The sequence below is a fragment of the Xenopus laevis genome, chromosome 3S, assembly GCF_017654675.1.
Source record: "Xenopus laevis strain J_2021 chromosome 3S, Xenopus_laevis_v10.1, whole genome shotgun sequence".
In the NCBI taxonomy this organism is placed as follows: Eukaryota; Metazoa; Chordata; class Amphibia; order Anura; family Pipidae; genus Xenopus; species Xenopus laevis.
Window position 1 is genome coordinate 130,348,308 of NC_054376.1, and position 72,089 is coordinate 130,420,396.

Here is a 72,089-nt window from a genome sequence, read left to right on the forward strand (position 1 = left end):
AGTTTATTGGCTGCTCTGTGTGCAGGGGACTGGGGGGGAGAGAGAGTCTATTTGCTGCTCCAGGAGCAGCAAATAGAAAAAAAAAAAAATTATATATATATATATATATATATATATATATATATATACATATATATATATATATATATATATATATATATATACACACACACACATATACACATATACACAATATATACAAATCCCCCCTCCCATGCACAGAAGACAATGCAGCCCCCTTAGAAATGCTTTGTGCCTCGTTATATCTTTACAATATAAAAAAATTTCCCCCCAGATATTTACAATTTACTGTTTTTATATTTAACCCTTTGTATCCATAGGCAATAGTGTAGGGCACGCAGATCTCTGCTCCGACACATTGGGTGGTTGGCCCAGCTGGCAGTTGGAGAGCTGGGTGTCACTTTTCAGCCAACGGAAGGAGGATCAGTGCCCTGTGTTCCCTGTCAGTCCAATTCTAGTGATTTCCCCAAGTAAGGAATCCCGGGGGGGGGGGGGGTCATACAGATAAAGGGACCTGACATACATAAATAATACAGTTACTGTATATGGCGGCCATACACATCATGTGACCAGAACCGGGAAAAGGCATGGGGATAGAATTCTCTCTCTCTCTATATATATACTGTATGTGTCATCTCTTCATATAGTCTTGTATATATACATCGCTCAGTGATTAACAATGTTTCAGCTTCCTTATATACAGATAATATATATATCCCCTATATTGCACACTGATCATACTCTGTACCCCAATACTTGCCATGGCTCCTACCCCCCAGATATCCAGTGTATACACCCACCCGCACAGCTTCCATCCATTCTCCTGCAGCTCATCCCAGCATGAACCCTCACACTCACCAGCCAATCACAATTAGGGGATATTCCCAGTAAGTAGTAGAAAAAAACCCAATATAAAACACAACGGATTTGCATGTAAAAGGTTCTCATGGGAACGTCGGTACAAAAGCCACAAATATATAAATATCTATATGGGGAGGAGTAACAAAGTGCATGAAATGAGACAGGTGAAATAAATAAATAAATAAATAAAAGAGACTCACACACAGAGTCATACATTCACATACCTGCGCCTCACACAGTCACACACACACCAACACCTTTCCCTGTACAACTGCACACTGTACATAGGCAACCAATCACACACACACACACATATTATATAATATATATAATACATGGGCAGTTATAAGTAGTGATGTACACAAGCGCATGTATGTGAATCACATACTCATGGACATACATGCAGAACATATATACATGCATACATATATACAGATTTATACACAATTATATATATATATCTCTCTCCATATCTGTAGTCACACTGCATGAAGTGGTTTGATCTGAAGTCCCAGTGTCACACAGTTAGCCCTGCATACAGTACAGTCACTGTACCCCCAACACACACACACACACACACACACTGCAGTGGCACAGGGTGTGGCTCGTAGACCAGTCCCTATAGAAGAGGTGTGTGCAGCCTGAGGAAGGGCAGTGAGCGACACAACTGATACACAGGTACAGGTACAGGAGAATTCAATGAGAACAAAGTCATTTGGTCAGTCCCCTTGTCTGTAAACACTCCTGGGTCTGCTTCATCTCCTTCATCCTGCACATCCCACAAGGGCCGGGGAAAGAGGCGGAAAGAAAGAAAAGGTGTTTAAGGAAGGGAGGAATTGGTGAGAGGGAGAAAGGAAAATGGAGGGAGGAGAAAGGTTATAGAAGGACCAAAATGCAGTAAGGAAATGGGTGCAGGGGTACAAAAAAAAAGGCATAATGAGTGGAAGAGAGGTGAGTACGAATAGGTGGGACAAATGGAGGAGGGAAGGTGTAGGAGTAAGGTGAGAGAACAGAGGTGTGGAAGGAAGGATTAGAAAGAAGAGGGTGGGAAGAAATAAATAAGGGCAAGGAAAGGGTGGGAGGAAATAAAGGACAAGGAAAGGGTGGGAGGAAAAAAAGGGCAAGGAAAGGATGGGAGGAAGAAGGACAAGGAAAGGGTAGGGGGAAATAAAGAAGGGCAAGGAAAGGATAGGGGGAAATAAAGAAGGGCAAGGAAAGGGTGGGAGGAAAGAGAGGGTGACAGGAAGGAAAGGGTGGGAGGAAGGAAACAGTGGTTGGGGGGGGAGGTAACAGAAAGTATACAATTGGAAAGAGTGTGAAAGGGTGGGTGCAAGGGATGAGATGCAGGGCAGGGATGAAGAGTTGGTGGTTAAGGAGTATAGAGAGATATAGAGGGATAAAGAGAAAGGAGAAAAGAACTTGATCAGTGCAAAGTCGTCCCTAACATAGTACGTTCCCACTAACTGCCCATATATATATATATTAGTGTTTCTGTGAGGTTAATTACAGGCCCTTTCCCTGCGTGGTGTGTGTAAAACAGCAGGGTGCACTGCAGTACAGAGGGGGTTGTTGTACTAAAGGATGGGGTCTCATACACTGTTTGCTAGGGTTGCCACCTAGCCGGTATTACAAATTTACTGGCAATGAAGCTGCCGGTAAATTTGTAATACCCTTCAAAAAGACCCCTCGGCCTGCCCCCAATCCCCTGTAAAACTTAACTGAAATCCGTTGTGAAATCCCCGCACTGCGGTCCTGCCCCCTTTTGCATCATAGCCCGCCCCTTTGATGTCATGTCCTGCCCCTTTTAGTTCCCGCCCCCCACGAGCTGGTAATACATTTAGGAAAAGGTGGCAACCCTATTTACTATGCTATGTTCCTGACTCACCCCACGTTGGCTCCAGGTCTCTTACAGATGTCCTGCCTGCCCCACTCAATAGTGGCCCCTCGTATGTCCACCCCCCCCCCCGTATATACGCACCTGAGGCGGCAGCGGCGGAGGAAGCGCATGATTTTTCGGGCAGCCTGATCTTGCTTCTTGGTCAGGAAGGATCCCCTGTAGAACAGTGGAGATTAGTAAGAGACAGGGAGCTGCCATACTACATAGAATGAGTAGTCAGGGAATGAGTAGTAAAGCAGACATGCTCATACTTAATGCAGTGTTGCAGGGCAGTGCCCCCCCGTGCCCCCTCTCTGTAGCTCCTGTAACACTGCTGGATCAGGACGGCTGCCCGACGACTCTGCTGGAAACGCTTCTGCTCATAGTAACTGCGGAACTTGGACTGGATTAATATGGCTGCCTGTGTCATCTTCTTGTACAGGGCATACTGAGGGATGATGGGTAATCAGTGTTATAAGGAAAGCCAAATAAACTCTCCCCCATTTATCCTCATATTGTGCCCAGTCACCTCCATATTTGTCATACACAGGCCATTCCTGACCAATGAAACTGGCAAATAGCGACTTCTCACCCACTGATCTGTGCAACTGCCACATGCCAGAGATTGGGTGAGAGAGCAGAACTATTTTCAGGGTGAGGCATTAGGGGAGCACAGGGAGTTAAACAGGTTTATATGACAATTACCTTCAGAGCAATCCAAGTCAGCTTGTAAAAAAAGATCAGTTTGGGTTAATTAATGTGTGAGGCCAAAACCCAATCCCTCCCCTACACTCACAGCAGCACATACCCCCAGAGTCTTCTGTCCCAGTGGCTGCACAGTCCTGTCCTGCTTTATGGCAGCTGAGATTCTAGCTATCTGTATAACAGAACATTCTGTCCCAGTGGCTGCACAGATCCTATCTGATCCCCATTGTAAGCAGCAGTCCTGTCCTGCTTTATGGCAGCTGAGATTCTATCTGTATAACAGAACATTCTGTCCCAGTGGCTGCACAGATCCTATCTGATCCCCATTGTAAGCAGCAGTCCTGTCCTGCTTTATGGCAGCTGAGATTCTAGCTATCTGTATAACAGAACATTCTGTCCCAGTGGCTGCACAGATCCTATCTGATCCCCATTGTAAGCAGCAGTCCTGTCCTGCTTTATGGCAGCTGAGATTCTAGCTATCTGTATAACAGAACATTCTGTCCCAGTGGCTGCACAGATCCTATCTGATCCCCATTGTAAGCAGCAGTCCTGTCCTGCTTTATGGCAGCTGAGATTCTAGCTATCTGTGTAACAGAACATTCTGTCCCAGTGGCTGCACAGATCCTATCTGATCCCCATTGTAAGCAGCAGTCCTGTCCTGCTTTATGGCAGCTGAGATTCTAGCTATCTGTATAACAGAACATTCTGTCCCAGTGGCTGCACAGATCCTGTCTGATCCCCATTGTAAGCAGCAGTCCTGTCCTGCTTTATGGCAGCTGAGATTCTAGCTATCTGTATAACAGAACATTCTGTCCCAGTGGCTGCACAGATCCTATCTGATCCCCATTGTAAGCAGCAGTCCTGTCCTGCTTTATGGCAGCTGAGATTCTATCTGTATAACAGAACATTCTGTCCCAGTGGCTGCACAGATCCTATCTGATCCCCATTGTAAGCAGCAGTCCTGTCCTGCTTTATGGCAGCTGAGATTCTATCTGTATAACAGAACATTCTGTCCCAGTGGCTGCACAGCCCTGTCCTGCTTTATGGCAGCTGAGATTCTAGCTATCTGTATAACAGAACATTCTGTCCCAGTGGCTGCACAGATCCTATCTGATCCCCATTGTAAGCAGCAGTCCTGTCCTGCTTTATGGCAGCTGAGATTCTATCTGTATAACAGAACATTCTGTCCCAGTGGCTGCACAGATCCTATCTGATCCCCATTGTAAGCAGCAGTCCTGTCCTGCTTTATGGCAGCTGAGATTCTAGCTATCTGTATAACAGAACATTCTGTCCCAGTGGCTGCACAGATCCTGTCTGATCCCCATTGTAAGCAGCAGTCCTGTCCTGCTTTATGGCAGCTGAGATTCTAGCTATCTGTATAACAGAACATTCTGTCCCAGTGGCTGCACAGATCCTATCTGATCCCCATTGTAAGCAGCAGTCCTGTCCTGCTTTATGGCAGCTGAGATTCTAGCTATCTGTGTAACAGAACATTCTGTCCCAGTGGCTGCACAGATCCTATCTGATCCCCATTGTAAGCAGCAGTCCTGTCCTGCTTTATGGCAGCTGAGATTCTATCTGTATAACAGAACATTCTGTCCCAGTGGCTGCACAGATCCTATCTGATCCCCATTGTAAGCAGCAGTCCTGTCCTGCTTTATGGCAGCTGAGATTCTATCTTTATAACAGAGCACATTAGTTAAATATCTTGTCTGGGTTTTACGCCCATAGAAGAATTTAGTGACGACAGACAAAGCAGCGCTACCTGTTTGTACTTCCTATAGCAGCGCTGTATGACGGCTGCAGCCAGATCCTGCTGTTCTTTTAAGCGCCGGCCCTGTGAAATACAAAATGACAGATTATCAGCACTAGTTGCTAATGTTCTGGAGTCATAGCACCAGAGTATCAGTGACCAGTGAGTAAAGTGCCAGAATGTGTCAGTCCCCTCAGTTGGATTCTGTGGGACACACTTACCTTGTACTTACGGAACGCCGTCTGAATGACTCGGGCTGCCTCATATAACTCTCGCTGCTCGTGGTCCGACAGGGTGAGAAGAGCAAATTCACTCTCCATTCTGCCACTGCTTGAGGCACTGAGGAACTCTGACCAGCGAGCTGCACCCGGGGGATCAAACCTCTCAAATGGGATTTCTCCCAAGGGAGACGGAGTGGAGCGGGACAGGGGAGTTTCAGACCTGAGAAAGGTGAAAATGACACTTTATTTACTGACAAACTCCATGGACTTCATTGAGACATTACATGATGGGCCTACAGTAACCCTGCACCTGCTGAAAACCCGCCACATCTTAGGGAAGGCCGTATTGCTGGTATCATATATTGTACATCTGTTGTGTACAACACGGAATATTATTCACCTTGATATTTTAACCCGTAAAGGCTCAGAGGAGCGCCTGTTGCCTCTCTTGCTCCACTGACTGTACATTTCACTTGGGGGCAAATGACTTGATCCTTCATCTCTCGGACTCATCTGAGCAAATCGAGCCAAGGCACGTGCAGCTCTCATCCCCTCCCTGGGAACAGAACATTGTGAATTCACAAGCAACACACACACTAATACACCATTCACACACAGAATTAGTTACACTGCAGCAATGCCTATTCACAAACACTCACCCATGTGGAGGCAGGCCGGGCATCTGATCTGCAGTCTCTAGGTAACTGGCGAGCCAAGTCATAGTCTTACTCAGGTTGCCAGACCTTTCCCTTAGTGCAACAGAATCCGACGCAGTGAAGTCCTCCTGTTTTATCCGATCTGGAGTGGCCTCAATAATCTGCTCTGCCAGAGTCACCATGTCCACCTAGTAATGTGCCAGAGACAGTGTCAGTATGATACATAGGTTATTTTTCAAATCAGGAGTGTCCTGATGTGTACTTTAGAAATACGAGGACTACTTTTAATGATTATGTCCCATTATGATCTACATCCATAAAGGCATCGTTAGCATTCGGTTCCATGAAAAATATGACTTCAATATTGATTAATAAAAATGTTAATAGAGAAAATGTATATTTCTATATTTAACAAACAACTATTTCTTATGTAACCTTAACATAATAAATATGTGAATGAAAAGCATGAAATAGGAGGGTGATATAGACAAGCTGTTTGTTGACAGTGACTTGAGATCTACTGATCACCAGCTAAAGGTCTACTGATCCCCATCTACCTTTTGGGCACCCCTGATTTAATTCAATTGAGAGGTTAAGCAACTGCACATCATTCAGTCAAGGTCCCCTTAGCACATAACAAGGTTACAGATATATAGAAACATTGGGGTGTCACCCTGCTATAGTTCCAGGGGTACCCAGGGTACAAATAAGCACTCACCCCAAATCTCCCCCTAACTGACCTTCAGACTGGGCCCCCTTAGCACATAACAAGGTTACAGATATATAGAAACATTGGGGTGTCACCCTGATATAGTTCCAGGGGTACCCAGGGTACAAATAAGCATTCACCCCAAATCTCCCCCTAACTGACCTTCAGGCCTCTCTATATATATATATTATAGATATATAGAAATATTGGGGTGTCATCCTGCTAATTTTCCAGGGGTACCCAAGGCATAAATAAGCACTCACCCCAAAACCACCTTGAAATAGCTAGTGCCTGGTTGCTAGGGTCAACAGCATTAACAAACAGGCAGCTGAAACATTGTAAACTTAAGAACTCAGAAGCAATGGTGTAAGTATTTTGGAGTGCAGCACCTGCAAGTAACCCTGGTTCTCAGTATCCTCTGTGTATCCCAAGAGATCATGTGACTCCTCAAAGTTATCGCCAGCCCCAGGAGAGTCCAGGTACAAAGCGGTCCCTCCTGCATCTTCAGGGTCCCAGGAGGAGGTGAGAATTCGAGAGCTTGGGGAAGTCTCCGCAGGGGTGTCCTGGCTACTCTCTGGGCTGCAGTCAGGAGAGTCTCGCAGAGCAGAACTACTGGAATAGGCAGAGGTTACAGACACGGAACCGTCTGACACTTCCGATGGAGATGGGAGACTGCTGAGCCCTGAGGGAGGAGGGAACACTGTTTATCATTGGTCCTTCATTTTGTCTGTGTCGTCCTTTCACCCCATAAGGAGAGTAACAGACCCAGAGCTCGTTCTGTGTGTGTATAAGTGTGCCATGCTGTGGGCAGTGCCATTACCTGTATCAGCACTGGTAGAGAGGGGTGACAGTCCCATGCTGGGCTCCTGGTTGCCAGTGAGTGGGTGCCAGCTGCTTGCCTGTAGGCTTGTGTTGTTACTGTGGAAGGGCTCCGTTCTCTGCATCTCCTCCAGGGTGGCAGCCAGTTTGGTATGGCCTCTGTATCGGGCAACACCCAATGGAAAGCGACCCAAGGAGTCTGGGATGGAAAGAGCCCGACAGTCCCAGCGGAACAAGAGACTGGCAGCTTCAGTGTGACCCAGAGCGCAAGCCCACATCTGCCAAATGTACCAAGTGAGAGGGGTCAGAAAGAATGATATATTGATATACAGTACTGTGTAGTTGTAATAGAGAATGAAGGAAAGGAGAATGCAGCACAGTGGAGAGAAGGAAAGAAAGGTGAATGTAGCAGAGTGGAGAGAAGGAAGGAAAGGTGAATGTAGCAGAGTGGAGAGAAGGAAGGAAAGGAGAATGCAGCACAGTGGAGAGAAGGAAGGAAAGGTGAATGTAGCACAGTGGAGAGAAGGAAGGAAAGGAGAATGTAGCGGAGTGGAGAGAAGGAAGGAAAGGAGAATGTAGCGGAGTGGAGAGAAGGAAGGAAAGGAGAATGCAGCACAGTGGGGAGAAGGAAGGAAAGGTGAATGTAGCACAGTGGAGAGAAGGAAGGAAAGGAGAATGCAGCACAGTGGGGAGAAGGAAGGAAAGGTGAATGTAGCACAGTGGAGAGAAGGAAGGAAAGGAGAATGTAGCGGAGTGGAGAGAAGGAAGGAAAGGAGAATGTAGCGGAGTGGAGAGAAGGAAGGAAAGGAGAATGTAGCACAGTGGGGAGAAGGAAGGAAAGGTGAATGTAGCACAGTGGAGAGAAGGAAGGAAAGGAGAATGCAGCACAGTGGAGAGAAGGAAGGAAAGGAGAATGTAGCGGAGTGGAGAGAAGGAAGGAAAGGAGAATGCAGCGGAGTGGAGAGAAGGAAGGAAAGGAGAATGCAGCGGAGTGGAGAGAAGGAAGGAAAGGAGAATGCAGCACAGTGGGGAGAAGGAAGGAAAGGTGAATGTAGCGGAGTGGAGAGAAGGAAGGAAAGGAGAATGCAGCGGAGTGGAGAGAAGGAAGGAAAGGAGAATGCAGCACAGTGGGGAGAAGGAAGGAAAGAAGAATGTAGCACAGTGGGGAGAAGGAAGGAAAGGAGAATGCAGCACAGTGGGGAGAAGGAAGGAAAGGTGAATGTAGCGGAGTGGAGAGAAGGAAGGAAAGGAGAATGCAGCACAGTGGGGAGAAGGAAGGAAAGGAGAATGCAGCACAGTGGAGAGAAGGAAGGAAAGGAGAATGCAGCACAGTGGGGAGAAGGAAGGAAAGGTGAATGTAGCACAGTGGGGAAATAGAAGGAAAGGAGAATGTAGCACAGTGGAGAGAAGGAAGGAAAGGAGAATGTAGCACAGTGGAGAGAAGGAAGGAAAGGAGAATGTAGCACAGTGGAGAGAAGGAAGGAAAGGAGAATGTAGCGGAGTGGACAGAAGGAAGGAAAGGAGAATGTAGCGGAGTGGAGAGAAGGAAGGAAAGGAGAATGTAGCGGAGTGGAGAGAAGGAAGGAAAGGAGAATGTAGCGGAGTGGAGAGAAGGAAGGAAAGGAGAATGTAGCAGAGTGGAGAGAAGGAAGGAAAGGTGAATGTAGCACAGTGGGGAGAAGGAAAGGAGAGAAGAAAAGAAAAGAAAGAAGAATGTGCAGAAGCACTGAGAGAACAGACAGGTTACAGTGGAGAAGCAGCAGGAATAGGTTGCCTTACCAGAGGGGTACAGGAGAAGTGATCCACATTCAGAGGGTCAACCTCCAATTCCACTGCCAGACTTTGGGAATGAAGGTTCCTGCAGGAGAATGGGAAAAACAAGCAGCAGCTTAAAAAAAGATGGATAACAAATGCTGTTCTTGCTTGAAGCAGTCCCCTCCACTCCTGATGTCACTGCCCCTCTGCACCTATTTACCCTCCACTGCCTTATTGACCCACTGAAGCACTTTCCCTTGTAACCCCACTCACCTCCACTGTATCAGGGTGTGTATGAGCTGGGCGTATCCCTGAGCAGCTGCGAGGTGGAGCAGAGTCATGCCTCGGTAACTCATCTCGTGTGTTAGAAGGTCTGATGTCACCCAGCAGCTCTGTGACATCATTTTCTCACACACTGCCACTAATCGAGCCTCAAAGGAATCGGCACTTGACATCTGAAAAAGAGAAATGTTTTTAGCTCCCACTCATCACCCCAAGGGTAAATACCTACGTCCATTCAATCCCTATGAGAGATGTAACATTTCCCCATAAGCCTATGGAAATGACCCAAATGAAGCAAAAGGCAATGCGTAACACACACAGGTATGCTGGGCACAACAAGGCCTGTACCATGGAAATGATGGCACAGATACCCCCACACCCTGATTGCACAAGGGCAATAGCATGAGACTTCTCTGGCTCCTTCAGGATAACCGCCAATGTGTGGAACATTTTGTTGGTAACTTAAGAAGCAAATAATCCACTTAGCAAATGTGACATGACGTGCAATGGAAAGAGATGGAGCTTCCCCTCCTTTATCTGGAATTCTCTAGGCTGGGGGTGGCTCACACATACAGGACAAGGGCTGTGCATGGCATATGGGCAAGGGCACAGACAGCTGCATGCAGGAGAATTGGATGTCTGTTACACTCACTGGCATTAAGCCTCCCTACTGCAGCCAATCGCATGCCTGGCTGCCCATAATGAGGCTACAAACACACCCCATAACTGGCAACATCCAAACATTTACTGTGTCCTTTCAATCATCCCTGTGAGAGGTTGAGCCCCAAAGTATGGAAGCAACATGTAAGAAAGACCACTGACCTGGGTGCTCTCTCCTCCCCGTGGGCCAGAAGGAGTCTGGTGGTGCTGGGTCTGCCCAGAACTCATATCGGCCATTCTCCTCTCCATCTGTTCCAAGCGCTCCAGGATAGACATCCTAAACTGATTGTCTGCAAGAGACACGTGTAAGGGACAAATGAGACAGACACGGTGGGAAGGAAAAACAGGGAGAGGGATAAAGTGAGGCAACAGGCCAGTAAAAGAGCAGATAAAATAATTCCAGAGAAGAGCACAGAGAGAGGAAGGGAAATAATGGAGAGACAGAAGGGGGGAAAGTGAGGGAGACATTCAGACACGGGGCAAGAGAGTGGGAGAAAAAGAAGTGGTAACACACGTGGCAACACGTGGGAAAGAAAAAATGGAAGAGAAAGAGAGATAAAGGAGGGGTAAGGACAGGACACCATCCAAAAGATAAATAATGGGGAGAGAGAAAAGGTTGGAAGAAAAAGAGCACAATATATATATGAGCACATACCATCATCATTATACTTATATACTGTATCTGTAACTTTATACCTACGACAATCCACTACCTCTCTAATTATATGTGATAATTGCTCTCTCCTGTACCCCCTATAAAGTTCCAGGGGTACACAGGGGACAAATAAGCACTCACCCCAAATCTCCCCCTAACTGACCTTCAGACTGGGCCCCCTTAGCTCATAACAAGGTTACAGATATATAGAAACATTGGGGTGTCACCCTACTATAGTTTCAGGGGTACCCAGGGCACAGATAAGCAATCACCCCAAATCTCCCCCTAACTGGCCTTCAGACTCGGCCCCCTTAGCTTATAACAAGGTTACAGATATATAGAAACATTGGAGTGTCCCCCTGCTGTAGTTCCAGGGGTACCCAGGGTACAAATAAGCACTCACCCCAAATCTCCCCCTAACTGGCCTTCAGACTCGACCCCCTTAGCTTATAACAAGGTTACAGATATATAGAAACATTGGAGTGTCCCCCTGCTGTAGTTCCAGGGGTACCCAGGGTACAAATAAGCACTCACCCCAAATCTCCCCCTAACTGACCTTCAGACTGGGCCCCCTTAGCTCATTACAAGGTTACAGATATATAGAAACATTGGGGTGTCACCCTGCTATAGTTCCAGGGGTACCCAGGGTACAAATAAGCACTTACCCCAAATCTCCCCCTAACTGACCTTCAGACTGGGCCCCCTTAGCTCATAACAAGGTTACAGATATATAGAAACATTGGGGGGTCACCCTGCCCGTATCATAGTATAGTATCATTACATACAGTATAGCTGTGGCACAAATATATATATATACAGATTAATACAAGAGGTGCAGTCCCAGTTCACATTTGCTCCAGAAGAGAAAAGAGCCCCTTGGTGGCCCCAGGCTTGAGAAGTGGCACAGACACATGCCTATAGGATTATATAAGACTCAGTGAGAGCAATGAGTACTCATACAATACTTACACACAATTGCACTAGTCTAATAGCCCTATTTCCCTGCAGCCTACCTTCATGTCCCGCACTCGCACAGTGTTGTTCCTTTTCCCAGCATGCTCTGGTGCAGTGGCCGGGACACTGAGTGTGGATGGTGTGTGAGGATCACAGAGTGTCTCTTCCTACAGCCCAAACCCACTTGTGTCCAATAATCCTGTGCTACTAAAATAGCCTCCCCCCCCCCAGTGAGAGCTCATTAAAGGCTGGGCAAATACAAGTGAGCCAGGAGCAGCAGTAGTTCTGAGCATGGAATGGATTTGTGCTGCAGTAACATTATCAGCTATGAGCCCAATAGACAATGTGCAACGTACCCCCAGCTGGCACCTCTCAGAACCAGTATAGGATCCGGCCTGGCACTGCCCAGTCTAATGGCTTCTGTGCCCTGAGCCCAACATGCCCCCCATTAAGTACCTCTCCCTCCCACCTCATTCAACCCAATCATTTAATCACATGAGATTAGGGGAGGTGAAGCAACAGATGCACCACTCAATTGTCCCCTGTCACTGACAATGCCACCGCTTTATCCCTGGCACACTCACTTACTGACTTTATCCCTGGCACACTCACACTCACTTAATGACTTTATCCCTGGCACACTCACTGACACTTACTGACTTTATCCCTGGCACACTCACTTACTGACTTTATCCCTGGCACACTCACTTACTGACTTTATCCCTGGCACACTCACTTACTGACTTTATCCCTGGCACACTCACTTACTGACTTTATCCCTGGCACACTCACACTCACTGACACTTACTGGCTTTATCCCTGGCACACTCACTTACTGACTTTATCCCTGGCACACTCACTTACTGACTTTATCCCTGGCACACTCACTTACTGACTTTATCCCTGGCACACTCACTTACTGACTTTATCCCTGGCACACTCACACTCACTGACACTTACTGGCTTTATCCCTGGCACACACTCACTGACACTTACTGACTTTATCTCACTTACACTCACTGACACTTACTGGCTTTATCCCTGGCACACACTCACACTCACTGACACTTACTGACTTTATCTCACTTACACTCACTGACACTTACTGGCTTTATCTCACTCACTGACAATGCCACTTTGTGACTTTATCCCTAGCACACTCACTGACAATGCCATGTGTATTTCTGGACTTTTTTCAAATGTTTTACTACTATGAACATATCCCTTCTAACTGCACTAATATAAGCATGGGACTCATTTTAGAGATGATACACTATGGTATATGACACCGCTATCTCACATGACCTCACTTCCTGTATACACCTTTAAAGGCTTGTATCCTTTACACTTGATAACCTGAAACATGCTGTGTAAAATAAAAAACACTTAGCAGTAAGATCTGCTTTCATTGCTACTCAATTGATTAAACTCAATTGATTAAGTTTTCACACAGTGTTTTACTGAGATTGAGAAGTTTAGCCAGACCCTCACCTTGTTCAGAATTCTATACAGTACATACGGCTCATGTACAACTCATTATTGATAGGAGCAGTGTAACGCAGTGGGCGGAGCCTGTACCTGCACCATATATCACTGAATACCCTCCGACTGGCATTATACTGACAGTTTGCCCCTCCCCCTGCAGGGTGACACAGTTTGCCCCTCCTCCTGCAGGGTGATATAGTTTGCCCCTCCTCCTGCAGGGTGATATAGTTTGCCCCTCCTCCTGCAGGGTGATACAGACAGTTTGCCCCTCCTCCTGCAGGGTGATACAGACAGTTTGCCCCTCCTCCTGCAGGGTGATACAGACAGTTTGCCCATCCTCCTGCAGGGTGATACAGACAGTTTGCCCCTCCTCCTGCAGGGTGATATAGTTTGCCCCTCCTCCTGCAGGGTGATACAGTTTGCCCCTCCTCCTGCAGGGTGATATAGTTTGCCCCTCCTCCTGCAGGGTGATACAGACAGTTTGCCCCTCCTCCTGCAGGGTGATACAGTTTGCCCCTCCTCCTGCAGGGTGATATAGTTTGCCCCTCCTCCTGCAGGGTGATACAGACAGTTTGCCCCTCCTCTTGCAGGGTGACACAAGGAGCCATGAGACACTTCCTCTGTCTCTAATAAACAGGCGGGTGCTATGGGTCCCTCTCCCTTTAGCACAACAAACAAAAAGAGCAGCAATGCAGCTTCTCTGGGGTAAAGGTTTCAGGGAGAAGTATTCTAGCAGATTTAGGGTTAATTCCTTTGTTGAGTTTCCACTTGACAGACCATCTTCAGGAGATTAGGGGTTACTATTCATTTTTTTACAAAAAGCAAAAAGCCATCACTAAAAGCACTGCAGCTAATCAGGTCCCATTCCCTGCAGGACGGGGTGCAGTCAGGAGATCCCCAGCACCTCTACTGTTAATGTGCCATAATCCAAGGAGAGAGAGGCAGTCAACAAGCAGCTCTGGGATTAAAGTCCCTTAATCCAAGGAGAGACAGATAGTCAACAAGAGCCTCCCAGCAACTCTGTGGTTAAAGTCAAATAATCCAAGGAGAGACAGGCAGCCAACAAGAGCTTCCCAGCAGCTGTGGGGTTAAAGTCCCATAATCCAAGGAGAGACAGGCAGTGAGCAAGAGCCTCCCAGCAACTCTGTGGTTAAAGTCAAATAATACAAGGAGAGACAGGCAGCCAACAACAGCTTCCCAGCAGCTGTGGGGTTAAAGTCCCATAATCTAAGGAGAGACAGGCAGTCAGCAAGAGCCTCCCAGCAACTCTGTGGTTAAAGTCAAATAATACAAAGAGAGACAGGCAGTCAACAACAGCTTCCCAGCAGCTGTGGGGTTAAAGTCCCATAATACTAGGAGACAGGCAGCCAACAAGAGTCTCCCAGCTGCTGTGGGGTTAATGTCCCATAATCCAAGGAGAGACAGGCAGTCAACAACAGCTTCCCAGCAGCTGTGGGGTTAAAGTCCTATAGGCTGTGACAGAGAGAGGGCACTTAGGACTTTCTATAAACAGCCCCAAAATTGCCCCTCCGGCGGGGGGGGGGGGGGTGAGTGTAAGCTGATGCCAGTTGCTAGAGAGCTGTCAGTTCTGTGGCTGAGTCACGCAGCGCTGGGTATGACAAGCATGTGGCTGGCGTCACCGTGTCCTTCCATAGTGAGTAAAATAGTCCCTCGTGGGATTCATGTTGCTGCCCGGCGCTGAAAGACGGGGGACAGAAATAGAACAGGAGGTCCCTGACACCCCTTCCTGCCCAATACAAAGCCACAGGCAGCTGGTGAGTAAGGGTCCTGGGGTCTCACTGTAGCACATACTCCCAGAGACTGAGCAACGTGTGTGGCATGATTCCCACAGTAATACAACTGTCACACATCTCTGACTGTCACATGTCCTGTGAGGTCCTAGGCTACAGCACAATCTAGTTGCCCTTAGGCTACAAGCAGTGGGCCACCATAGCTTCTTGTTCAGAGCCCCAGGCCCTGCTTTATCCCCTCATCAAACAAACAGAACAAATCTGCATCAGCGGTGAGGAAAACACCCCAAAATTCTGCATCCCCACAAATGCTGCTCCTGAGAGAGTCACAATAGGGAAAAGGAATTAACACAAAACTTCCCGGGCCGTCCTCTCATCCAGTAGCAAGTGCAATGCTTCAACTACTGCTGCAAACTTATCAGCATGGCACAATATCAGCCCGTTACATGCATAGATGGTCAGCTCTGTGGGGTAGGGAGACACTTCTTGCCTTTATTATTCTTGTTACAAGGGGAGTGGAGATTAATGAACAGAGAGATCCCATAAAACTATGACAGCATAGGTATTCCCCTGTACTAAGCACAATTCAGCAGGAACAGTCCCCTAAGTTTTCTCATAGTCTGTACAGAGAGATCCCATAAAACTATGGTACATAGGTATTCCCCTGTACTAAGCACAATTCAGCAGGAACAGTCCCTAAGTTTGCTCATAGTCTGTACAGAGAGATCCCATAAAACTATGGCAGCATAGGTATTCCCCTGTACTAAGCACAATTCAGCAGGAACAGTCCCTAAGTTTGCTCATAGTCTGTACAGAGAGATCCCATAAAACTATGGCAGCATAAGTATTCCCTGTACTAAGCACAATTCAGCAGGAACAGTCCCTAAGTTTGCTCATAGTCTGTACAGAGAGATCCCATAAAACTATGGCAGCATAGGTATTCCCTGTACTAAGCACAATTCAGCAGGAACAGTCCCTAAGTTTGCTCATAGTCTGTACAGAGAGATCCCATAAAACTATGGCAGCATAGGTATTCCCTGTACTAAGCACAATTCAGCAGGAACAGTCCCTAAGTTTGCTCATAGTCTGTACAGAGAGATCCCATAAAACTATGGCAGCATAGGTATTCCCTGTACTAAGCACAATTCAGCAGGAACAGTCACTAAGTTTGCTCATAGTCTGTACAGAGAGATCCCATAAAACTATGGTACATAGGTATTCCCCTGTACTAAGCACAATTCAGCAGGAACAGTCCCCTAAGTTTGCTCATAGTCTGTACAGAGAGATCCCATAAAACTATGGCAGCATAGGTATTCCTCTGTACTAAGCACAATTCAGCAGGAACGGTCCCCTAAGTTTGCTCATAGTCTGTACAGAGAGATCCCATAAAACTATGGCAGCATAGGTATTCCTCTGTAGTAAGCACAATTCAGCAGGAACAGTCCCCTAAGTTTGCTCATAGTCTGTACAGAGAGATCCCATAAAACTATGGCAGCATAGGTATTCCTCTGTACTAAGCACAATTCAGCAGGAACAGTCCCCTAAGTTTGCTCATAGTCTGTACAGAGAGATACCATAAAACTATGGCAGAATAGGCATTCCATGTACTAAGCACAGTTCAGCAGGAACAGCCTCTAAATTTGCTCATAGTCTGTACAGAGAGATCCCATAAAACTATGGCAGCATAGGTATTCCCTGTACTAAGCACAATTCAGCAGGAACAGTCCCTAAGTTTGCTCATAGTCTGTACAGAGAGATCCCATAAAACTATGGCAGCATAGGTATTCCCTGTACTAAGTACAATTCAGCAGGAACAGTCCCTAAGTTTGCTCATAGTCTGTACAGAGAGATCCCATAAAACTATGGCAGCATAGGTATTCCCTGTACTAAGCACAATTCAGCAGGAACAGTCCCCTAAGTTTGCTCATAGTCTGTACAGAGAGATCCCATAAAACTATGGCAGCATAGGTATTCTCTGTACTAAGCACAATTCAGCAGGAACAGTCCCTAAGTTTGCTCATAGTCTGTACAGAGAGATCCCATAAAACTATGGCACATAGGTATTCCCCTGTACTAAGCACAATTCAGCAGGAACAGTCCCTAAGTTTGCTCATAGTCTGTACAGAGAGATCCCATAAAACTATGGCAGCATAGGTATTCCCTGTACTAAGCACAATTCAGCAGGAACAGTCCCCTAAGTTTGCTCATAGTCTGTACAGAGAGATAAAACTATGGCAGAATAGGTATTCCCGTATTCGGGGCCTTACCATCGAGTGAGAGCCAGTCCAACTGGGTGCTGGGTAGCGTGAGGAAGTTTCGGGCACGATACTCGAAGACGACAGAGTGAGAGATAACTTGCTGGTGATGTATGACCTGCAGTGTGACCAGGCCGGCCTCGTGGGCTGTAAGTGCAAATTGACACATAACAAATAATGTTGTGACTAACCAGCACTGGCCAGTTGGCCAGTAACCTATAGGAACTAATTGGCAAGAGAATGTAGAACAATGAAAGCAAACATTTGATTGGCTGCCATGGGTTAGTGCTCAGTGTTCATAAACTAGCTCTAACTCCTCCCAGGAATTGCATACATATTAACACATTCCTCTGTATAACACTGAATCCTGCTCCCCACCCCCACAGTAACCAGACGGCAACACACTTACCTGGGCAGTAGCAGCGTAGGACTCCTGATTGGATGAGAGAGGCCTGCACAGTCAGGTGATCAAATACACAGGAATAAGAGTCTGTATTTTCTAACCAGGGACCTGTGATCAGGATCTTAACACCCCCCTGATATATTGAGAAGAGAGGGAGATGATAAGGTAGGAGGCGGGGCACTCACAAGATAACAGGTATATGTGATTACAGCCACTGAGCACACTGATTGGTTTATCAAGCAAAGAGTCTCACCTCGGGGTAGGACCATTCTGGAGAGAAGTCTGTGATCCCAACAAGGCCTAGAGTCTCCTCTCTCCCATCGGAGTAGACTGTCCCCACCACTGAAGCACTCGCTGCAATTGGCTGGACCTGCTGCTGTACATACTGGGCTTGTGGGGAAGATTGTGCCTGGGGAGGCCCATAATAGTCTCCTGGAGGAGCCTCCTCAGTCATCAGATCAGAGATGAGGTCGGGGAATTGGCTGTCGAAAGAGATGTTGAAGTTTTCTGCAGACAATTCCATGTGGTCACTGGACGCTCCAGAAGATGAGCTCAGGTCATTGTGGATGATGGAGTAAAGGTCACTCATATGGGTTCCTTCTGGCTTGTCCTCCTCCTGACCATCACCAGGTGCTTCTGCAACCTCCTCATGCCTGGACTCAGCCTGCTCCTTCCTGGTGTCCATCTCCACCTCCAAACCACTTCTCTTCTCCTCTTCCTCATGATCTTCCACCACTAGCACCTCCTTCTGCATGTTTGCCTTCTCCTCTTTAACCAATGATTTCTGCTCCACTGACTCCATGTAGCCTTCCTTTTGGGCTTCTCCTTCTGCTTCTCCTCCTTCTGAGGTCTCATCAGTCTTAAATTCTGCTGTCCCTGATGCCCCCCCATAGGTCTGCCCCTCTCTGGGACTGTTGAGGAAGGAGTCAGGATCAAATGTGATTGGACCACTAGTGCTCCCTGGAGCAGCCTCCATTGCTACCTCCAGACTCTGTGAAGAAGACAGCAGGAGGCCCTCAACAGGAGAAGGTATCAGGGACACACTAACTGGTGCAGAGTTAGACTGGTTTCCCGATGGTACAAGTTGCTGACTGGGTGTTAATGCCAATGGCTTTTCCGTTATCCCCGTCATCACTAACACTGCGCTAATGCCAGGCACCCCAGGTGCAGCTGTAATGGTGACGCCAGTTAGTTCCTGGTCTGTATAGAATCCATTGCTGAGGGTCAGAGGTGGGGAGGCTTGTGTGCTATCTGGCAGTTCAGAGTAGGAATGGGAGGAGCTTGAGTCATTGCCTGAAGGAGTCCTACAACCCTTTGGTGTGACTCTCCTTTCCTTACCCTGGTCTGGCTCAGCAGAGGAGGAAATATTCTGAACCTCAGTGAGAGCGGGCAATGGGCACATCCTTGGCTCCACCTTTGGGGAAATGATGCGGTGCTTTGTACTGGTACATTTGTGAGGAACCCCTCCTGTTGACCCTATGGGGGAGGAGCAAAAAGAGAAGTGAAGAGAAAGATACTGTAGTTTCAGCCATACACAAAAGATGCCCAGAAACATTACACAGTAGGTGGAGAGAGTGTTTAGTTGTCACCAGATAAAAAACAGCACAAGTTGTGGTTCTGACACAAAGAGGAACTAAGTGTGATTTACCCAGTGATTTGGTACTGATCCAGTGATTTGGTACTGATCCAGGAAATCATTGATTATTTGGTAATGGCCCAGGGAATCATGGTTTATTTGGTACTGACCCGGGGAATCATTGATTATTTGGTACTGACCCAGGGAATCATTGATTATTTGGTAATGGCCCAGGGAATCATTGATTATTTGGTACTGACCCAGGAAATCATTGATTATTTGGTAATGGCCCAGTGAATCATGGATTATTTGGTACTGACCCAGGGAATCATTGATTATTTGGTAATGGCCCAGTGAATCATGGTTAATTTGGTACTGACCCAGGGAATAATGTATTATTTGGTACTGACCCAGGGAATCATGGATTATTTGATACTGACCCAGGGAATCATTGATTATTTGGTAATGGCCCAGTGAATCATGGTTTATTTGGTACTGACCCAGGGAATCATGGATTATTTGGTACTGACCCAGGGAATAATGGATTATTTGGTACTGACCCAGGGAATAATGGATTATTTGGTACTGACCCAGGGAATAATGGATTATTTGGTACTGACCCAGGGAATCATGGATTATTTGGTACTGACCCAGGGAATAATGGATTATTTGGTAATGACACAGGGAATCATGGATTATTTGGTAATGACCCAAGGAATAATGGATTATTTGGTACTGACCCAGGGAATCATGGATTATTTGGTACTGACCCAGGGAATCATGGATTATTTGGTACTGACCCAGGGAATAATGGATTATTTGGTACTGACCCAGGGAATAATGGATTATTTGGTAATGACACAGGGAATCATGGATTATTTGGTAATGACCCAAGGAATAATGGATTATTTGGTACTGACCCAGGCTGGTGCTGCACATACAGGTGTGGGTACGAGGAAGGGGTTTGGCCTGGTGAGTGTCCAGGATCTGTTGGACCAGTTGTTCTATAGAGAACTCGCTCATTCCATTCCCATTACTGCAGGACCATTTAATGCCGTGAACTGAAACAAAAAGCAAAGCATTCACAGTTACTTATCAGTCACCTACTCCTCTTGCCCTCATCTCATTTCATTCTACTTCACTCACTTGTCCCTCAGCTCCTCTCCCCTCACTCACCTGTCCCTCAGCTCCTCTCCCTTCACTCACTTGTCCCTCAGCTCCTCTCCCTTCACTCATCTGTCCCTCAGCTCCTCTCCATTCACTCACCTGTCCCTCGGCTCCTCTCCATTCACTCACCTGTCCCTCAGCTCCTCTCCCTTCACTCACCTGTCCCTCAGCTCCTCTCCCTTCACTCACCTGTCCCTCAGCTCCTCTCCCTTCACTCACCTGTCCCTCAGCTCCTCTCCATTCACTCACCTGTCCCTCAGCTCCTCTCCCTTCACTCACCTGTCCCTCGGCTCCTCTCCCTTCACTCACCTGTCCCTCAGCTCCTCTCCCTTCACTCACCTGTCCCTCGGCTCCTCTCCCTTCACTCACCTGTCCCTCGGCTCCTCTCCATTCACTCACCTGTCCCTCGACTCTTCTCCCTTCACTCACCTGTCCCTCAGCTCCTCTCCCTTCACTCACCTGTCCCTCAGCTCCTCTCCCTTCACTCACCTGTCCCTCGGCTCCTCTCCCTTCACTCACCTGTCCCTCGGCTCCTCTCCCTTCACTCACCTGTCCCTCGGCTCCTCTCCCTTCACTCACCTGTCCCTCGGCTCCTCTCCCTTCACTCACCTGTCCCTCGGCTCCTCTCCATTCACTCACCTGTCCCTCGGCTCCTCTCCCTTCACTTGCCCTGTCCCTCGGCTCCTCTCCCTTCACTCACCTGTCCCTCAGCTCCTCTCCCTTCACTCACCTGTCCCTCGGCTCCTCTCCATTCACTCGCCCTGTCCCTTGGCTCCTCTCCATTCACTCACCTGTCCCTCAGCTCCTCTCCATTCACTCACCTGTCCCTCAGCTCCTCTCCATTCACTCACCTGTCCCTCAGCTCCTCTCCATTCACTCACCTGTCCCTCGGCTCCTCTCCCTTAACTTGCCCTGTCCCTCGGCTCCTCTCCCTTCACTCACCTGTCCCTCAGCTCCTCTCCCTTCACTCACCTGTCCCTCAGCTCCTCTCCCTTCACTCACCTGTCCCTCGGCTCCTCTCCATTCACTCACCTGTCCCTTGGCTCCTCTCCATTCACTCACCTGTCCCTCAGCTCCTCTCCATTCACTCACCTGTCCCTCAGCTCCTCTCCATTCACTCACCTGTCCCTCAGCTCCTCTCCATTCACTCACCTGTCCCTCGGCTCCTCTCCCTTCACTTGCCCTGTCCCTCGGCTCCTCTCCCTTCACTCACCTGTCCCTCAGTTTTTTTTCTTTTACTCATCCTATCTCTGTTTCCTCTTCACTAACTCTTCCCCTCTTCTCTCATGCAAATGGCAATACCTTTAAAGGAATAGTTCAGTGTGAAAATAAAAACTGGGTAAATAGATAGGCTGTGCAAAATAAAAAATGTATCTAATATAGTTAGTTAGCCAAAAATGTAATGTATAAAGGCTGGAGTGAACAGATGTCTAATAAAACAGCTAGAATCCAACTTCCTGCTTTTCAGCTCTCTAACTCTGAGTTAGTCAGGGACTTGAAGGGGGGCCACATGGGACATAACTGTTCAGTGAGTTTGTAATTGATCCTCAGCATTCAGCTCAGATTCAAAAGCAACAGTTATGTCCCATGTGCCTCCCCTCAAGTCTCTGATTGGTTACTGCCTGGTAACCAGGGTAACCAGTCAGTGTAAACCAAGAGAGCTGAAAAGCAGGAAGTAGTGTCTGACTGACATGTTATATATAAAATCACTCCAGCCTTTATACATTACATTTTTGGCTAACTAACTATATTAGAAACAATTTTTATTTTGCACAGACTATTTATTTACCCAGTTTTTATTTTTACACTGAACTGTTCCTTTAATCAATACCAAATCACAAGAGGTTTCCTAATTTTTCACCCTCCATTCCAATCTATATTCCCAGTCCCATCTAAATACACCTCTTTGTTCCCCACATTTATCCCAAAACCTGTATAACCCCCATTCCAATCTCTCTTCCCATCCCATCTTAATACACTTCTTTGTTCCTCACATCTATCCCAACACCTCTATATCCCCTATTCCCATGACAATACCATCGTTCCTCAAATTCCCTTTCAGTTCTCATGTAACAAATCCCAGCCCAATTTCCCTAGGGGAGAGATATAAAAGTACATGGCATTTAGGTTGATGGAATGGACACATGTATGCCCTCAATAGGACTGGCATGGAAGAACACCTTCCCCCCATCAGAGGCTTCTCAGACTGGCTAGCGCTAGGCTTTGGCTGGCTCCCCAGTTGGCAGTGGTTCCTTATGAAACAGTCTAGAACACAAACTCATATCTTCCTTGTGACTTACACATAGGCTTAAGTTGACTAATCAGCTCCTCTTTGCTCCATTTCATCCACTCCTTGCGATCACTATTGGTCGAACAAAGTATAGGGCCACAGATCTTCCCACAATCCTCGATGGCTGGAACGTTCAGATAATGAACCAGAACTATGTCTGGATTCTGAAAGAGAAAGCAATAACAACCATAACGGGTCCCTCCTCATATTGAATGCTCCCCATGTGGAAAGCAGTCCCAGTGTGGCACATTGTGCCCTTATATTCAAACAGAATGGTCTGTGTATTCACAGTAGGTACAGCACTGACACCTTCTGGTCATATACAGGTACTACTACTCCATAAGAAGACTCCAATGCATTAGCACCATTGCATGGATATACAAGCAGATATGGGGAATAGTTACACACCTTTTGATATGAACATTTTTTGTTCTTTAAAATTCTATGACCAGCTCTGCACTAATTTCCTGTTAGGCCGATCTACAGGCTTACGGGTGACAATTCCCAAGTGAAAGCCAGACCCACAACACACAATGGCCATGGGACTCATGAGAGCCCGTTACAGCACAAGCCCCTAAGCCTTCCAGTGGTGCCAGCAATGCCGCTCTGAGGCTTATTTATAATAATGGCAAGTTACCCACAGCTGAAGGCAGAGCAATGAAAGCACACATTTGATTGGCTGACATTGATTACTGCCCAGACGCAATGCAAATGTGTCCAGTGTTTATAAATGAGCCCCAGTTTTCATAGTGACTGAACATATGTGTGTGTGTGTCATTGTGTTACCTGAGATAATGTGCCAGAGAGACACTTACCTGCAAAAGCCAGTAGCAACGGCGGTGAAATGTTGGGACGATAGAAGAATGAACGTAACAGCCATACAAACACTGCAGGGAGAGAGACATATTGTTACCAGCGTCTGCCAAATACTGCACTTTCTCTGTCATGGGTGCTGGGTGGCAAGCACGGGTGTCAGTCATGTAACCTACTGTGTGACACCAATTGGCCAAGGCCCACTGGTCTTTTCTTTTAAAGGGCAAGTTATAAAAAGTTATGTAATAAAAGTGCTTTTCAAATATGACACCCAAAGTCTTTTCCCATACCGGTTATAATCATTTTAAAGGAGAACTAAAGCGTAACTAAAGAAGTAGCTAGAAATGTTGTACATGATGTTTTGTGCTTCTGTACCAGCCCAAGGCAACCACAGCCCTTTAGCAGTAAAGATCTGTGTCTCCAAAGATGCCCCAGTAGCTCCCCATCTTCTTTTCTGCTGATTCACTGATTCACATGCTCTGTGCTGCTGTCACTTACTGAGCTTAGGGAGCCACTCACAATATACAGTACACATAGAATAGAAATGTCACAATATAAGGCTGATTAGTAATTAATACACATAATTACTACATGGCAGCACAGAAACCAGTGCAATTAGCATCAGAATTGAATAATCAGCAAACCTGTAGCATCAGCTTATATTACAGCCAGGGAAGCTCATTTTCTGCTGGATAATTAGTGACGAGCCCTAAGCTTAGCTTCTCAACAGCCAATCAGAGCCCACTGAGCATGTGAGTGTCACAGACACTTTCCAAGATGGTGACCCCCTGTGACAAGTTTGAAGTCCTGGATCATTGCTGCTATTGACAAGCTCAAACTTTAGCCTCGTGCAATAAGTTCACTATATAAAATAGGCCATTTTAAGCCACATTTTCTCGGTAGAGGGCATGAGCCTCCGTTTCTGTATAACCACAGGATAGCAATTGGTTTATGTTTATAAACAAGGAAAATAACAGCAGCCGTTGAATAATGAAGACCATCAGTTAAAACTTAAGAAAATAAAAGGGCATGCTATAAATATCTGAGGGTTAACTTCCCCTTTAATGTCATCAGGTAGCTCACCTCCATTCCTTGCACTTTCAGTTTCATGTGATCTTCCCGTGTTGTTTTCCCATCTTTCCTCTTTTTCCAGCAATAGCCGTCCTTGCGGTATTTCACCTTCTTACGATTATAGAGAATGATGGAGCCATTCTGAGGTCTGGTGTAAGAAATTGGCTCATTATTTACGTGTAAGCTCCGCCCCCACCCAATTCTGTTTATGCCCAAAAGCAGCAGTAGAACATAAAAGTGCTTGTCTATGTGAGTGTGTGAGACAGGCGACACTGCCAGAGAGATACACACCAGCAACATGAAACATACACACTGGTCTGAAACTGGGAACCAGTACCTTGTCTTAGGGGCACAGGACATCCACTCCTCATGTCTCTCAAATGTGATGAGATACGATGCAATTTCCTACACAACAGACATATTTGTTACTACACAGCACTAAGGACTATCTATATCCTCTTACTGATCTATCCTCTGTATAACAGTACTGAGTATCTCTCCTGATACTGATCTCTCCTCTCTGTATAACAGTACTGAGTATCTCTCCTCTGATACTGATCTCTCCTCTCTGTTTATAAACAGTATCTGGCAGTACCTCTCCTCTGATTACTGATCTTCTCCTCTCTGTATAACAGTACTGGTATCTCTCCTGATACTGATCTCTCCTCTCTGTTTTATAACAGTACTGGTATCTCTCCTCTGATACTGATCTCTCCTCTCTGGTATAACGGGTACTGAGTATCTCTCCTCTGATACGTGGATCTCTCCTCTCTGTATAACAGTACTTGAGTATCTCTCCTCTGATACTGATCTGCTCCTCTCTGTATAACAGTACTGAGTATCTCTCCTGATACTGATCTCTCCTCTCTGTATAACAGTACTGAGTATCTCTCCTCTGATACTGATCTCTCCTCTCTGTATAACAGTACTGAGTATCTCTCCTCTGATACTGATCTCTCCTCTCTGTATAACAGTACTGAGTATCTCTCCTCTCTGTATAACAGTACTGAGTATCTCTCCTGATACTGATCTCTCCTCTCTGTATAACAGTACTGAGTATCTCTCCTCTGATACTGATCTGTCCTCTCTGTATAACAGTACTGAGTATCTCTCCTCTGATACTGATCTCTCCTCTCTGTATAAGGGTAAGGCCACACGGCGCGATTTCGCCGCTGGGCGAGTTGTCGCTGCGGTTTTAAGCGTTTTTTAAGCCGAAATAGCTTTGTTAACTTTGGGGCTGGCGTCAATGCAAATCGCGGCGAATCGCTGCGCTAATTCACACAGCGGCGATCCTTTTTCTATTGTCGCCCGAAGTTGCCTCGCTGGGCGTTTCCGGGCGACAGTAGAAAAAGAATCACCGCGTGTGAATTAGCGCAGCGATTTCGCCGCGATTTGCATTGACGCCAGCGCCAAAATTAGCAAAGCTATTTCGGCTTAAAAAACGCAGCGACAACTCGCCCAGCGCAGAATCGCGGCGAAATCGCGCCGTGTGGCCTTAGCCTAACAGTACTGAGTATCTCTCCTCTGATACTGATCTCTCCTCTCTGTATAACAGTACTGAGTATCTCTCCTCTGATACTGATCTCTCCTCTCTGTATAACAGTACTGAGTATCTCTCCTTGATACTGATCTCTCCTCTCTGATATAACAGTACTGATATCTCTCCTCTGATACTGATCTCTCCTCTCTGTATAACAGTACTGAGTATCTCTCCTCTGATACTGATCTCTCCTCTCTGTATAACAGTACTGAGTATCTCTCCTCTGATACTGATCTCTCCTCTCTGTATAACAGTACTGAGTATCTCTCCTGCTACTGATCTCTCCTCTCTGTATAACAGTACTGAGTATCTCTCCTGATACTGATCTCTCCTCTCTGTATAACAGTACTGAGTATCTCTCCCTGATACTGATCTCTCCTCTCTGTATAACAGTACTGAGTATCTCTCCTCTGATACTGATCTCTCCTCTCTGTATAACAGTACTGAGTATCTTGCTCCTCTGATACTGATCTCCTCTCTCTGTATAACAGTACTGAGTATCTTCTTCTAGTACTGATTCTCCTCCCTCTGTATAACAGTACTGAGTATCTCTCTGGATACTGTATCTCTCCTCTTGTATAACAGGTACTGAGTATCTCTCCTGATACTGATCTCTCCTCTCTGTATAACAGTACTGAGTATCTCTCCTGATACTGATTCTCCTCTCTGTATAACAGTACTGAGTATCTCTCCTGATACTGATCTCTCCTCTCTGTATAACAGTACTGAGTATCTCTCCTCTGATACTGATCTCTCTCTCTGTATAACAGTACTGAGTATCTCTCCTGATACTGATCTCTCCTCTCTGTATAACAGTACTGAGTATCTCTCCTGATACTGATCTCCTCTCTGTATAACAGTACTGAGTATCTCCTGATACTGATCTCCCTCTCTGTATAACAGTACTGAGTATCTCTCCTGATACTGATCTCTCCTCTCTGTATAACAGTACTGAGTATCTCTCCTGATACTGAATCTCTCCTCTCTGTATAACAGTACTGAGTATCTCTCCCTGATACTGATCTCTCCTCTCTGTATAACAGTAACTGAGTATCTCTCCTCTGATACTGATCTCTCCTCTCTGTATAACAGTACTGGAGTATCTCTCCTCTGATACTGATCTCTCCTCTCTGTATAACAGTACTGAGTATCTCTCCTCTGATACTGATCTCCTCTCTGTTATAACAGTACTGAGTATCTTCCTCTGATACTGACTCTTCCTCTCTGTATAACAGTACTGAGTATCTCTCTCTGATATGATCTCTCCTCTCGGTTATAGTACTGAGTACTGCCTCTCTGTATAACAGTACTTGAGTATCTCTCCTGATCTGATCTCTCCTCTCTGTATAACAGTACTGAGTATCTCTCCTCTGATACTGATCTCCTCCTCTCTGTATAACAGTACTGAGTATCTCTCCTTTGTGATCTCTCCTCTCTAACAGTACTGAAGTATCTCTCCTTGATACTGATCTCTTCCTCTCTGTATAACAGTACTGAGTATCTCTCCTCTGAACTGATCTCTCCTCTCTGTATAAACAGTACTGAGTATCTCTCCTGATACTGATCTCTCCTCTCTGTATAACAGTACTGAGTATCTCTCCTCTGATACTGATCTCTCCTCTCTGTATAACAGTACTGAGTATCTCTCTCTGATACTGATCTCTCCTCTCTCGTATAACAGTACTGAGTATCTCTCTTCTGATACTGATCTCTCCTCTCTGTATAACAGTACTGAGTATCTCTCCTCTGATACTGATCTTTCCTCTCTGTTATAACAGTACTGAGTATCTCTCCTGATACTGATCTCTCCTCTCTGTATAACAGTACTGAGTATCTCTCCTGATACTGATCTCTCCTCTCTGTATAACAGTACTGAGTATCTCTCCTCTCTGTATAACAGTACTGAGTATCTCTCCTCTGATACTGATCTCTCCTCTCTGTATAACAGTACTGAGTATCTCTCCTGATACTGATCTCTCCTCTCTGTATAACAGTACTGAGTATCTCTCCTCTGATACTGATCTCTCCTCTCTGTATAACAGTACTGAAGTATCTCTCCTTGATACTGATCTCCCTCTCTGTATAACAGTACTGAGTACTCTCCTGATACTGATCTCTCCTCTCTGTATAACAGTACTGAGTATCTCTCCTGAATACTGATCTCTCCTCTCTGTATAAACAGTACTGAGTATCTCTCCTGATACTGATCTCTCCTCTCTGTTATAACAGTACTGAGTATCTCTCCTCTGATACTGATCTCCCCTCTCTGTATAACAGTACTGAGTATCTCTCCTCTGATACTGATCTCTCCTCTCTGTATAACAGTACTGAGATATCTCTCCTGATACTGATCTCTCTCCTCTCTGTATAACAGTACTGAGTATCCTACTATCTCTGAGTACTGAGTATCTCTCTGATACTCTCTCCTCTCTGTATAACAGTATGAGTATCTCTCCTCTGATACTGATCTCTCCTCTCTGTATAACAGTACTGAGTATATCTCTCCTCTGATACTGATCTCTCCTCTCTGCAGTACTGAGTATGATACTGATCTCTCCTCTCTGAGTACTGCTCTGATCTCTCTCTCTGTATACGTACTCTCTCTGATACTGATCTCTCCTCTCTCTTAACAGTACTGAGTATCTCTCCTGATACTGATCTCTCCTCTCTGTATATAACAGTACTGAGTATCTCTCCTTGATACTGATCTCTCCTCTCTGTATTACTGAGTATCTCTCCTCTGATACTGATCTCTCTATCTCTGTATAACAGTACTGAGGTATCTCTCCTCTACTGATACTGTCCTCTCTGTATAACAGTACTGTATCTCCTCCTCTGGACTGATCTCTCCTCTCTGTAATAACAGTACTGAGTATCTCCTCTGATACTGATCTCTCCTCCTCTGTAATAACAGTACTGAGACTGATTACTGATCTCTGTATAACAGTACTGATACTGATCTCTCTCTCTGTACTGATCTCTCCTCTCTGTATAACAGTACAGTATCTCTCCTCTGATACTGATCTCTCCTCTCTGTATCTCTCCTCTGAGTACTGATACTGATGTATAACAGTACTGAGTATCTCTCTCTGATACTGATCTTCTCTCTCTGTATAACAGTACTGAGTATCTCTCCTGATGAGTTATATCTCTCCTCTCTGTATACAGTACTGAGTATCTCTCCTCTGATACTCTCTCCTCTCTGTTAACAGTACTGAGTATCTCTCCTGATACTGATCTCTCCTCTCTGTAACAGTACTGAGATCTCTCCTTGAGTACTGATCTCTCCTCTCTGTATAACAGTACTATCTACTTCGAGTATCTCTCCTGATACTTGATCCCTCCTCTCTGGTATAATCAGTACTGAGAATCTCTCCTCTGATACTGATCTCTCCCTCTCTGGTATTAAACAGTACTGAGTATCTCTCCTCTGATACTGATCTCCCCTCTCTGTATAACAGTACTGAGTATATCTCCTGATACTGATCTCCCCTCTCTGTATAACAGTACTGAGTATCTCTCAGAATAGCATGTATAGAGAGAGAGAGACAGGCAGCAGAAGAACATGTATAGAAAGAGAGAGAGACAGACAGCAGAAGAACATGTATAGAAAGAGAGAGAGAGAGAGACAGCAGAAGAGCATGTATATAGAGAGAGAGAGAGAGGTAGCAGAAGAGCACGTATAGAGAGAGAGACAGACAGCAGATGAGCATGTATAGAGAGAGAGACAGACAGCAGAAGAGAGAGATAGACACACAGCAGAAGTACAGGTATAGAGAGAGCAGAAGAGAGAGTAGCTGGCACAGTAGTGGGTAGAGCTCACCTCATTGGTGTTCCAGCGCAGTCTCTCTTTGGGCAGGAGAGTGCACTTGGGCAGACACTCGAGAAGTTTCTTGGGCAGAAAGACTTTAATATGGTGGCTGTTCTCTACACAGACAGAGAATGAGATGTGGGTCAGTAGGTTCAATTGAAGACAATGGGAGAAAGTTCACTGGCCAAAATATCATGAGCAATGGCAAAGTGTCTGCCAGCCTTTACCAAAGCCATAACCCAAAGCTCAAGCCTCTACACTCCGGAGGGAAAGAAGCCCAGTGAGAGGCCAAATCTGAATGGGAGGCTGAGGGCCTTGTCTGCTGCTGGGAAGGAGGAAAGTAAAGCACATGGAGAGGTTCCAGTACTGGTGCCGAGTGCTGCTAATGCTCAAGATCCTACTGATGATCTGGGTCTAGTGTGGCCAAAAAGCCTTCTGATTCCAACATGGAGGACAGTGTTTGCACAGACAGCATGGGGACAGGAGACTGGACAGTACGGAGGCAGGACATTGGACAGCACGGAGGCAGGAGATTGGACAGCATGGAGGCAGGAGATTGGACAGCACGGAGGCAGGAGAATGGACAGCATGGGGACAGGAGACTGGACAGCACCAGGTAGGAGATTGGACAGCACGGAGGCAGGAGATTGGACAGCACCAGGTAGGAGATTGGACAGCACCAGGTAGGAGATTGGACAGCACGGAGGCAGGAGATTGGACAGCACGGAGGCAGGAGATTGGACAGCACGGAGGCAGGAGATTGGACAGCACCAGGTAGGAGATTGGACAGCACCAGGTAGGAGATTGGACAGCACGGAGGCAGGAGATTGGACAGCACGGAGGCAGGAGATTGGACAGCACGGAGGCAGGAGATTGGACAGCACGGAGGCAGGAGAATGGACAGCACGGAGGCAGGAGATTGGACAGCACCAGGTAGGAGATTGGACAGCACGGAGGCAGGAGATTGGACAGCACGGAGGCAGGAGAATGGACAGCACGGAGGCAGGAGATAGAAGAGCAAAGCAATCGAGCTGTGAGTGGGGCATTAGGCCAGCAGAGGGAGCCCCTGCCACCATATCTCACCTCCCTGTGCACAACAAGTAAGGCCGTGAGACAGAGCAAGCTGCCCAGCAATGGAGGCCCAGGAGCAGCAGAGCCCAGGAAAGTGCTGGGGGAAGGGCAGAGTAGCAGAGCAAGTACTGGCAGCAGCGGGTCATCCAGGTAACCCACAACTTACTAAGGATACTTTCACTTGCCAGTATGGTTGCCACCTTTTCTAGAAAAAAATACTGGGCATCCTACGTTTTTATGATTTTTCCCTATACTTAACATTGCGATCATGCAACATTTTTACCGGCCAGGCCGGTAAAATACTAGCCAGGTGGCAACCCTACTTGCCAGGGGGCCCAGAGTGCTAAACACACAGAGTATTGCAGCTCCTGCTAATGAGGGATCCGGGGACACTCTTCTAATATCAGATAAGATCATTAAAGCAATTAAAGTAATGGAGAGTCTGTAGGTCAGGGAGGTTGTTATCATCATCATCATTTATTTATATAGTGCCGACAAGATACGCAGTGCTTTACCTTAGTTATAACAACAATGAATACATGGTGGATAACAAACAAGGGTTACACATACAATAGGATTAGAGGCCCTACACGTGACAGTTTATAAACTAAAGGTTAGGATACAATTGAGACATTAGGATTTTAGAAACAATTTTGTGATTTATGATACAGCAATAATTGATTAATTAAAGGAGAAGGAAAGCTACGGAGGCATTTTATTGCCAATAGATTAGCTGCAATAGTGCAAGCTCGAATGCTATATTTATTCTGTAGTAGCGTTTGGAAAGAAGAAGAAAGTCTGACAGCTGGAGGCAGAGTTCCAGAGAAAAGCAGAAGCCCGAGAGAAGTCTTGTAGGTGAGAATGAGCAGAAGTGATGAGAGAGAAGTCTTGTAGGTGAGAATGGGCAGAAGTGATGAGAGAGAAGTCTTGTAGGTGAGAATGGGCAGAAGTGATGAGAGAGAAGTCTTGTAGGTGAGAATGGGCAGAAGTGATGAGAGAGAAGTCTTGTAGGTGAGAATGGGCAGAAGTGAGAGAGAGAAGTCTTGTAGGTGAGAATGGGCAGAAGTGATGAGAGAGAAGTCTTGTAGATGAGAATGGGCAGAAGTGATGAGAGAGAAGTCTTGTAGGTGAGAATGGGCAGAAGTGATGAGAGAGAAGTCTTGTAGGTGAGAATGGGCAGAAGTGATGAGAGAAGTCTTGTAGGTGAGAATGGGCAGAAGTGATGAGAGAGAAGTCTTGTAGATGAGAATGGACAGAAGTGATGAGAGAGAAGTCTTGTAGATGAGAATGGGCAGAAGTGATGAGAGAGAAGTCTTGTAGAGGAGAATGGGCAGAAGTGATGAGAGAGAAGTCTTGTAGATGAGAATGGGCAGAAGTGATGAGAGAGAAGTCTTGTAGATGAGAATGGACAGAAGTGATGAGAGAGAAGTCTTGTAGATGAGAATGGGCAGAAGTGATGAGAGAGAAGTCTTGTAGATGAGAATGGACAGAAGTGATGAGAGAGAAGTCTTGTAGGTGAGAATGGGCAGAAGTGATGAGAGAGAAGTCTTGTAGATGAGAATGGACAGAAGTGATGAGAGAGAAGTCTTGTAGATGAGAATGGGCAGAAGTGACGAGAGAGAGAAGTCTTGTAGAGGAGAATGGGCAGAAGTGATGAGAGAGAAGTCTTGTAGATGAGAATGGGCAGAAGTGACGAGAGAGAGAAGTCTTGTAGGTGAGAATGGGCAGAAGTGACGAGAGAGAGAAGTCTTGTAGGTGAGAATGGGCAGAAGTGATGAGAGAGAAGTCTTGTAGGTGAGAATGGGCAGAAGTGATGAGAGAGAAGTCTTGTAGATGAGAATGGGCAGAAGTGACGAGAGAGAGAAGTCTTGTAGAGGAGAATGGGCAGAAGTGATGAGAGAGAAGTCTTGTAGATGAGAATGGGCAGAAGTGACGAGAGAGAGAAGTCTTGTAGATGAGAATGGGCAGAAGTGATGAGAGAGAAGTCTTGTAGGTGAGAATGGGCAGAAGTGATGAGAGAGAAGTCTTGTAGGTGAGAATGGGCAGAAGTGATGAGAGAGAAGTCTTGTAGATGAGAATGGGCAGAAGTGATGAGATAGAAGTCTTGTAGATGAGAATGGGCAGAAGTGATGAGAGAGAAGTCTTGTAGATGAGAATGGGCAGAAGTGATGAGAGAGAAGTCTTGTAGATGAGAATGGGCAGAAGTGATGAGAGAGAAGTCTTGTAGGTGAGAATGGGCAGAAGTGATGAGAGAGAAGTCTTGTAGGTGAGAATGGGCAGAAGTGATGAGAGAGAAGTCTTGTAGATGAGAATGGGCAGAAGTGATGAGAGAGAAGTCTTGTAGAGGAGAATGGGCAGAAGTGATGAGAGAGAAGTCTTGTAGGTGAGAATGGGCAGAAGTGATGAGAGAGAAGTCTTGTAGATGAGAATGGGCAGAAGTGATGAGAGAGAAGTCTTGTAGGTGAGAATGGGCAGAAGTGATGAGAGAGAAGTCTTGTAGGTGAGAATGGGCAGAAGTGATGAGAGAGAAGTCTTGTAGAGGAGAATGGGCAGAAGTGATGAGAGAGAAGTCTTGTAGATGAGAATGGGCAGAAGTGATGAGAGAGAAGTCTTGTAGATGAGAATGGGCAGAAGTGATGAGAGGAGAAGTGAGGGGAAGATCAGAAGCAGAGTGAAGGTTGTGTAAAGGAGAGTATTTGGAGATTAGAAATGAAATATAGGGAGGGGCTTTATTAAGGGCCTTGAATGTGAGTGTAAGTAATTTGAATTTGATTCTAGAAGAGATTGGGAGCCAGTGAAGGGACATACATATGGGAGCAGCTGATGTTGAGTGGTGAGATAGATGAATGAGTCTAGCGGCCGCATTTAGAACAGATTGGAGTTGTGAAAGGCGACTTGTTGGAATACCTGTGAGGAGTAAGTTGCAGTAATCAAGGCGGGAGATGACGAGAGACTGAATCAGTGTTTTAGTTGATTCTGAACTGAGATAGGGTCGTATTCGAGCAATGTTGCGCAGTTGAATACGACAAGATTTTGCAAGTGTTTGAATGTGTGGTGAAAAAGACAGATGAGAGTCTAAGATAACTCCTAGGCAGCCTGTGTGGTGGAATGAAAGGTGGTGTTGTTTACTGTGAGTGATATCTGGTTAAACTAAACACTGACATAACATATCACTTGCACAAGGGGAGCTGGGTATCAGGAGATGGGCCACTCTGAATAAGGAGCTGGAGATACAGGGGACTATGTTAATAATAAAGCCCTGAGAGGAATTGTACAGTAATAAGCAAATGAAAGGGGTTAAATACATTGCAAGTGGGACAAAATCTGTTGGACTTAAGGTGGCCATACACGGGCAGATAAAGCTTCCGATATCAGTCGTTTGGACCGATTCGGCAGCTTATCTGCCCGTGTATGGGGGCTTCCGACGGGTCTTCCCGATCGATATCTGGCCACGATATCGATCGGGAAGGTTGGATTTTTACCCGACCGACCCGTCGGAGCCGCTTGGCGCATCGTAATTTGATCGTTCGGATTACCCCCGATATAGCCATGCAGTTAATGGCATATCGGGGAAAGATCCGCTCGTTTGGCGATGTCGCTAAACGAGCGGATCTTGGATTCTATGGCCACCTTTAAAGTCTGGTGAATAAAGTGACCCAAACAATGGCCAAAGCTGCAAAAACTGTTTGTGCCAATGCCAATGTGAGTGGCCAGTGACTGGAGGGGCAAGTGTGAGTGGCCAATGACTGGAGGGGCAAGTGTGAGTGGCCAGTAACTGGCTTCCGATATCAGTCGTTTGGACCGATTCGGCAGCTTATCTGCCCGTGTATGGGGGCTTCCGACGGGTCTTCCCGATCGATATCTGGCCACGATATCGATCGGGAAGGTTGGATTTTTACCCGACCGACCCGTCGGAGCCGCTTGGCGCATCGTAATTTGATCGTTCGGATTACCCCCGATATAGCCATGCAGTTAATGGCATATCGGGGAAAGATCCGCTCGTTTGGCGATGTCGCTAAACGAGCGGATCTTGGATTCTATGGCCACCTTTAAAGTCTGGTGAATAAAGTGACCCAAACAATGGCCAAAGCTGCAAAAACTGTTTGTGCCAATGCCAATGTGAGTGGCCAGTGACTGGAGGGGCAAGTGTGAGTGGCCAATGACTGGAGGGGCAAGTGTGAGTGGCCAGTAACTGGAAGGGCAAGTGAGTGGCCAGTAACTGGAGGGGTAAGTGTGAGTGGCCAGAGACTGGAGGGGCAAGTGTGAGTGGCCAGTAACTGGAGGGGTAAGTGTGAGTGGCCAGAGAGTGGAGGGGTAAGTGTGAGTGGCCAGAGACTGGAGGGGTAAGTGTGAGTGGCCAGAGACTGGAGGGGTAAGTGTGAGTGGCCAGAGACTGGAGGGGCAAGTCGGAGTGGCCAGAGACTGGAGGGGTAAGTGTGAGTGGCCAGTGACTGGAGGGGTAAGTGTGAGTGGCCAGTGACTGGAGGGGTAAGTGTGAGTGGCCAGTGACTGGAGGGGTAAGTGTGAGTGGCCAGTGACTGGAGGGGTAAGTGTGAGTGGCCAGTGACTGGAGGGGTAAGTGTGAGTGGCCAGTGACTGGAGGGGTAAGTGTGAGTGGCCAGTGACTGGAGGGGTTAGTGTGAGTGGCCAGTGAGTGGAGGGGTAAGTGTGAGTGGCCAGTTACTGGAGGGGTAAGTGTGAGTGGCCAATGACTGGAGGGGTAAGTGTGAGTGGCCAATGACTGGAGGGGTAAGTGTGAGTGGCCAATGACTGGAGGGGCAAGTGTGAGTGGCCAATGACTGGAGGGGCAAGTGTGAGTGGCCAGTGACTGGAGGGGCAAGTGTGAGTGGCCAATGACTAGAGGGGCAAGTGTGAGTGGCCAATGACTGGAGGGGCAAGTGTGAGTGGCCAGTGACTGGAGGGGCAAGTGTGAGTGGCCAGTGACTGGAGGGGTAAGTGTGAGTGGCCAATGACTGGAGGGGCAAGTGTGAGTGGCCAGTGACTGGAGGGGCAAATGTGAGTGGCCAGTGACTGGAGGGGCAAGTGTGAGTGGCCAGTGACTGGAGGGGCAAGTGTGAGTGGCCAGTGACTGGAGGGGCAAGTGTGAGTGGCCAGTAACTGGAAGGGCAAGTGTGAGTGGCCAGTAACTGGAGGGGTAAGTGTGAGTGGCCAGAGACTGGAGGGGTAAGTGTGAGTGGCCAGAGACTGGAGGGGTAAGTGTGAGTGGCCAGAGACTGGAGGGGCAAGTGTGAGTGGCCAGTAACTGGAGGGGTAAGTGTGAGTGGCCAGAGACTGGAGGGGTAAGTGTGAGTGGCCAGTGACTGGAGGGGTAAGTGTGAGTGGCCAGTGACTGGAGGGGTAAGTGTGAGTGGCCTGTGACTGGAGGGGTTAGTGTGAGTGGCCAGTGAGTGGAGGGGTAAGTGTGAGTGGCCAATGACTGAAGGGGCAAGTCTTAGTGGCCAGTGGCTTGGGGTTGCAAGTGTGAGTGGCCAGTGACTGGAGGGGCAAATGTGAGTGGCCAGTGACTGGAGGGGTAAGTGTGAGTGGCCAGTGACTGGAGGGGCAAGTGTGAGTGGCCAGTGACTGGAGGGGCAAGTGTGAGTGGCCAGTGACTGGAGGGGCAAGTGTGAGTGGCCAGTGACTGGAGGGCAAGTGTGAGTGGCCAATGACTGGAGGGGTAAGTGTGAGTGGCCAGTGACTGGAGGGGTAAGTGTGAGTGGCCAGTGACTGGAGGGGCAAGTGTGAGTGGCCAGTGACTGGAGGGGTGTGGCAAGTGCAAGGGGTGTGGATTCTGCTGTGAAGAGGTTGTATAATGAGGAGGGTTTTTGAGTGATAGGGTGGCAGGTCCACTAAACATCTCCCCAATTCCTTCTTTATAGACAGAGAGAGAGGCACCTGCTTCTAATCTGGGCACATAGGCAGAGGGTGATAGTTGTGCTTTGGGGGGCTACTTTAACCCTTTCCTTGTCTGGATGTTTTAACTCTCTGCATGTCCTGTAAACACAGAGCAAGTGATAGAAGAAAGAGAAATGAGTGAACTGTGTTATGTCCAGGGTCGCTGTTAGAAATCACCGGGCACGGTACAACAATTAGGGATGCACTGAATCCAAGATTCGGTTCAGGATTCGGCCAGGATTTGGCCTTTTTCAGCAGGATTCGGCTGAATCTTTGTGCCTGGCCAAACCGAATCCTAATTTGCATATGTAAATTAGGGGCGGGTAGGGAAATCACGTGACTTTTCATCACAAAAGAAGAATTGTTTCCACTTTTTCCTTTCCTGCCACTAATTTGCAAATTAGTATTCGGGTTCGGTATTCGGCCGAATCTTTCACCAAGGATTCGGGGATTCGGCCGAATCCCAAATAGTGCATCCCTAACAACAACATTTTCGGGGCCCCCCAAGCCCCGCCCCAGATCCTGCCCACTCCACATCACAGTTAAAAGACCACACACAGATCAGCGCTAAAAGTCCCGTTATATGTGTGTGTCAGGTAGGGGAGTACAAGGAGCTGTTTTTGTAATGAGCCTCTGTTAGTAGCTGTAATAATGGCACGATGGGTAGTACTGCTTATTCCTATTGCACAATAGACTGCTGCTTTGAGAACAGTGAAAACAAACGGGAAACTGGGAATTTACAGTGTAAGGACCACACATGGAGTCGTTTCAATTTCCCCTTTGAACTTCTATAATTCTCACACCCACCTAATGCCTTTGCCTAAGGATATTGAGAGGTGTAGTTTAACACCAGCGTGATGCTGTAGAATCAACCCTGGAAGAAGCTATAGTTGAGGGTGTTGGTGGGATCTAGTGCTCAGTGAGAGTAATGGATATAGGCACATCATCACCCCACCACTTAAAGGAGAAGGAAAACTAAAGAGGACGTTTATTGCCAATAAATTAGCCACTATAGTGCAAGCTATAACACTATATTTATTCTGTAGAATGCTTTACTATACCTGAGTAAACAGCTCTAGAAGCTCTTTGTTTGTTTTGGACATCAGCTGCCATATTAGCTTGGTGTGACATCACTTCCTGTCTGAGTCTCTCCCTGCTCACTCATAGCTCTGGGCTCAGATTACAGCAGGAGGGAGAGAGGAACAAACTGAGCATGCTCAAGCCCTAGCCCTGGAGGTTTGAGCTGAAAACAGGAAGTCTGATACAGAAGCCCATGAGTACACAATAGAAGGAAAGAAATGTGCTGTTTCTTTTGACAGAGGACCCAGAGCAGCATTACTTTGAGGGGTTACTGGTGTATTTATATAGACCTTTCTGATAAAGCTTACTTACTTTTAACCTTTCCTTCTCCTTTAATAATATGAGATGAGTAACTTCTCTATCACCCTGTGCAACAAACACAACTGTAATTAAGCACCCCAAGCACAGGGAGGGACACCCCAAACATATATCATCTAGGCTGTGGGAACTGATACCCCAGGCACATTATACACAATAAGAGACAGGGTTTAATGAATAGGGGAAGTGGATTTGACACCCCATTTTTTCAACATGCCCCCCTATTCTGCTGGCCTATGTACCCTCCTATTTTTACCATTCTGCTCTCTTACTAGTGTCTCATGTGCAGCTACTACTTTATTCCTCTTTTATTTTTTATTTGGTCTCTTTTTATACTGTTTCCACCATCAGCTGTACAGTACATTCTATTTTTACCCCCTTTTCTCTTGTTTCTTCTCAGTTGCCCAATCCATTTTCTCTTCTATCACTACACCCCCATATATTTGTGCTCTGCCTTCATGTGTCCTTACTTGATATGCCTGCACTACTCTTTCTTACTTTTTCTAGGTTGGTGGGAAAAGGGGTATAAGGGATTGAAAAGAAAGAGTAAAGAATAAAGGAAACTGGGCCTGACACACATAACTCAGGAACAGTTAATTAAAGCAGCACTGATTAAACTTTTTTCCCCCTCAAACTGCAAGTCCAGGTCCTGCCACTAGGGGGTTGCCAGCAGGAAGCTTCAGATTTCTTCCTCTCAGCCTAGCCAATCCTCTTGATGCTATCAGTCTAGCCAATCCTCTTGATGCTATCAGCCTAGCCAATCCTCTTGAGGCTATCAGGCTAGCCAATCCTCTTGATGCTATCAGTCTAGCCAATCCTCTTGATGCTATCAGTCTAGCCAATCCTCTTGATGCTATCAGCCTAGCCAATCCTCTAGAGGCTATCAGGCTAGCCAATCCTCTTGAGGCTATCAGGCTAGCCAATCCTCTTGAGGCTATCAGTCTAGCCAATCCTCTTGATGCTATCAGTCTAGCCAGTCCTCTTGAGGCGATCAGTCTAGCCAGTCCTCTTGAGGCGATCAGTCTAGCCAATCCTCTTGAGGCTATCAGCCTAGCCAATCCTCTTTAGGCTATCAGCCTAGCCAATCCTCTTGATGCTATCAGCCTAGCCAATCCTCTTGATGCTATCAGCCTAGCCAATCCTCTTGATGCTATCAGTCTAGCCAATCCTCTTGAGGCTATCAGCCTAGCCAATCCTCTTGATGCTATCAGTCTAGCCAATCCTCTTGAGGCTATCAGCAATACTTCAAATGTCGGTGTAGGCCCATCTAGCAAGCGACTGTGAGACCAAAGTTTGTGTGGGGCTCAGGGCCCCAAGAGCAAGGAGCGTAATAAGATTCAGTGCCTTTGTCCCAGGGTGGGATGGGAAGTGTTTGAGCTGGAGGAGAGTCAGATGGAAGTGGCCAGTGAGCAGGAGAAGGTACAGCAGCAGAAAAGGAACCCGTGAGGAGTGAGAGGGAGGCAGGAGGAGGCAGTCACAGGGGAACAGGAGGCAAGAGCAGGAGAGGAAGGAAGCAGAGAGAAGGAGTGGAAATGATTGGGAAGGCAAAGGAAAAGCCAGGCAAAAAGGTTTTCAAAAGGGGGCAAAAGCTGGGGTGAGCTGGCAGAGCATCAGGAGGAAGAGCTCAGGAGAGGGAGGCAGAGGATCCAGCAGGGGAAGTAACATCAGGAAAAAAGCAGAGAAAGAAAGGAAGTGTGACTCCTAATAAATCCCCCTGTCCTATAAGGGTGCCGAGTGAGCCCCAGAGTGGGAACATAGTGGAGGAGTCAGGCAAGAAGAGAAAGGGGCAAATTTTCTGAGGGCAGCAGGCAAGGAGCCTCAAGGTAGGATCATCTTGTATTTCTTGAGGGGATGGAGCCTTTCATGAGATTTGGGGTGTACAGGTTATAGGTTCACCCCAAGTTCCAAAATCCCCACAGAGAAATGTCAAATATACAGAGAAGGAATGTTCTGGGCACACAATAAGCTATACCCTCATACTGTACTGTCTAAGGGAATCAATATGGCACCTCCTCCTCCCATATGTATAAATACAAATATACAGAGAAGGAATGTTCTGGGCACAAAATAAGCTATACCCTCATACTGTACTGTCTAAGGGAATCCATATGGCACCTCCCTCCTCCCATATGTATAAATACAAATATACAGAGAAGGAATGTTCTGGGCACACAATAAGCTATACCCTCATACTGTACTGTCTAAGGGAATCAATATGGCACCTCCCATATGTATAAATACAAATATACAGAAAAGGAATGTTCTGGACACTCAAAGTTCTGTAGTTTTAAAAAGTTGGCTGACAAACACAATGCTGCCTATTATTATTCGTCATTTCTATTTTGATTGCAAGCTCTTGGGAGATTCATTCTGTAAATAGATTGAGAGACCCCAACTCACTATAAAATGAAGAAAGTAAAATGTCATGGAAACAGCAAGAAGATTACCCCTTACTTATGGGAGCCAGACAAGCCCAGGAGACAAGGACCACTCGGACAGTCTGCATTCTGATTCTTGAGAGACACAACATGCCCAGCAGGACAACATTTTGAAAAAAAGGGTGCAGCAAGGATCTCCCTCCTAGTGGCACTGCCAGCCCCTCATCCCCTCTCACCTGAGACCTCAGCACACTCCTTGCTATTCATTGTAAATGTCTGGACATCTCGGAGCCAAGAGAAGCAGTGTCACTCGACTTGTTCCCACAATCGCTGCCCTCTGAGACACGTGGCTGAGAAGTACGTTGGCCAAACAAGGCAAGAGTGGCATTGCCAGAGGAGGGTGGGTGCCCAGGAGCCAGGGAGAGAGCAAAAAGAAAAGAACATTAATATACAGGTATTTCCACAGAAAATGCCATGCTAACATATGATGTGCAATGGGCCAAAGGATGCTCCCCATTGGGCAAACATAAGAGTATATAGGCTCAGTGATGCTCCCCCAATGGACAAACATAAGGGTACATAGGCTCAGTGATGCCTCCCCAATGGACAAACATAAGGGTATATAGGCTCAGTGATGCTCCCCCAATGGACAAACATAAGGGTACATTGGCTCAGTGATGCCTCCCCAATGGACAAACATAAGGGTATATAGGCTCAGTGATGCCCCCCCAATGGACAAACATAAGGGTACATAGGCTCAGTGATGCCTCCCCAATGGGCAAACAAAATGGTACATAGGCTCAGTGATGCCTCCCCAATGGGCAAACATAAGGGTACATAGGCTCAGTGATGCCTCCCCAATGGGCAAACATAAGGGTACATAGGCTCAGTAATGCCTCCCCAATGGACAAACATAAGGGTACATAGGCTCAGTAGACAGTAGTAGATAAATAGATAGATAGAAGAGAGAAAGATGATAGATAACAGAGAGATAGATAGATGATAGATAGAGATAGACAGACAGATAGAAATAGATGATAGATTTGGTTAGAGATAGATAGAAGAGAGATTATAGAGAAAGATGATAGATTGAAGAGAAATAGATGAAAGATAGATAGATTGAAGAGAGATAGATGATAGATAGAGATAGATGATTGATAGATAGATAGAAGAGAGATAGATAGATGACAGATAAAAGAGAGAGATGATAGAGATAGATAGAGAGATTGTAGAGAAAGATAGATAGGAGAAAGATTATAGAGAGAGAGATGATAGATGATGGATTGCAGAGAAATAGAAGAAAGATAGATAGATGATAGATTGAAGAGAGATAGTTGATAGATAGATGATCGATAGATGATAGATAAAAGAGAGAGATGATAGATCGATAGATCGATATCGATATATAGAAATAGAAGATAAATATAGATAGATGGAGCTAGTTTGATAGATAAAAGAGAGATAGATGATAGATAGATAGATAGAAATAGATAATAGAGATAGATAGAGAGATAGATGATAGAGAGATAGAGAGATAGATAGATAGATAGATAGATAGATAGATAGATAGATGATAGATAGATAGATGATAGATGATAGATGATAGATGATAAATGATAGATAGATAGCAATAGATAATAGAGATAGATAGATAGATAGATAGATAGATAGATAGATGATAGAGAGATAGATGATAGATAGATAGATGATAGATGATAGAGATAGATAGAGAGATTGTAGGGAAAGAGATAGATGATAGAGATAGATAGGAGAAAGATTATAGAGAGAGAGATGATAGATGATGGATTGCAGAGAAATAGAAGAAAGATAGATAGATGATAGATTGAAGAGAGATAGTTGATAGATAAAAGAGAGAGAGAGATGATAGATCGATATATAGAAATAGAAGATAAATATAGATAGATGGAGCTAGTTAGATAGATGATAGATAAAAGAGAGATAGATGATAGATAGATAGATAGATAGATAGATAGATAGATAGATAGATAGATAGATAGAAATAGATAATAGAGATAGATAGAGAGATAGATGATAGAGAGATAGATGATAGATAGAAATAGATAATAGAGATAGATAGAGAGATAGATGATAGAGAGATAGAAAGATAGATGATAGATAGATAGAAAATAGATAGATGATAGACAGAAGAGAGATTTATAAAGATAGATAGATGATAGATAGCCCCCCAAGGCATTTATTACAACTTGACCAACTGTGATCAAGGTAGTGACCCATGGGAACCAATCAAATGTTTGCTTTCATTGTCCTTCCAGCAACTGTCTGCTAATCAGTTATCGGTTGCTATGGGTTGCTGCCCAGTTGCTGATCTGCCCAGTGTTCATATTTTAGCCTCATAGATGCCCCACAATGGGCAAAAGTAAAGGTTCCTAGGGTCAGTGATGCCCCCACAATGGGCAAACGTATAGGTTCCTACTCTCAGTGAAACCCAGCAAACCAGAAACTGGATATAAATATATTGGGGCTCATTTATAAACATTGGCCAAATTTGCACCTGGGCAGTAACCATTAGCAACCAATCAGTGATTAGCTTTTTTTCAGCCAGCTGCAAGTTGAACACTGAAAGCAATCATCTGATTGGTTGCCATGGGTTACTGCCCAGGTGCAAATTTGCCCAGTGTTTACAAATGACCCCCAATGTGCCCCCTGTCTTTAGCATCTGATAGGCTGATTCAGGGAAGTCATTGTATAGCGCTGAGTAATATGGGGGGGGCATTCAGTTGTGTTTCCCCTCTTATTAAGAGCTGCCCATAATATAATGACAAATATCCAGCCATACACACATCAGGACTTACCTCCTGCAGCTGGGCCCTGTCCACTGACCCCCAAACCATAGTGACCTTAATTGTGATAAATCTATAGAACAGGGGGAGCACAATCCCCATAAACTGCAGAGAGAACTGGAGCTGCTGTGTCAGTAACTGCACCCTGATCCCTCACCTGGGAGAGTAACCCGAGCCTGCACTTTACCCCTGAGCAACACAATAGGTATAGGAGCTACTCACACTCCTACAGACTCTAACCACTGATCATCCAAAAGAAAGCCAGCAGCACACTGAGTCAGGTTGCAGTTGTGTTCAAAAAGAATTATTTTATTAAGCCCATATGCAAAAGGCAACGTTTCGAGCCTACTAGGCCCTTTCTCAAGCTTGAGAAAGGGCCTAGTAGGCTCGAAACGTTGCCTTTTGCATATGGGCTTAATAAAATAATTCTTTTTGAACACAACTGCAACCTGACTCAGTGTGCTGCTGGCTTTCTTTTGGATATCGATTTGACCCAGCGACAGGAGTGGGTCTCACAGTACAGCACCTGGCACTACAAAAAGTGTGTATTAGGGAGGTGAGCGCTCCACTTGATTGACTCTAACCACTGATCATGTGACAGGTAAGAGCGGTCTTTTCCTACTACTGTAACTAACACACCTGCCATTCTATATGTCACCTATCATCTGTGCCTCATTCATACCCACAGCATTACCAACAATGTCTTTGTACTGTCTAAGGGAATCAATATGGCACCTCCTCCTCCCATATGTATAAATACAAATATACAGAGAAGGAATGTTCTGGGCACACAATAAGCTATACCCTCATACTGTACTGTCTAAGGGAATCAATATGGCACCTCCTCCTCCCATATGTATAAATACAAATATACAGAGAAGGAATGTTCTGGGCACACAATAAGCTATACCCTCATACTGTGTATGGGAATGGATATGTATAAAGAGAAATGTAGGGTCAGACATGGGCAGGTGGGTTGCTGGGCTTGTGAGGCTAGTGATTTGGCCCATGACATGTCGGTACTGTGCTGATGTGCTGGCTGTTATGAGGAGAGGACTAGAGGTAGAAGGCAGATATAAGGCAGATATAAGTCAGATATAGTAGAAGGTATAAAGCACTGGGCAGCGGATGCGGCTGGGAGGAAACATGGCGGAGCAAGAGAAGGAAGAGACAAGCACGGGCTGACACATAAGGATACCTCTAGCAGTGTTATGGAGTAGGAGAGCATTGAGCAGTCGCCAAATTCGGAAGCCGACGCTGGACAGACTGTGAGGAGGGCGGCGCTGAGGAGGAGGCGGAACCGGAAGTCCGCGAAAGGCCCGCTGGGAGAATTAGTTGACAGCTGCGCGACCCGGAAGTTACTTTCTGTTGTTTAAGAAGAGGGTCGGTATTGAAGCGTGAAGCCTGACAGAGAGCGGGGAATCAACGGGCGATGAGAGGGGAGATGCCTGGCGCAAAGACTCTGCTGAAATGGAGAGTGTAGAGAGTTACCTCCCCCAGCCACAGCTCCTCCCCCTCACTCACTCCATACTGGTACAGACCGTGTTCCTGGCGCTACCAACTGGCTGATAGAATGGGGGGATACAAAAGAGCTGTGGTACCTCCCAGGCTGCACGGGTACAATGTGCTCTTTCCCGGCTGGGTACAACTGGGCTACTGCACTGCTGCTTCTGACTCCTGAACTAATGTAGCTATAGCCAGCACATTAACTCACTGATGGGCTTCTGTTACATTGTATTAAACCTATCACTGCTGCTTCTGACTCCTGAACTATAGCCAGCACATTATCTCACTGATGGGCTTCTGATAGATTGTTTTACCTATCACTGCTGCTTCTGACTCCTGAACTAATGTAGCTATAGCCAGCGCATTAACTCACTGATGGGCTTCTGCTATATTGTATTAAACCTTTCACTGCTGCTTCTGACTCCTGAACTAATGTAGCTATAGCCGGCGCATAAACTCACTGATGGGCTTCTGTTACATTGTATTAAACCTATCACTGCTGCTTCTGACTCCTGAACTAATGTAGCTATAGCCAGCGCATTAACTCGCCGAGGGAGGATGGGCTTCTGCTACATTGTATTAAACCTTTCACTGCTGCTTCTGACTCCTAAAGTAATGTAGCTATAGCCCGCACAATAACTTGCCGGGGGAGGATGGGCTTCTGCTATATTGTATTAAACCTTTCACTGCTGCTTCTGACTCCTGAACTAATGTAGCTATAGCCAGCGCATTAACTCACTGATGGGCTTCTGCTATATTGTATTAAACCTTTCACTGCTGCTTCTGACTCCTGAACTAATGTAGCTATAGCCAGCGCATTAACTCACTGATGGGCTTCTGCTATATTGTATTAAACCTTTCACTGCTGCTTCTGACTCCTGAACTAATGTAGCTATAGCCCGCACAATAACTCGCCGGGGGAGGATGGGCTTCTGCTATATTGTATTAAACCTTTCACTGCTGCTTCTGACTCCTGAACTAATGTAGCTATAGCCAGCGCATTAACTCACTGATGGGCTTCTGCTATATTGTATTTGCTTCTGACTCCTGAACTAATGTAGCTATAGCCCGCACAATAACTCGCCGGGGGAGGATGGGCTTCTGCTATATTGTATTAAACCTTTCACTGCTGCTTCTGACTTCTAAACTAATGTAGCTATAGCCAGCACATTAACTCGCCGGGGGAGGATGGGCTTCTGCTATATTGTATTAAACCTTTCACTGCTGCTTCTGACTTCTAAACTAATGTAGCTATAGCCAGCACATTAACTCGCCGGGGGAGGATGGGCTTCTGTTACATTGTTTATAACCTTTCACTGCTGCTTCTGACTCACTGCCAGCCAATATGGCCAATTTGGTACTTTTATTGCCAGACCATTTTTGAATATGTTGTGCTCTTTCAATTTAGGGGCCTTTCCTGGGGGGGGGGGTCTTTTAGTTTAGGAAAACAATATATAACTATATATCATTTATTTTTCAGGACAACCTAAGCTTTCAAGATATGCTAGAATTTGGTGCAATCCCACTTTTGTAAAAAGATATAGGCTTCTAAGTGTCTAAATAATAATAAAAAAAATCATGTTTCCCATAATACAAACAAATATATCAGAAACGTCATTTATTTTATGTATGAGAAAACAGCCAATTTGGAAAGTTCAATGTCTCCTGAACGAGCCAATACCCAATATATATAGTTTTATGGACACTTGTCACTTGTATAGATGACAAATCCCAAGCAATACTAGTGTCCAAAGCACTGCTACACAAAACTGCATACTTTCATTCCACTAACTGTACGTTTACCCTAGAAAACAACACATTATTAGAAAGAACAGATTCTAATGAATCCAAAATGGGTGAATATATCTTTGTACTCCAAACTAACAAGTTGCAATTCTTTCCTAAATTTATTTTTTATAATAAATGTGTGAAAAATGACCTCAAAGCTTCCAGCCTCATATCTCCCACACATCATTAGAGACCTGGATAAAACACCCTAAATATGAACGCCAAGAGTCTGCTGAACAGTTTGATGCCCAATGTGTATTGGGTTAACTAAGTTTGTGGCATATAGGGGGCGGGGCCCAAAATGAAGACACCCAGTCATGGTCTCTCATTTCAGCTACTGCAAAATCAACACATTTACAGCATTTTTGAGGGGCAAAGATAGAAAAAAAGTACGTCACCCCAGACAACCATATATTTTTAGAAAGTACACATCCCCCCGAATCCAAATTGGGCATGCATGTCTTTCTAATCCAAACCACCAAGCCACTAACCTTTCCTAAATTTGGCACAATTACCCCTAAAAACCATATATTTTTGTAAACTACACAAATCCAAAATGGGTAGTTATGTCTTTCTACTCCAAACTACCCAACGACAAAGCTTTGCTAAAGGCAGTGGATTTTATGATATTTCTGAAAACTGCCTAAATATTGCAATTGGCCACATTTATCTCACCCAATTTCTTACATACAACTGGAAAACACCCTAAATATGAACACCAAGCGTGTTGGTTGCACAATATGCATAGATATACCAAAGTGTGTGGGCATGTATAGAACCAAATGAAAATAGTGTATATGACTTTTCTCGGATGCCAATTTGCCTTTTGTGAACAAAGCCCCCTGACTGTGTATTTCGTGCCACAAGACCCTCCAACATTACAAAGACCCCCCAAAACCATATCTTTTTAAGTAAGTACACATAGAAACGAATAAAAATGTATTTCTTCTGCAAAATGGCACTAAAAAGAACGTAAGGAAAAAACAATGCTAGCATAATAAAATACAACCAGGCAAATCAATGAATGAACAGCATGGTTAGTGATCAGAATGCTTGATCCAATAGTCACATACATACGAGGCAAAATGATAAAAAGAACTAACAAAAAAAAAACAAAAAACTATAAGGGGCCGATTCATTAACTTCGAGTGAAGGATTCGAAGGTAAAAAGCTTCGAATTTCGAAGTTTTTTTGGGCTACTTCGACCATCGAATGGGCTACTTCGACCTTCGACTACGACTATCAAAGGATTCAAAGTAAAAATCGTTCGACTATTCGACCATTCGATAGTCGAAGTACTGTCTCTTTAAAAAAAAATTCGACCCCCTAGTTCGGCAGCTAAAAGCTACCGAAGTCAATGTTAGCCTATGGGGAAGGTCCCCATAGGCTTGCCTAAGTTTTTTTGATCAAAGGATATTCCTTCGATCGTTGGATTTAAATCCTTTGAATCGTTCGATCGAAGGAATAATGCTTCGATCGTACGATCGCAGAATTTGCGCTAAATCCTTCGACTTCGATATTCGAAGTCAAAGGATTTCAATTCCTAGTCGAATATCGAGGGTTAATTAACCCTCGATATTCGACCCTTGATGAATCGGCCCCTAAATGTGTGCTTGTATATGCATGTGTGTAAAGCTGTAAAAAGTGTGTAAATATATGCATAAGTGTGCAAGGGTTAGAGTCACATCAAGCTGCGCAGAAAGAGACACACAAATAAGGATTTCAATAGCAGTAACATCATTATAAAACAACTGTGAAAGCATATACTATACTGCTTATAATATAGGATTAACATACTGCACAATAATAGTAACACACACACACACCATATATCAGGGGTACGCAAGCCGCGGCTCTGAAGCCTCATGTGGCTCTTCATCCTGCTCGCTGTGGCTCAGTCTTGCAGCTTTGCAGCTCAGTCTATACAGGCCTCAGACTTGCTGGTGGTTTCTTGAGTGCGGTAAAGTAACGGTTAGCTTACCGCGGTCGCACACTCAGGAAGCCGCCAGCAGGTACGAGAGCTGTACAGACGTCACAGGAGTGACAGGCAAGAGCCGCAGCAAGATGATTCCTCATGGTCCTTACTGTGGTCACACACTCAAGACAAGAGAGGGAAATTCAGAATGGAGCTTCAGAAACAGAAGTCACATTAAACAGATGAGAACACTAGCATTTAATAGGGCTATTCAGTGTTTCATTTATTTCAAAGTAGCCCTACACATGCACACTGCGCTTCTGTTTATTGTATTCTGTTGTTGTAACGTTAAAATTAAAAAAAGGTTCAAAATGGCTCTTTTGATAGTAAAGGTTGCTGACCCCTGCTATATATAATAATAGTGTCCCTACACATATAACACACATGCTATATATAATCGGGTCCCTGTGCATATAACACACACTATATATAATGAGGCGGTCCCTGTGCATATAACACATATACTATATATAATCATAGGGTCCCTGCGCAAATAACACAGACTATATATAATAATAGGGTCCCTGCGCATATAACACACATTATATATAATAAGAGGGTCCCTGTGCATGTAACACGCACGCTATATATAATAATAGGGTTCCTATGTATATAACAAACACATACTATATATAATCATAGCGTCCCTGCACAGATAACACAGACTATATATAATAATAGGGTCCCTGCGCATATAACACACACTATATATAATAAGAGGGTCCCTGTGCATATAACACACACGCTATATATAATAATAGGGTTCCTATGTATATAACAAACACATACTATATATAATCATAGCGTCCCTGCACAAATAACACAGACTATATATAATAATAGGGTCGCTGCGCATATAACACACACACTATATATAATAATAGGGTCCCTGAGCATATAACACACACACAATATATAATAATAGGGTCCCTGAGCATATAACACACACATACTATTTATAATAATTCAGTCCCTCCGCATATAACACACACGCGCTATTTATAATAGGGTCCCTGTGCAAATAACACACATGCTATAATAAGGTCCCTGCACATATAACACACTCGCTATATATAATAATAGGGTTCCTATGTATATAACAAACACATACTATATATAATCATAGCGTCCCTGCGCAAATAACACAGACTATATATAATAATAGGGTCGCTGCGCATATAACACACACACTATATATAATAATAGGGTCCCTGCGCATATAACACACACACAATATATAATAATAGGGTCCCTGAGTATATAACACACACATACTATTTATAATAATTCAGTCCCTCCGCATATAACACACACGCGCTATTTATAATAGGGTCTGTGCGCAAATAACACACATGCTATAATAAGGTCCCTGCACATATAACACACTCGCTATATATATAAAAATAGAGTCCTTGTGCATATAACACACACAAGCTATATATAATAATAGGGTTCCTGTGCATAACACACACACACACTATATATAATAATAGGGTCCCTGTGCATATAACACACACACTATATATAATAGGGTCCCTGCGCATATAACACACACACTATATATAATAATAGGGTCACTGCACATACAACACACTCGCTATGTATAATTATAGGGACCCTGCGCATATAACACACAGACGCTATATATAATAATAGAGTCCCTGCACATATAACACACACACTATATATAATAATAGGGTCCCTGTGCATATAACACACACACTATATATAATAGGGTCCCTGCGCATATAACACACACACTATATATAATAATAGGGACCCTGCGCATATAACACACTCGCTATGTATAATTACAGGGACCCTGCGCATATAACACACACACACTATATATAATAATAGGGTTCATGCGCATATAATACACACACACTCAAATTAATAATAGGGTCCCTGTGCATATAACACACACACTATATATAATAATAGGGTCCCTGCGCACATAACAAAGAAGCTGAGGCATGTGGGAGTGAGGGACAGTGTGTGTGGGGGAGGCTGCAACTGATTTATGGCAGAGCATGTAAGTAGTTGGGGGATGGAGCATTGCATGGTATAATTCTGATCTCTCTCTCTGGGTGTGTGTGTATATATATATATATATATATATATATATATATATATATATATATATATATATATAGTATATAGCGCACTCCCTGTACTGAACAAACGGGCCCAGGTGCTACCAAAGGTAGCTGTATTATCCAATAAGTCCAAAAAAATTGGTGCACACTGGGATTAATAGAAAATGTCCATATTTTACTACATTTAAAAAGAACTGGCCAACATTTTGGTCTTTGCGTAAGACCTTTGTCAAGACCCTCCCTGTTCATATTAAAAGAAGCATTGCTTAAATAGATAAAATGGATGACACTCGCCACAGGTGCGCACCCTTCAAGATCATGTGACCAGGAGAGAACCCTGCGCCGGAGAAAAAGATACAAAATGTGCAGAGTAAGAATATAGTACACAAATGAAACAACGTTTCCAAGAACATCCACAGGAAACTAAAGCAGATACATTGTCATGAGCATTAATATAAAGGTTACATAGTAGAATAAATAGGCAACTTGTTACCATTGGTTAAAAGAACAGTTCATTCCAAGCCATGGGTGCAAGGGTATTTGTAAATCCAAAATGATTCCCTTTGGAGAAGTAACTTAGACCTGTCCCCTCCTAAGAGGTGGGATATGATCAATGGGCAGATACTTAAATGTAGGCCAAGGGTGTCCCATTTCTAAATCTTAAATTTGGCCGCGGGTTTGTTAGTTATACCGTCTCTAAACGCTGTACTGATAGTGGACCGGTGTCCATCCATTCTTAACCGCAGCGTTAGGTCCATTTTACCCACATATGATAATCCGCATGGGCATATAATTAAATACAGCACATGAGTTGTTGTACATGTGATGTGGTGTTGAATCTGGACTCGTTTACCCGTGTGGGGATGATTAAAGGTTGTCCCAGGGGTCATGTATCTCAGGGCCACCATCAGGGGGGACAAGTGGCCCGGGCATGAAGGGGGGCCCAGCAGTGCTGCAGTTTTGAAAGAGCCCCCCCTTATGAGCGTCCCAGCAGTGCGGCCATTTCGCAAGTCCCGAATGCAAAAGTGCCGAACAGCCAAAGGATCCGAAGCCGCGAAAACAGCAGCAGCCAAAGTCCTAAAGCGGCGAAAAGACCCCAAGTCATGAAAACAGCCAAAATTGAAGTCCTGAAGCGGCGAAAAGACCCAAAGTCACGAAAACAGCCGAAGTCCAGAAGAGGCAAAAAGACCCGAGGTCACGAAAACTGACAAAATTGAAGTCCTGAAGTGGCGAAAAGACCTGAAGTCATGAAAACAGGCGAAATTGAAGTCCTGAAGCGGCAAAAAGACCCAAATTCACGAAAACAGCTGAAGTCTAAAAGAGGCAAAAAGAGCCGAAGCGGCGAAAAGACCCAAAGTCACGAAAACAGACGAATTTTAAGTCCTGAAGCGGCGAAAAGACCCAAAGTCACGAAAACAGCCGAAGTCCAGAAGAGGCAAAAAGACCCGAGGTCACGAAAACTGCCAAAATTGAAGTCCTGAAGCACGAAACGACCCGAAGTCACGAAAACAGACGAAATTGAAGTCCCGAAGTGGCGAAAAGACCCGAAGTCATGAAAACAGCCGAAATTGAAGTCCTGAAGTGGTGAAAAGACCCAAATTCCCGAAAACAGCCAAAATTGAAGTCCTGAAGTGGTGAAAAGACATGCAGTCCCGAAAACAGCCAAAATTGAAGTCCTGAAGCGGCGAAAAGACCCAAATTCACGAAAACAGCCAAAGTCTAAAAGAGGCAAAAAGACCCGAAGTAGCTAAAAGATCCGAAGTCACGAAAACAGCCAAAATTGAAGTCCTGAAGCGGCGGAAAGACCCAAAGTCACGAAAACAGCCGAAATTGAAGTCCTGAAGCGGCGGAAAGACCCAAAGTCACGAAAACAGCCGAAATTGAAGTCCTGAAGCGGCGGAAAGACCCAAAGTCACGAAAGGAGGTGAAGTCCTGAAGCCACGAGTTCAATTCTACTGAACACCAGTTTGTGTTTTTTTTTTTTAATCCCCTGGCCACCAATGTATTATTTTAATATTCTATAGGCCCCTGCCACCTATGTTTTGTTTGTTTTTTAAATTTTGGGGCCCCAATTTTTTTTGTAACTTGTAAGGGGGGCCCTGACAACAATGATTTTTAAAAAAACTTTTATGGGGGGCCCTGGCGCCAAAGTTTTTTTTTTAACTTATAAGGGGGCCCTGACTATCAATAGCTTTATATAACGTGTGTGTGTGTGGGGGGGGGAGTTACTTTTTTAGCACTGATGTCTGTGTGGTCTTTTAACTGTGATGTGGAGTGGGTGTATATGGGGTGTATAGCAACTTATCTGGGTATCCCCTTTATTTAAACCTGACCCACATCTCCTCTATTTGTAAAGATTTTTTCACATGTTGTGGAGGACGACTCTTATAGTGCACAAGTACATTTATATCAGTTGGATTTCTGAATAATGTATGGTCCAACTGGTCAGTATTCACTAATAATTCTATATCCAAAAAACTTATTTTTGATGAATGGCTCTCAAAAGTAAAACAAACTGGATTATCCAGTCTGTTCAATTCTTAAACCATCTCTGTAAAATTCATTAATGCTTCCCCTCCAGATAATAAACACCTCGTCGATAAAACAGTGAAACAATATCTACGTATCATGACAGCCTGGTATTAAGTGCTGTTGTTCATACTGGGCAATGAACAAATTGGCATAAACCAGGGCCATGGCTGCCCCATCGATGTTCCGGATGTCTGTAGATAATAACTGGTTTCAAATTGGAAGTAGTTTAAAGTTAGGGCCAAATGTAGTAACTCCCAAATAAACATTATTGGTGGACCCACATAGGACTTTGAATCAACCAGGGATCAATTGTGGCTTCATGCAGTATTATATTATACAGACTCACAAGGAAATAAGGCTCATTACTGGGAAGGGACACTTGTGGAATAGTCTCTAGACAATGTCATGTATCCCTTACATATATATATATATATATATATATATATATATATATATATATATATATATATATATATATATATATATATATATATATATAGATAAATGATAGATACACAGTAGATAACAGATAAGTACTACTATAGTTTATATAAACAAGCTGCTGTGTAGCCATGGGGGCAGCCATTCAAGCACAGGATACACAGTAGATAACAGATAAGTACTACTATAGTTTATATAAACAAGCTGCTGTGTAGCCATGGGGGCAGCCACTCAAGCACAGGATACACAGTAGATAACAGATAAGTACTACTATAGTTTATATAAACAAGCTGCTGTGTAGCCATGGGGGCAGCCATTCAAGCACAGGATACACAGTAGATAACAGATAAGTACTACTATAGTTTATATAAACAAGCTGCTGTGTAGCCATGGGGGCAGCCATTCAAGCACAGGATACACAGTAGATAACAGATAAGTACTACTATAGTTTATATAAACAAGCTGCTGTGTAGCCATGGGGGCAACCATTCAAGCACAGGACACACAGTAGATAACAGATAAGTACTACTATAGTTTATATAAACAAGCTGCTGTGTAGCCATGGGGGCAGCCATTCAAGCACAGGATACACAGTAGATAACAGATAAGTACTACTATAGTTTATATAAACAAGCTGCTGTGTAGCTGACTCCTCAGTACTTCAGGAACTCTAGTATCTCATCTCAGTGAAGTTTTTGTCATTGAATACTGTGTATGTATGAGAGGTAAGTTGCTCTATGATTAATTGTACTTGGGGGACACAAAACGTGTCAGGCTTTTATCCTTTATACATAATGTAAATAAAGACTTTGTGTACTACTTGTATTACTACTACTGGATTCTACTGACTGATTTACTTTGGGTGTTCTGGGGTAGTGCCAGGCCGCTACTCAAACTTTCTGTGTACCTCACCTCAGTACCTCATTTATGGCAGTAAAATCCTGTCAGAACACTAAAATGTGACAAACTAAAAGCCACCTCAGAACTTTACATCCGGTGTCACTGCTCATTCGTCACCTCTGAGGCACCTAAATCACCTCACAAGCAACAGTGGGCGTGACCAAAGTAAGCAACGTGCCAGTTTCCCGCCCACAGCTCATAAGGCGGGACCCAACACTGACTGACAACGCAGCAAGGGGCGTGTTCATGTTCTCGGCACATTGTGGGCGCGCCCGTCAAGCGGCGTGTTGACGTTAGGTTGCGGGCGGGGTGTCCCGGCTGGGTGACGGCCGCTTCTGCCGGGTGAAGCAGCCGAGTGACTGTTAAAGAACCACCCTGAAAAGCAGGGAGCGGGGCTTCGGCTCGGTGAGTGTGTCTGTGTGGCCTCCCATTACCGCTGTATTATGTTTCTGAGGGTGCCGGTCAACTTCCGGTAGGACCTGCTGCTTCCGGTCGGAGAAGCGAATACTTTTCGCTGTCACCTCAGCTGTTCCGGAGCCTTCACTTGTTCTACTCGCTGTGCGCCGAGTGTGTGAGTCACTGTATAGGCCCGAGGCTGTAGGGACAGAGCTGGGGATGTAGAAACGCGCTGCACTTACCGTTATTTATAGAAATAGATACAGGGCGTGTGTGAGGGAAACATTGGCCAGTCTGTTGTTGCTACTGATACCAGGGCCTGCTGGGAGTTCTACTGACATTACTGTGGTGCTGGGAGTTCTACTGACATTACTGTGGTGCTGGGAGTTCTACTGACATTACTGTGGCCTGCTGGGAGTTCTACTGACATTACTGTGGCCTGCTGGGAGTTCTACTGACATTACTGTGGCCTGCTGGGAGTTGTACTGACATTACTGTGGCCTGCTGGGAGTTGTACTGACATTACTGTGGCCTGCTGGGAGTTGTACTGACTGTACTGGAGTTGTACTGATTACTGTGGCCTGCTGGGAGTTGTACTGACATTACTGTGCCTGCTGGGAGTTTACTGACATTACTGTGGCCTGCCTGCTGGGAGTTGTACTGACATACTGTGGCCTGCTGGAGTTGTACTGTACTGTGGCCTGCTGTACTGACATTACTGGCCTGCTGGGAGTTGTACTGACATTACTGTGGCCTGCTGGGAGTTGTACTGACATTACTGTGCCTGCTGGGAGTTGTACTGACATTACTGTGGCCTGCTGGGAGTTGTACTGACATTACTGTGCCTGCTGGGAGTTGTACTGACATTACTGTGGCCTGCTGGGAGTTGTACTGACATTACTGTGGCCTGCTGGGAGTTGTACTGACATTACTGTGGCCTGCTGGGAGTTGTACTGACATTACTGTGGCCTGCTGGGAGTTGTACTGACATTACTGTGGCTGCTGGGAGTTGTACTGACATTACTGTGGCCTGCTGGGAGTTGTACTGACATTACTGTGGCCTGCTGGGAGTTGTACTGACATTACTGTGGCTTGCTGGGAGTTGTACTGACATTACTGTGGCTGCTGGGAGTTGTACTGACATTACTGTGGCCTGCTGGGAGTTGTACTGACATTACTGTGGCCTGCTGGGAGTTGTACTGACATTACTGTGGCCTGCTGGGAGTTGTACTGACATTACTGTGGCCTGCTGGGAGTTGTACTGACATTACTGTGGCTGCTGGGAGTTGTACTGACATTACTGTGGCCTGCTGGGAGTTGTACTGACATTACTGTGGCCTGCTGGGAGTTGTACTGACATTACTGTGGCCTGCTGGGAGTTGTACTGACATTACTGTGGCCTGCTGGGAGTTGTACTGACATTACTGTGGCCTGCTGGGAGTTGTACTGACATTACTGTGGCCTGCTGGGAGTTGTACTGACATTACTGTGGCCTGCTGGGAGTTGTACTGACATTACTGTGGCCTGCTGGGAGTTGTACTGACATTACTGTGGCCTGCTGGGAGTTGTACTGACATTACTGTGGCCTGCTGGGAGTTGTACTGACATTACTGTGGCCTGCTGGGAGTTGTACTGACATTACTGTGGCCTGCTGGGAGTTGTACTGACATTACTGTGGCCTGCTGGGAGTTGTACTGACATTACTGTGGCCTGCTGGGAGTTGTACTGACATTACTGTGGCCTGCTGGGAGTTGTACTGACATTACTGTGGCCTGCTGGGAGTTGTACTGACATTACTGTGGCCTGCTGGGGAGTTGTACTGACATTACTGTGGCCTGCTGGGAGTTGTACTGACATTACTGTGGCCTGCTGGGAGTTGTACTGACATTACTGTGGCCTGCTGGGAGTTGTACTGACATTACTGTGGCCTGCTGGGAGTTGTACTGACATTACTGTGGCCTGCTGGGAGTTGTACTGACATTACTGTGGCCTGCTGGGAGTTGTACTGACATTACTGTGGCCTGCTGGGAGTTGTACTGACATTACTGTGGCCTGCTGGGAGTTGTACTGACATTACTGTGGCCTGCTGGGAGTTGTACTGACATTACTGTGGCCTGCTGGGAGTTGTACTGACATTACTGTGGCCTGCTGGGAGTTGTACTGACATTACTGTGGCCTGCTGGGAGTTGTACTGACATTACTGTGGCCTGCTGGGAGTTGTACTGACATTACTGTGGCCTGCTGGGAGTTGTACTGACATTACTGTGGCCTGCTGGGAGTTGTACTGACATTACTGTGGCCTGCTGGGAGTTGTACTGACATTACTGTGGCCTGCTGGGAGTTGTACTGACATTACTGTGGCCTGCTGGGAGTTGTACTGACATTACTGTGGCCTGCTGGGAGTTGTACTGACATTACTGTGGCCTTGACAACTGTGGCCTGCTGGGAGTTGTACTGACATTACTGTGGCCTGCTGGGAGTTGTACTGACATTACTGTGGCCTGCTGGGAGTTGTACTGACATTACTGTGGCCTGCTGGGAGTTGTACTGACATTACTGTGGCCTGCTGGGAGTTGTACTGACATTACTGTGGCCTGCTGGGAGTTGTACTGACATTACTGTGGCCTGCTGGGAGTTGTACTGACATTACTGTGGCCTGCTGGGAGTTGTACTGACATTACTGTGGCCTGCTGGGAGTTGTACTGACATTACTGTGGCCTGCTGGGAGTTGTACTGACATTACTGTGGCCTGCTGGGAGTTGTACTGACATTACTGTGGCCTGCTGGGAGTTGTACTGACATTACTGTGGCCTGCTGGGAGTTGTACTGACATTACTGTGGCCTGCTGGGAGTTGTACTGACATTACTGTGGCCTGCTGGGAGTTGTACTGACATTACTGTGGCCTGCTGGGAGTTCTACTGACATTACTGTGGCCTGCTGGGAGTTCTACTGACATTACTGTGGCCTGCTGGGAGTTCTACTGACATTACTGTGGCCTGCTGGGAGTTCTACTGACATTACTGTGGCCTGCTGGGAGTTCTACTGACATTACTGTGGCCTGCTGGGAGTTCTACTGACATTACTGTGGCCTGCTGGGAGTTCTACTGACATTACTGTGGCCTGCTGGGAGTTCTACTGACATTACTGTGGCCTGCTGGGAGTTGTGGGTACATTACTGTGGTGCTGGGAGTGTTGATTAAGGTATTTATTTTAAAACCAAATAAAATATTTGATACATTAAGATATTTATTTGCTCTCTTTCCTCCCCCAGATTAGGCACAACACCAGCCTAGTCCTTGAAACACTAATTTGCTGAGCCAAGAAGAAAAGACCCATCACGTGACAGAACAAAACTGTCGGGTCCTGCAGCCCTGGGACACAGCGAGCCACAAGAAACCATTCCCAGTGTTTAGTAAGGGGAAGAAGCCAGGCCCCTCATTGGACGTCAAGGCTCTACAGGCAGTTGTACGACAAAACCCAGCAGATTGACGACACTGACGTATACCAATCTGAAGGAACGAGGCCCAAAATACCCAGGGTCCAGCCTATCCAAGCAACACCTATTAGTTCAACACTAACATCAAGGGAAGCAGGAGATCTGGGCACTGTCGTGTTATACATTGGATATCAGGAGGACATACAACATATTATTTGGGATTAATGAAGGATTAAGCAATATCAGACACTTTGTTGGCCTGTGCTTTAAACAAAATTTTTGTAACACTAGAGAAACAGAAGATATATTTGCACATTATCCAGAAGAGGATTAACCATTACTGAACCCTAATTAGGCCTCGGTGTAAATCGGATAATCATCAGGTACACAGTGGATATCTACCCGCAGAACATTTTACCCTGGGAATGCTTCTATACACCCCGAGAAGGAAGAACTCCATTTTAAAATGAATCTGTGATTAGGGAAGTCACTCTAGGGATTAGCCACTTTTTGAAGCTCCTCAAACCTATTTGGAATTTGTTAAGTAGGCTTTTTTGGATACGTGAAGCACCTTTTGACTGTAGAAAAAAAAAAATCTCGTCGGAGATAATCATGCAACTATAACAGGGCATTGAACTGAACCAGTTGGAAACTATTTGGAAATAAAGGTAAGGCAAATCCGCTATATATATATAGTGAATAAAGTACCCCCTCTTGTAAAATATAAGGATATTATAAGTTACCAAGGAGTTTCATGACCATATAAAAGTACGAGGCCGAAGGCTGAGTGTTTTGATACAGGTCATGGAACTCCGAGGTAATTTATAATATCCCCATATTTTGCAACTGGGGGTACTTTATTAATTATAAGACACAAATTTGAGTCATGTGACAGAAATGACATCAGAACTCACCGTTTATAACTGATGACATCAGAACTCACCGTTTCTAAGGATATAATTTACAGGATATTCATGGCTTTTGTGTATTATATATATATAATGGGATCCTTGATTGCTAGGGCCCAGCTGTGGTGCACCATCGAGTACAGCTACTAAAAAAGCAATAGGATCATTATGTTTGTCGGCATAGGTTCTCTCAATCAGATAAATACACAACATAGGATTCATAAACCCTTGTACTGCCTATTGGAATTATACCCTACTGCCTCCGATCTGTGTCCTAAATGCTGTGCTAAGGTTGGAATGTTCTTTCATACAGAGGCTCTGGTGTGAAATACTAAAAGATGCAGAGGAATCTCTAGCATCACCCCATATATGTTTGCCCAGCCTCTGTCTTCTAGGCGTTGTGGAAATCCCACAAAATAACTCGATCATCTTCAACTTGCTCTAGAATACATAGAAAGACATCCTTTTGCATTAAAAGCAGGTCTCCTCACCAACAATACTTAAAAATCATAAATGACTGACTGCCTCAAAAAAGTGACATATTACCAGAGGTTACCCCAAAAATGTGTGCAGTGCTTGGTCAACACTGTGAAGCTGAGTATTTTATAAGCTATAATCAGTTGCTTGTAGACACTGACGGCTGATATGATATGAAGAAGAATAAAAACTGAAATAGAAAAATCACAGTAATAAGGGGATTGTCTGCCACATTTTATATTAGTTCGCTTGTGGATTCCCTTTAATATGTTAAAGGAGAACTAAAGCCTAAAAATGAATATGGTTAAAAATGCCATTTTATATTCTGGACTTATTGCACCAGTCTAAAGTTTCAGCTTGTCATTAGCAGGGGGAGGGCAGTGATATTTAGGAGGTTCACAATGGATAGAAAAGGAGAAGGCAATATATGATTGATGGCTGAGGCTTTAAAGGGAAACTAAACCTTAAAATGAATGTCGCTAAACATGTCATTTTATATAGTGAACTTTTTGCACAAGGCTAAAGTTTGAGCTTGTCAATAGCAGCAATGATCCAGGACTTCAAACTTGTCACAGGGGGTCACCATCTTGGAAAGTGTCTGTGACACTCACATGCTCAGTGGGCTCTGATTGGCTGTTGAGAAGCTAAGCTTAGAGCTCATCACTAATTATCCAGCAGAAAATGAGCTTCCCTGGCTGTAATATAAGCTGATGCTACAGGTTTGCTGATTATTAAATTCTGATGCTAATTGCACTGGTTTCTGTGCTGCCATGTTGTAATTATCTGTATTAATTACTAATCAGCCTTATATTGTGACATTTCTATTCTATGTGTACTGTATATTGTGTATATATATATATATTGTATAAGCTCAGTAAGTGACAGCAGCACAGAGCATGTGAATCAGTGAATCAGCAGAAAAGAAGATGGGGGGCTACTGGGGCATCTTTGGAGACTAAAGGGCTGTGGTTGCCTTGGGCTGGTACAGAAGCACAAAACATCATGTACAACATTTCTACCTACTTTTTTAGTTAGGCTTTAGTTTTCCTTTAACCCTATAGGGCTCCTTTTTGGATCTGTTTAAAATCTGCTCATTCCGTTGTACCGAATGTTGCTCTATATATAGCTGAGCATTCCTTCAGTATTCCAGACACCCACTAAAGATCAGTATATAGAAAGCTGACAGATATATGTGTGTGTGCAGTTGACAAATAAAAATCTGTTTGTCCTGGACTTTGGCTGGATTCCGTCTTACTCCCCCACTTTGTAAACATTTCAGTGTCCTTGAAGGGTCAGTCCCAACCGTGTGTGACAGTTGCAGATACGTGTTTATTAGTTGCCATTGGTTTGTACATACAAGGGATTGCACCTCTCCGTGATAAACACAATTTACAGAGGGGATTGTCCTCAGAGCTTGCAGTCTGGACAGAATCTGACACTACAGAGGAGTAGACACAAATATATATATATATATATATATATATATATATATATATATATATATATATATATATATATATATATCTCTGTCCATACATTACTTTTGATTCATACATGGGGCCACATGACGCCCTGTTGGACCCATATTGTTGGACTGTTGTGGAACCAGGGCCACATTGGACCCTACAGAAGGACAGCATTACTCTAGTTGAGTAGGATGGCTGTGCTATGCCTTGATTCCTGTTCTTTACATTCATGTAGTTCAGAGTTTTTTTTTTAATGAGAAATGCAAGTAAATTTGGTTTAAGAATATTTTCCTGGCAGCTAAAAAGTGATCTTTTCAGTTTTCAGAAAACGTTGTGCAATATGAATGACTAAAGTCGGGCATTCCGTTAATAGAAATAGATGTCTTCAAGATCTCTGTTTACCAGGCTGGGGGAGTATTGTTGTCTTGTCTCCCTCCCCCCATTTTCCAGGAAGTGTATGGACATTCAGTGCAACTGATGGCAAATAACTTACAGGGACTAAGGCGAGTTCACTATATTCAGACTTAATGCTGAACAAAGCCAGTCCTTCGGTGTTGGGGTGTCCCCTGGAAATTGCGAACAACTGGCAAACGAGTCTCTTGTCTGTGCAGAGTTCCATAGGTTTCCAAAATATCTTCTGTTAGCAGCACAGGGTCTTTAAAGGAGAACTAAACCCCACCAATAATAAAACCCCTCTACCCTACATTATCCCCCTCCTTGCTTTTCCCCCCGCATAGGTGATTACCCCTGAAAGTGCCCCTAATTCATTACTCACGTGTAGGTGCAGAGTAAGAGAATCGGAGCTCATGGGCGCCATCTTCCATCTCTTCCGTATTCCACTTCCCTCCTTTAGGCGATTTCCGTCACTTTTGGCGCATGCGCAGTTGCTACGAACTGGAAGTCTGCTCCAACTGAGCATGTGCTAAGGCAGCGGTACTTCCTGAAGAGCCGCAACATGGCGCCCATGAGATCTGCTGCACTTAATCTGCACCTATACATGAGTAATGAATTAGGGCCACTTTCAGGGGTAATCACCTATGCGGGGGGGGGGGAGAGCAGGGAGAGGGGAATATGTAGGGTAGGGGGTTTTATTATTGGGGGTTTAGTTCTCCTTTAAATTGTTGCCAAATTGTGCTTGAAGCCTCGGAGACTGTGATTGGTTGGCTTAAAGGAGAATTCAACCCGTAATAAAAAAAAAGCTTCCCACCCTGGGTATACCCCCCTCCCTCCTCCCCCCCCAGCCTACCTGCACCCCTAATTTTTTACTCACCCCTCCATGCAGATTCTGGCCTCGGAGTTAACGGCAGCAATCTTCTTCTACTCTGGGAATCTGTGTATTGACGGCATTTTTGACGTTTGCGCAGTTGGAGTAATTTTCCAGGCCGAACCACTGCGCACGTGCCAAAAGTCATGAAAATTTACGAAATAGTTTCTGAAATCTTTGTGACTTTCGGCACATGCGCAGTATGTTCGGTACCGGAAATTTACTCCCAACTGTGCATGCGCCAAAACTTCCGAAAAAGACCAAAGAAAGAAGATGGCGCCCGTGAACTTCTGTGGCCAGAATCTGCATAGAGAGGGGGAGGGGGCAAGTAGGCTGGGGGGGAGGAGGGTCTACCTACCGAGGGTAGGGGGGGAGAGGGTTTATTTTTATTACGGTTGAATTCTCCTTTGAGGACGATGCTGTAAAGAATTGCACACATTTAGGGGCACCTGTGCCTATACACTCTCCTCTATACTTGCATTGTGTGCCAAAATGTTGCCCGAATATTCAACTTGTGTGCAATTTACCATCAGACACCAGTAATTTAGCTGGAATTCTGGGGAAAATATGCTCTGTTGTGCCTTTAAAAAAAATGGTGTGTTTGAGCTTTGCACGGTGTTTTTATAAGCTTTAATATGCCAAAAAAATAGAAAGAAAAAGTAACATAGAGACACAAAGTAAGTATGAGTTTCCATCTCCATCACAAAACAATCTTTTATCATTTACAATTGACAAGGTAACAATGTATATGCCAATAATCTCTCCGTGAAAGAGCTTGTCTACAATTTACCCTCTGGGCTCCGGTGACCTATAGTAGCACAACAAAGATACTTCTATTACATAGGTGACTTCTTTGTATGATTGGCTAGTGTGTCTAACGCTGGCCATAGACAAGCAGATTTTAGCCTTGTATCCGATGAACTGACGTCTCAGTCTTCTGACCTGCCGCGAACCATTCCGAATAAATAAAATGGTAAAAGAACAAATGAGACGATCTTCTGAGACGATCATATGATTGACAAATGGAACTGACAGTCACTCATTGATATGGTCAGATAGGCAATACATGCAGAGATACTATCATTAGACCTCAGAAATCTTCTAACCTGTCCCATTGACTAAACGTCCGATCGCAGTGGCAGGAAAAATATCGGGACGATCCACGAAAATCGAATTTTTGTGTCTATGGCCAGCTTTAGGCACCAGGGACTCCAAACCATGTCACATTAAGTAGTGGTGCCTGATGCACATTGTGTGTTCTATTGCTCTTCTCCTCCTCAGTATAGTGACAGCGAGTTTCTACACTCTCTTGCTATCTCTGTCATGTCTCTTTCCCAGTGGCCAGCATCAGTGGTCTGTTGGCTCGGGCCAATTCCTAGCTTTGTACTTTAGTTTAGTAAGCCACATTTTGCTGTGACGTATACTCTTTGGTACTTGTAGCTTTATAATACACAAAAGCCATAAATATTCTGTAAATAATATAGTGAATAAAGTACCCCCTCTTGTAAAATATAAGGATATTATAAGTTGCCAAGGAGTTTCATGACCATATAAAAGCATGAGGCCGAAGGCCGAGTGTTTTTATACAGGTCATGGAACTCCGAGGTATTATAATACACAAGTTTTAGTGAGTCGTGTGCCTAAAATGACATCACTATTCACCATTTATAACTGATAACATCAGAACTCACCGTTTATAAGGATATCATTTACAAGATATTTATGGCTTTTGTGTATTATATCCTTATAATACACAAAAGCCATGAATATCCTGTAAATTATATCCTTATAAACGGTGAGTTCTGATGTCATCAGTTATAAATGGTGCGTTCTGATGTCATTTCAGTCACATGACTCATTCAAATTTGTGTATTATAAATAATAATAATAATAATAAATAAAGTACCCCCAGTTGCAAAATATGAGGATATTAGAAGTTACCTCGGAGTTCCATGACCTGTATAAAAACACTAGGCCTTCAGCCTCATGCTTTTATATGGTCATGAAACTCCTCTGTAACTTATAATATCCTTATATTTTACAAGAGGGGGTACTTTATTCACTATATATAAACAGTGCTTAGGGATGTCATCAGTTATAGAACATAAACAGTTATAAACAGTGAGTAGTGATGTGCTTTATGTCACATGACTCACTAAAACTTGTGTATTATAATAAATAAAGTTCCCCTTGTTGAAAAATATGAGGATATTAGAAGTTACCTCGGAGTTCCATGACTTGTATAAAAACACTCGGCCTTCGCCTCATGTATTATATGGTCATGGAACTCCGCAGTGACTTATAGGAGGTTATTTATTAAATAAGTCTGAAAGACAAAAACTCCAAAAATCTTTGTTTGTTTTTTTTTTTTACTATAAAATACGAATTTTTAGTGAAAAAAAACCCCATAATTTTTTCTTTAATAAAAATATACCCTGAGCATGGAAATAGTCAGAACCCGAAAATCCAACATCTCAGACCTGCGGAGGTTTTATATTAGTCAACGGGAGAAGTTCCAAAGATATCCCGATCTGCGCTGGGTTTCGTGCAAAAATCTAAATCTCACTGTTCGAGGAGAAAATAAGTAAAATTCATGAGATTTAAATTTTTGGACAGTTTTTTTTCCATGATCTGGAATATTTCAGGAAAAATGTATAACTAAATAACGGGAAATAACCCGTGCGGATTTCAGTAAAAATAATTAGCTAAATTCAGGTTTTGATAAATATCGCCCTTAATGTCCTTATGTTTTTCTATAAGGGGGGTACTTTATTCCCTATTATATTATATTTGCATGTTGGGAGTAAAAAGGGCTGATGTTTGAGATTTCTCCCAAATCAAGGAAGAGTTTGTTCCTGTGTGAGACGATGCATCTGGGTGTTGTGTCTCTTGGGTGTAGACAGTACATTGCTTTCCCAATATGGCAGAGCTCAACCAGTTCATCTGGCTGTAAAGAGTTTTATTAGGTACCCAATCCTCTTACTCCACCCTTATTTCTTATTTGGCTAAATTGGAACTCTTAAAGCAGTTGTTCACCTTCAAACACTTTTTTCAGTTCAGTTGGTTTCAGACAGTTCCCCAGAAATAAAGACTTTTTACAATTACTTTTTATTTTCTATTTTTCACCTTCTAATGCAGCTCTGGGGGGATGGGGGTCGCCAACTCTTTAGAGCAGAGACACACGGGCAGATTCAAGGAGATTCATTGCCCGGTGACAAATCTCATCTTCAGGGCGACTAATCTCCCCAAACTGCCTCCCCTGCCTGCTAGAATCGCCGGCGGGAGTGATTTGTTTTCTGAAGTCGTCGTCAAAAACAAAGCATTCTAGCCGGCGGGAAGGCAGTTTGGGGAGATTAGTCACCCCGAGTAAGAGGAGATTTGTCGCTGGGCGACTAATCTCCCCAAATTTGCCCATGTGTCTCTGCCCTTAACTGTTCTAAACTGATCCATGAGTTGATCCATGTGTTTGTCCCTGCTGAGCAGTGACATAGGGGGACTGTTCCTGCTGAATTGTGCTTAGTACAGAGGAATACCTATGCTGCCATAGTTTTATGGGATCTCTCTGTACAGACTATGAGCAAACTTAGGGACTGTTCCTGCTGAATTGTGCTTAGTACAGGGAATACCTATGCTGCCATAGTTTTATGGGATCTCTCTGTACAGACTATGAACAAACTTAGGGGACTGTTCCTGCTGAATTGTGCTTAGTACAGAGGAATACCTATGTTGCCATAGTTTTATGGGATCTCTCTGTACAGACTATGAGCAAACTTAGGGACTGTTCCTGCTGAATTGTGCTTAGTACAGGGAATACCTATGTACCATAGTTTTATGGGATCTCTCTGTACAGACTATGAGCAAACTTAGGGGCTGTTCCTGCTGAATTGTGCTTAGTACAGGGGAATACCTATACTGCCATAGTTTTATGGGATCTCTCTGTACAGACTATGAGCAAACTTAGGGGACTGTTCCTGCTGAATTGTGGTTAGTAAATGGGGTGTTCCTATGCTGCTATAATTTTAGGGTCTCTCTACAGGACGATTCTCCTGCTATCGATATGCCAGTAATATATATATTTTGTGGTCAGTTCCTCTGTATTGCTGGGCTGGATTCTCTGCTCGGATTCCTGGGGTTGTGGCCAGACAGCAAGCAACAATGGCAGTTAAGGCAAAACTGAAACTACAAACACCTTTCGGGTAAAGGCACTCGGAGCATTTTTTGCGTCTAGGGTTAATGACAAAACAGCAGAGCATACGTTTGCATGAATAATAATGGGAATACGGAGGTGAAGACTGCAAGTAGCATTGTTAATGTAACTATAACAATAAACTGTAACCTCCTCGCAGAACAATAGTTCTTTGGTTTCTGGGTTAAGTGATCCCCATTTGAAAGGAGACGAACAAGGCAAAAAAAAAAACTATAAAAAAAAATGAAGACCAATTGAAAAGTTACTGAGAATTGCATAAGGTACTAAAAGTAACTTCCCCTTTAATGGCAGTGACCTTTCACCCTATTGTGCCTGAGCTCATGGCTGATCTGTCCGTGACTCATTGCTTGTTATAGTTCTATCACTACCTGGAACATTGGGCTGAGCCACCCGAGAGGCCCAAGAGGAATGTTAAATAAGTGAGTAGAGGGGCACTTGTTGTCCAGCCGTTATATTTAGCCCGTGATTGAAAGCTTTTGGGCAGCAGCGGGAGTCACGGGAGAAGAAACTGCTGTGTTGGGGAGTCACAAGTATGGTGCAGCTGGGGTCGGCAGGGGTCACAGCCTGAGATTCCTGTTGGGATAATAGGAAATCCGTGGGCAGAATAAGGGAGAGGGGGTTTGGGAGAAGAGAGAGAGGTCCTGTTGTTCTGTCCCTGACACCAGCTTTGCTTTCACCTCCCATCACAGACTTGGCATAACTGTTGTTTCCGCTATCACATTAAACCGCTGGGGTGGAGTGCCGCCTTCCATTATTTGTGCCACATTTGTGTGTTTGGCATAGGAACAAGCATTCACCCAAATCATCTGCTCCTCACTCCTTATGCCCCATTGTAAGCAGCAGTCCTGTCCTGCTTTATGGCAGCTGAGATTCTAGCTATCTGTATAACAGAGCATTCTGTCCCAGTGGCTGCACAGATCCTATCTGATCCCCATTGTAAGCAGCAGTCCTGTCCTGCTTTATGGCAGCTGAGATTCTAGCTATCTGTATAACAGAACATTCTGTCCCAGTGGCTGCACAGATCCTATCTGATCCCCATTGTAAGCAGCAGTCCTGTCCTGCTTTATGGCAGCTGAGATTCTAGCTATCTGTATAACAGAACATTCTGTCCCAGTGGCTGCACAGATCTTATCTGATCCCCATTGTAAGCAGCAGTCCTGTCCTGCTTTATGGCAGCTGAGATTCTAGCTATCTGTATAACAGAACATTCTGTCCCAGTGGCTGCACAGATCTTATCTGATCCCCATTGTAAGCAGCAGTCCTGTCCTGCTTTATGGCAGCTGAGATTCTAGCTATCTGTATAACAGAACATTCTGTCCCAGTGGCTGCACAGATCCTATCTGATCCCCATTGTAAGCAGCAGTCCTGTCCTGCTTTATGGCAGCTGAGATTCTAGCTATCTGTATAACAGAACATTCTGTCCCAGTGGCTGCACAGATCCTATCTGATCCCCATTGTAAGCAGCAGTCCTGTCCTGCTTTATGGCAGCTGAGATTCTAGCTATCTGTATAACAGAACATTCTGTCCCAGTGGCTGCACAGATCCTATCTGATCCCCATTGTAAGCAGCAGTCCTGTCCTGCTTTATGGCAGCTGAGATTCTAGCTATCTGTATAACAGAACATTCTGTCCCAGTGGCTGCACAGATCCTATCTGATCCCCATTGTAAGCAGCAGTCCTGTCCTGCTTTATGGCAGCTGAGATTCTAGCTATCTGTATAACAGAACATTCTGTCCCAGTGGCTGCACAGATCCTATCTGATCCCCATTGTAAGCAGCAGTCCTGTCCTGCTTTATGGCAGCTGAGATTCTAGTTATCTGCCACTGGTAAGTAGCAAACAGAACTATATTAGGCGCTGCATTGTATCCTGAACGTAAATCCTTCCCACGTGCCTCTCATTCTCTGGCTCATGAGGGAAGTGGCCGTATGGCTAGCAAGTCCAGCTGGTCCTGACACACAGGCTGCTGATGGACAGCAGGTATATATATAGCTCAGAGGGGGAGGGGCAGGGAAACGCGGGAGGTGCCAGACTGGCAAGTGTGGGCTTTACATGCTCAGGAAAGTTCACACACAGACCAGTAATGAGGAGAGGAGGGGGTCTCATCTTAGGATTTTGAAGCAGCCGGAACATTCTTGGAATTTTTGCGTATTTGGGCGAGAATGGCAGCAGACCCTGCCTTGTGTGCGAAACTGTAATGCCGGGGGAAGGATGAGGATTGGGAAGGGTGTGCCGTGTAGACATATTTGTGGTGCACTCCTAGACACGGCACTGGTGAAATGTAGGGCGGCTATTGTCATTATTAAGCTATATTTATTCCTAGAGCTCCAACAACTTCTTTAGCCAACAATTTGGATTCAGTTAAACTGACTTTGTAGGTTCGGAGGGCCTTGTCCACAAGATTTAAAATCTAACATCTCTATGGTACAGACTGTACAATGAGCTTACAGTCTAGGCAGGATGATATAATGCAGATAGTTCTGTGCAAAAGAAGAAACTAAGACAATAAACTGCTCTGGCTACACAAATTAAAGGCAAAATCAAACTTGGCCCAACATTTGGACTTGATTGTTATTAATGATGCAAAGGGTCTGTAGTGCTAACGTTGGCCATAGACGTGCAGATTTGTATAAAGTAGTAAAAGCGCAAATCAGACGATGGCCATGACCGCAATTGTATAAAAGTTATGTCTGACAGATAGAAGTGACAGTCACCCATTGATATTGTCAGAAATGATTGTTCGCTCACCATGGTACCACAAATGTCGGGACGATCCACACATTCTGAAAATCGTATGAATCGAACTGCGTCTATGGCCAGTTTAGGATGATTTCTGGAAATCAGAAGTCCGTTACGAATCTTGACATACCAGGCTCATTCTGTGATCCTGCGGATGAGAACTGCATATCAGGATTCAGTTACAAATCCTCACTGTGGGTAACATCTTTAAGGGGTGGTTCACCTTTACATTAACTTTTAGTATGTTATACAATGGCTGTTTCTAAACACCTTTTTAATTGTAATTTGGACCCTAGCAACCAGAGTGCTGAAATTGCAAACTGCAGAGCTGATGAATTAAAAACTAAATAAAACCACAAATAATAAAAAATTAAAACCAATTGCAAATTATCACTCTCTACATCACACTAACAGTTAAGGCAAAGGTGAACAACCCCTTTAAAGTGGCAGAATGATTTTCCTGTCTGACACTTTGCTTCTTCTTTCTAGTTTTCAGCTCCATCTCGCGCTAAAAGTTGAAGTTGAGTCAAGATGGCGGGAGCATCTGTGAAGGTGGCAGTCCGTGTGCGGCCCTTTAACTCCCGTGAAATTGCACATGATGCAAAGTGTGTCATCCAGATGCAGGGAAATACCACCTGTAAGTGGCCTTTATTTTCTCTGGAGAGCGCTGGGATTTGAACTTAATATGTCCAGCATGGAAGGGATTGAGGGTTTCATAGAAATGGACTCCAGCTTGGAATTGGAAGGGAGAGGGGGTTTGCTAGAAATGGACTCCAGCTTGAAAGGGAGAGCGGGTTTGCTAGAAATGGACTCCAGCTTGGAAGGGAGAGGATTTGCTAGAAATGGACTCCAGCTTGGAAGGGAGAGGGGGTTTGCTAGAAATGGACTTCAGCTTGGAAGGGAGAGGGGGTTTGCTAGAAATGGACTCCATCTTGGAAGGGAGAGGATTTGCTAGAAATGGACTCCAGCTTGGATGGGAGAGGGTTTGCTACTAATGCACTCCAGCATGGAAGGGAGAGCAGGTTTGCTAGAAATGGACTCCAGGTTGAAAGGGAGAGGGGGTTTGCTACTAATGGACTCCAGCATGGAAGGGAGAGGGGGTTTGCTAGAAATGGACTCCAGCTTGGAATGGACAGAGGATTTGCTAGAAATGGACTCCAGCTTGGAATGGACAGAGGATTTGCTAGAAATGGACTCCAGCTTGGAAGGGAGAGGTTGTTTGTTTGAAGTGGCTCCATCTTGGAAAGGAGAGGGGGTTTTCTAGAAATGCACTCAAGCTTGGAAGGGAGAGAGGGTTTGCTAGAAATGGACTCCAGCTTGCAACGGAAATGGGTTTGCTAGAAATGGACTCCAGCTTGAAAGGGAGAGAGGGGTTGCTACAAATGGACTCCAGCTTGGAAGGGAGTGGGGTTTGCGAGATATGGACTCTAGCTTGTAAGGGAGACAGGTTTTGCTACTAATGGACTCCAGCTTGAAAGGGAGAGAGGTTTTGCTACTAATGGACTCCAGCATGGAAGGGAGAGGGGTTCACGAGAAATGGACTCTATCTTGGAAGGGAGAGGGGGTTTGCTTGAAATGGACTCCAGCTTGGAAGGGAGAGCGGGTTTGCTAGAAATGGACTCCATCTTGGAAGGGAGGGGGTTTGCTAGAAATGGACTCCATCTTGAAGGGAGAGGGGGTTTGCTAGAAATTTACTCCAGCTTGGAAGGGAGAGGGGGTTTGTAGGGGGTTTGCTAGAAATGGACTCCAGCTTGAAAGGGAGAGGGGGTTGGCTAGAAATGGACTTCACCTTGGAAGGGAGAGGGGGTTGGCTAGAAATGGACTTCACCTTGGAAGGGAGAGGGGGTTTGCTAGAAATGGACTCCAGCTTGGAAGGGAGAGGGGTTTTGCTAGAAATGGACTTCACCTTGGAAGGGAGAGGGGTTTGCTAGAAATGGACTCCAGGATGAAAGCATATGAAGAAGTGGAGTTTGGCTAAAGTGGTGGTCACTGAAGCTGGAGGGGGCAAAACTGAAATGCACCATTCAAGATCAGCAGAACTCCCACAATGCATCAGTTAACCTAAGCTCAATTCTAAGAGACCGCATGGTTGATGGCAGTATATATGAGTAACAAGCCTGATATGTTTTTGTTCTCCAGGTATTTCCAACCCCAAGCAGGCCAAAGATTCTGCAAAGAACTTCAGTTTTGATTATTCTTATTGGTCACACACTACGGTGAGTTTGCACATGCACGTCCATATTGCACTAAGACATAATGGCTTGCATTCTCCTAAACTCACTGCTATGGGCACTGGACTGTGGT

At 45.0% G+C, this 72,089-nt stretch overlaps 2 protein-coding genes and 1 long non-coding RNA gene across 6 annotated transcripts in view; 1 reads left to right on the forward strand and 2 right to left on the reverse strand.

Moving 5' to 3' along the window:
- Window positions 1-310: 310 nt before the first annotated feature.
- On the reverse strand, window positions 311-45,174 carry camta2.S (calmodulin binding transcription activator 2 S homeolog). 3 transcript variants are annotated; one of them, XM_041588984.1, is made up of 24 exons: window positions 44,852-45,174; window positions 41,068-41,181; window positions 30,102-30,205; window positions 25,076-25,143; window positions 24,751-24,886; window positions 23,670-23,741; window positions 22,865-23,018; window positions 20,318-20,458; window positions 18,075-19,297; window positions 17,828-17,954; window positions 17,431-17,565; window positions 10,481-10,608; window positions 9,650-9,831; window positions 9,401-9,479; window positions 7,623-7,899; window positions 7,192-7,484; window positions 6,097-6,281; window positions 5,838-5,993; window positions 5,438-5,657; window positions 5,229-5,300; window positions 3,464-3,484; window positions 3,031-3,206; window positions 2,861-2,935; window positions 311-1,651 (listed from the first exon to the last, which is right to left on the reverse strand). In XM_041588984.1, exons 2-24 carry the CDS (start codon window positions 41,096-41,098, stop codon window positions 1,594-1,596), a joined length of 4,113 nt encoding a protein of 1,370 aa, XP_041444918.1. In that variant the 5' UTR covers window positions 41,099-41,181; window positions 44,852-45,174; the 3' UTR covers window positions 311-1,593. The 3 variants fall into 3 exon arrangements, with proteins under 3 accessions (XP_041444918.1, XP_041444920.1, XP_041444919.1); XM_041588986.1 differs by lacking the exon at window positions 3,464-3,484; XM_041588985.1 differs by lacking the exon at window positions 44,852-45,174 and having other exon boundaries at window positions 41,068-41,789.
- A 662-nt stretch (window positions 45,175-45,836) lies between these two features.
- On the reverse strand, window positions 45,837-46,176 carry LOC121402288. Its single transcript, XR_005966721.1, has 2 exons — window positions 46,111-46,176; window positions 45,837-46,015 (listed from the first exon to the last, which is right to left on the reverse strand). It is a non-coding gene; the product is annotated as an uncharacterized LOC121402288 (long non-coding RNA).
- An 8,954-nt stretch (window positions 46,177-55,130) lies between these two features.
- LOC108703558 (kinesin-like protein KIF1C) overlaps window positions 55,131-72,089 on the forward strand; it is a 42,338-nt gene continuing 25,379 nt past the window's right edge. The window contains exons 1-4 of one of the 2 annotated variants that reach the window (XM_018239743.2): window positions 55,131-55,299; window positions 58,563-59,395; window positions 70,275-70,422; window positions 71,925-72,001. In XM_018239743.2, the coding sequence (XP_018095232.1) occupies window positions 70,317-70,422; window positions 71,925-72,001 (183 nt within the window). In that variant the 5' untranslated portion in view covers window positions 55,131-55,299; window positions 58,563-59,395; window positions 70,275-70,316. Of the gene's footprint in view, window positions 55,300-55,338; window positions 55,466-58,562; window positions 59,396-70,274; window positions 70,423-71,924; window positions 72,002-72,089 lie in introns of those variants that run through there. The other variant, XM_018239744.2, reaches the window with a different exon arrangement.

Coding starts and splice junctions, on each gene's coding strand:
- camta2.S (XM_041588984.1), bottom strand. CDS start 41,098: ATGAATAGCAAGGAGTGTGCTGAGGTCTCAG. Junction 23,019..23,669: donor GTTGCTACTGGCTTTTGCAG/GTAAGTGTCTCT, acceptor TTTCTCTTTCAG/AATCCAGACATAGTTCTGGT. Junction 9,832..10,480: donor GGGGAGGAGAGAGCACCCAG/GTCAGTGGTCTT, acceptor TCTCTTTTTCAG/ATGTCAAGTGCCGATTCCTT.